Source organism: Stegodyphus dumicola, chromosome 11 (assembly GCF_044657685.1).
Source record: "Stegodyphus dumicola isolate Sdum_Otavi_A_Nest chromosome 11, ASM4465768v1".
Taxonomy (NCBI): domain Eukaryota; kingdom Metazoa; phylum Arthropoda; class Arachnida; order Araneae; family Eresidae; genus Stegodyphus; species Stegodyphus dumicola.
Genome location: NC_140778.1, coordinates 58,849,684 through 58,921,772, shown reverse-complemented (window position 1 = coordinate 58,921,772; position 72,089 = coordinate 58,849,684). Strand labels below are relative to the sequence as shown.

The 72,089-nt window shown below is 35.3% G+C and overlaps 1 protein-coding gene and 1 long non-coding RNA gene across 3 annotated transcripts; one reads left to right on the top strand and one right to left on the bottom strand.

Moving 5' to 3' along the window:
- Positions 1-25,086: 25,086 nt before the first annotated feature.
- On the bottom strand, positions 25,087-44,763 carry LOC146994044 (uncharacterized). Of its 2 annotated transcripts, none has more exons than XM_085826748.1 (2): positions 43,815-44,763; positions 25,087-30,593 (listed from the first exon to the last, which is right to left on the bottom strand). In XM_085826748.1, the coding sequence occupies exon 2, from the start codon at positions 30,584-30,586 to the stop codon at positions 29,585-29,587; it is 1,002 nt and encodes a 333-aa protein (XP_085682874.1). In that variant the 5' UTR covers positions 30,587-30,593; positions 43,815-44,763; the 3' UTR covers positions 25,087-29,584. Both variants share the same exon structure in this region, with proteins under 2 accessions (XP_085682874.1, XP_085682875.1).
- On the top strand, positions 33,391-50,343 carry LOC146994043 (uncharacterized). Its single transcript, XR_015043971.1, has 3 exons — positions 33,391-33,494; positions 46,660-46,702; positions 50,190-50,343. It is a non-coding gene; the product is annotated as an uncharacterized LOC146994043 (long non-coding RNA).
- The last annotated feature ends 21,746 nt before the right edge of the window (positions 50,344-72,089 follow it).

Genomic DNA, 72,089 nt, shown 5'->3' with positions numbered 1-72,089 from the left:
AGATGTCCTTAAACCTTATCAGAATTCCAAAGCTTACTGGGAAATGAGACTAGACATACATTTACACTTCACCCCCCCTCACCAACTCCAATTCCCAAAAGGGTGGTCTTCATCTGTTTTGAAATCTGAACAATAGCTATTTATTCAGGGATAAGTTGAATATCCACAATGAGTCTTAATAGATGGAAAAAATAACAAAAGAAAACGAAAAAAAAAAAAAAAAGCATTTGAAAATCAAAATATTATTATAAAGGGAGAAAATAATACTGAAATTTAGATTGAAAAAATCGTTTTACAGAGGTTTATTGTTCTAGAGAATATAGCAATATTGAGGGGAGATTAACATTAGTTTATATGCAAAATCACCGGGACCACAAAACATTATTGTAGTAGAGGGAGTTATTGTTGTATCGGGTATCGTTGTAGCTAGAGTTTACTGTATTCACATTGAATTTTCCCCATTTTTAGCTATTGTCTATCTCTTTTCTGCTCACTTTTTGAATATCGGATGTGGAATGAAACGAAACGATAGTAAGTGCTTCGAAATTTACAGTCGTTGGCCCTTTGTTATTTAATTAGGAAAATTCCCAAAGACCCAGTATGGAAGTGTTTCAGGTCACAAGGAAGTACTGCTATATGCGGTAGAATTGACTGCATAGTCTTTTCGTGATATGTCCTCTGTTTAAGAAATAGACTAACTAGTTTCCCTTGAAAACATAGCCATAGTATATAATCCATGCCAATGGGTATATATTTGTCTTAAAGATATGAGTTCAAAAAATAGATAAACTCATTCAAACACCAAGCATCAAGGTATGAAACTGGCTGTTTAATCGCCCTGTCAAAGTTTTCATGTGAACGTGGACTGCAGTTGAAATTCAACTAGTTGCAAAAGAATGAAACTTCCAAAATTATTTTGAGATGGTACAAAAACAGTGTTGACGTGTTATCAAGCTACATGGACCTATGAGTGGCCAAGCAATAATGTTGCTGAATATTGGTACTTCGACCTGAGCTAGATTCTAGACAGACAGGCTGACTGCATAGTCTTTTCCTGATATGTCCTCTGTTTAAGAAATAGACTAACTAGTTTCCCTTGAAAACATAGCCATAGTATATAATCCATGCCAATGGGTATATATTTGTCTTAAAGATATGAGTTCAAAAAATAGATAAACTCATTATAAAATATTATAATAACCGTCAAGAATTCAAGTTATCCTGGTTCAAGAAACACTAATTCAAATCCCACATATCATCACAAATGTAAATTAACATTACGAATCAGGTTTCTAAACGGCCAAGATTATTCAAGTCTAAAAACATATACTATCATACAATATTAATACTCTTAGCATTCTAACTTAACTAATAATTGTAAAGGTCTCTTTATAACCCCTTTTTCAGTCTTTATTTCACAACTTCGAATTATTCCATCTCTACCAGTAAATATTTTGAGAACCTTTCCTAATCTCCACATCTCCACATGTTAAATATTCATCCTGTATGATCACGATATCGTTCACTCTTAAGTCGGGCTTTGCACGGTGATTGTTCACACAATTTGCAGATTTCAGATTCAACAAATAATCTTTATAAAAGATTTTCCAAAAGTTACTTAATAATTTTTCACGATATAGATACTCTTTTAAAAGAATTTTTTTAATACTGCACACTTCCTGAGTGTATTTGACAGGAGGCAAATTAGCAAGTTTCTGCCCTAGCAGAAAATGAGCAGGTGACAGAACTTGGGGCTCATTATCTTGGACGTAAGTCAAGGGTCGCCGATTTATCACCGCCTCAATTTCAGTCAGTACAGTTTCCAATTCTTCAGGTATCAGTGATGTTCTACCAAGAATTTTTCTTAATATTGTTTTGACGAATCGCACAAGTCTCTCGTAAAATCCGCTCCACCAGGCTTCTCTTTCAATGATATAACTCCATTGAATGCCCTTTGCTGCATAATAATTCTTTACATCGGGATGGCTTAATACCTGCCACATCTTTCTGAGCTCTGCATCAGCTGCCTTGAATGTACGCGCGTTATCTGAGTAAATTAAAGAGCACAGCCCTCTTCTTGATATGAATTGACGAAAAGCAAGTAGGAAAGATTTAGTTGTGAGATCTTTTGTTAGTTCAAGATGAATGCCTCTAGTTACTTCGCAGGTAAATAATAGGATATAATACTTCGTATCTTCATTTTTCACGAAAAGTGGACCTGCATAATCCAGTTCCATAACATCAAAAGGATTTGCTTTTTCAATTCTAGATGGAGGTAATGGTGCTATGACTTGTCGCATTGGTCGGGAGTTATAACGCTGACATAGTACACAGTTTCTTATAACACGTTTCACATTTTGTCTGTATCTAATTATCCACGGAGGAACATGAGAGTACTAGCTGCACCTGCATGAAGAACTCGTTTATGTGCATCACGTACCAGAAGATCTGTAAATTGAGTTTTTGAAGGAATAAATATAGGATGCTTTTCATGAAAACTTAAAATTGATTTTTGTAGTCTTCCCCTTACTAACAAAACTCTTTCCTCACTTAGAACCCTTTCTAAGTTTCTGAGTTATCTTTTCTTTAGTTCATAAATATTTGAGTGTTTATTAAATCAACTGTCCACACTTTAAACTATTCATTTCATCAGAAAAGTGTTCATATTTAATTTCTTTTATCAAATATAATTCTGCGGCAAAGAGTTCTTCTGCTATCAAGGGTCCTGTTTTCTTGTCAGTTTTATTTTTCAGATTGTGAATAAATCTAAATATCCATGCAGTCACTCTAATAGCTCTAATTAATTTACTATAATTTTCAAGGTTCAACAGAGAATTAAAGTTTTCTGCAATTAGACGGTAATATTGTCGTTATTGTCGTATCCTTTATACACTTTTTCCGCTCTAATTCAGCATCAGAAAACTCCGTTGTCGCAATAAATTTACTAGGCCAAGCACTCACTGATTCAACTAACCAGTCTGGTCCAGACTGCCATAATATTGAAGACAACAAATATTCGGCTGAACATCCTCGAGATAAAATATCCGCTGGATTGGACTTCCCATTACAATGTCTCCAGTTATTTGGGCAAGTTAATGACTGTAATTCAGATACTCGATTTTTTTACAAACATTTTTCATCGTTCAGAAGCACTATGAATCCAGTGAACCACTATCATACTGTCAGTCCACAGATAAATATTTTCTTCATAAATTGAAAACAGCTCTTTTAAGTTAGCAAGTCTTGCCGATGTTAATGCTCCTAGCAACTTTAAAACCCTCTGAGCATTACGGGTTTAGCCTTGAAATTTCAAAGTTCCTCAAAATGTCATGAATAAGTGATATCTTCTTGATTTTAATTTAAAAATGACCCTTTCATTTTGTACCTTGATTCCTTTTCTTCCAATATACATCCAAACTGAAATCAGATACATTAAAAGCTAGCAGAAATTTTTCATGCATAATGAATGTGGAAGGCAACCTTCTGTACGGAATTTTCCGCCCTTAACGCTGAGAGGGCTAACCTTGGAAGTGTGAGTTTTTGTTTTATTGGTACAATTCTAGATTTTCCCATAATGTATGCTACCTGCCCTTCTTCAACCGATCTAAAATTTGCAACTGAATCGTACGCTTTAATAGATGAATCACAAAATAAATGCAGTTCGATGTTTTTATTTTGATTCAATTTCCCGGGGAAATATTCTTGAGAAATTTCAAATTTCTTTAACTTTTCAATTTCACCGCTCCACTCGGACCACAACTGCTTACATTCAGTTGGAACTTAATCGTCAAATTCTAAACCCAACTGCCAAAGGTTTTGCATTATCAATTTTGCGCGTAATACAAATGGCGCCAAGAAACCTGCTGGATCGAAAATAGTAGCAGTCACCTTTAATATATTTCTTTTTGTGGTTTTTCTACAAATACTTAATTTTTCGCACAAGTTATCTATGTTCAAGGAAATTACATCTTTACTCGTACACCAGTTAAGCCCTAATACTTTTAAAGAACTATTTAGTTCATTCTCTGATTTAATTATTCCACGATCAAAGTTTTTTGAGTTTCTCTGAATTTGTATTAAACTGACACAAATTCATTTCGGCATCTTTAAGCACGCAATAGGCTCCAGTACATAACTTAAAAGCCTGTTCCACAGAATCTGCACCATAGAAAACATCATCTACATAGATCGAACAGTTCAACATCTCAAAAATATCTGGATTTTTTAACTCTCTTTTCTTTATATGCTATTTTATAGTGCACGCCAGAATGAAAGGGCTACACGACACACGGAAAGGAACGTGAGTCATTCTATAATGTTTCAAATTGTAATTATTATCAAAGTATAAAAACCGTAATACATTTCAATCTATTTCAGAGATTCCAATTTGGAGAAAGGTCTTTTCAATGTCAGCTGAGAACGCATGTTTGTATTGTCTGAAACACAATATCAAGTCCAAAACAGAAGGATTCAAATTTGGGCCAGGCATCAAACAATTGTTCAGAGATACCCCGTTACACTTCGAAGATGCGTCAAACACGATACGGACTTTAGTTTTTGATACTCTTACAACTGGAGAATGTGGCATGTAACACATTTTACTTCTATCACAAATTTCAATTTCGCACTCTTCAATTATTTCATTTTTTAACTGTTCGTTTATTATGCTATCATAATTTGCCCTAATCCATTTATCACTTTTTAGTTTATTAACCAAAGATACTTGACGTCGCTTGGCATTTTCTAAATTATTACCCAAGTTTTCATGATGTGATTTCCATAACAAACGAGCTACATATCTACCATTAGTAATATGCAGTTCTTTTTCAAATTTCTCAATGACTGATTTATCGTCAGGATTCTCGTTCTCCTCTAAACCCAAATAGTCCAGAGTCCAAAACCTTCGCAAACAGTCATTAACTGAATTATTAGTTTCCTTCAAGCAATGAGAAGCACCAGTTGTAAAAATAAAGGCACTAGACTGATCACCTTCTAAAGATCCAACTATGGACCAACCAAATATAGAAGACACCGCAAGTAATTTATTAGTTACTCTTTTCTTTTCGCCTGTTTGCACTTCCCAACATGAATCAGATCCTAACAATATTTTTATTTCAGCTGCTTCACCATTATCGGCTAATTTTAAATTTTCTGATTTTAATATTTCTAAAATGTTTTTGGAGGGAATTTTTATGATCGCTCCAGAAATTGTATCTGTAACAAGAGCTGCAACAGTGATTGAGTCATTAGGGCAATGCATACTTCTCAGGTTAATTTGAACAACATTATTTTCCATATAGACTATATTATATAGTCTACCCTGGATATACCCAAATGAATAAATATATAACTTTTCTTTCCTTAAAGTCCTTAATTTTAGTTCTTTAGCTAAATCAGATCTAATAAATGACCTATGTGATCCACCATCAATTAAGATAATTACTATTTGGCTTCTAGTATTATCTGTATCTTAAGCGTAAACAGTGCAAGTTTGTAAGTATAGACCTTTATCAGCAGTTTCAGAAACAGTCCTAGGGTTAAACGACAGGGATGCAACTACATTCTGCTTAGAATTTGATAGTGTAACTACTTTCTGTTTAACATCTGAAACTGCTTCTACTTCAGGAACAATATTTTTACAAAATAACTTATTATGATTTAAACCATTACACAACTCACAAGGCTGAAGTTTCATTTTACATCTGGAAGATACATGGCCTCTACTAAAACATCCGTAACAACGTCCATGGTAATTTAATATCGCTCTTTTTTGCTCATTAGTTTTCTCACATTTTCCTACATCATGTATATTTTGATTACAATAGAAACAATACGGCTTAGTCACTGTGGCTAACGCCGAAGCAGTAGGAACGCTTGTCCCTTTTAAGTAATTATTTTTATTATGCTTAGCGCCAAAATTGTGAACCGTTTCTTTGAGTTTATTATTAGATTAGAAGCTTTCCGACTCTCAACCTCCAATCTAATGAATTCGAGAAGTTCTGTTAGGCTATATTGCTGTTTAGAGTTTCTTTTTCTGTTAAACTCCAGATTGATATCGTCTGGCAAAAGCTTTAAAATAACAGGTCCTAAAAGGGTTCCGTAAGCTTCCGACACAATACCTAATGAATTTAAACTTCTTATATTGATTTCACAGGAATCGTATAGTGTTCTTAGAGCTTTCACATTGGACGAACTTCTAACCGGTTCAAGATTCAAGAGTTTATTCATGTGCGAAGATATAACTAAATCTATTCGTCCAAATCTTTCTTTAATTAAACTTATAGAAGTGTCATAATTTTCATTAGATAATGCAAACCCAGATACTGCACTTAAAGCAGGTCCTGCGAGTAAGGATTTAAGATAGGTAAACTTCTCGACCTTTGTTAACTCATTATTATTACCAATTGCATTTTCAAAAGAATTATAAAATTTCAAAAATAAACTAGGATCACCATAATATTTAGGAATTGAAATTTTAGGTAACCGAATGTTAGTTTTGTTTTCGACCTTTACGGCAGCAGTATGGTTACCTTTACGGCAGCAGTATGGTTACCAGGCGATTCACTTTCAATGCTCACTATCTGAGAATTTAAATTAAATTTCTTTTTAGCCCGAAAAATACATAAACTTATTTCTTCATCGTACTCTAGCACAGTATTACGTTCTTTCTCAATTTCAGACTCATCCCCTTTAAAACAATCCGGTATTCTTTCATTAATTTCTCTCAACGCAGACTGTTTAGAAGTAAGTAAAAGCACATTTCCTTCTACCATATTCTTATCCCAAATGTCTTTTTTAATTTCAGGTTCTAGTACATTTATTATTTTAGAAATAGCTTGTCTCATGATTTTTCTAGTAGCTTTCAAATGTAAGTTAATTGTTTTGACATTTAAAGTGAAAATAATTATTTAAAGATCCCTCGCAAGAAGATTGTTGCCTCAGATAGTGCTGCAAAGAAAAACAAGGAGGCCATTGCCGCCGATATTAAATTGCATAGCCTCTAAAGACTGAAAAGGCTCAGACTAAGTACTGAAATATTGAATTTGATTATTATGTTAAGGCGTAGCAGGACTATCTGCCTAAAAAGAGGGGTGCCGTCGTGAAGAACTTTCTAAGGAAAACCAGCTGGTATACACATTACAGGGAGAAAAACCCCGAAAACGCAAATACAACCAGCTCGTTCGCTGGGATTCAAACCCTGGAAAGAACTACCAGTGTTCAGCGACTTTTACCGCTTGCCGTTTGTGGGCCTTTATGGAATGGAAGGCGGTAACTTTATTTTAAATGAATGTCAGAAACACCAAGATGTTTCGAAAAGTTGGATGCTTTTTAATATACTTTCAGAATGTCTGAAGAAAACGACCAAGCCATTAAGAAGAAAAAAAAATAATTTTCTTAAAATTTAGTATTTTTTTTAATTTAAACCTTTTTAATCTTATGTTATTTGATTCTTGCGATTTGAAAAATAAAATATTTAGCTAAAATATGAATAACATGCTAAGAAATTAAATGTAGAATGATAAAATTGTGTAAAGCAATGAGTACAATATTAAAGCTAAATAAGGTATTTATCCCTCCTTCTTAGCGACCCTTCGTGATGTAGTGATCAGCATACTCAGCGCGTAATTGAGATGTCCGCGGTTCGATACCTCGCGAAATCGTTTGTTAATTTTTCATCTCCTCTGCTTCCAAAAAATACCTAATGTCTCTACAGCTTTTAAAGTAATATATGCAAGTCATCCTAAGTTAAAATGTCGGTTATACATCTTTCTCATTTATATAATTTATATATCTTTTCTGAACGGAACATTGAAAGGCGTGTTAACTGTGATTTACTGTATTTTCTCTTTTAATATATTCAGTTTTCAGATGCATCGTAGTCTGGGACACAAAGTGTAGTTCAGAAAGAAACGCAATTCAAATAAATAAAATGAAATCCTGAAAATTTATATTAATAAATATATTTAAAACTTACAGTAATTTCCCATTATGTTACTGAGAAGGAGCTGCATACTAAATATTAGTTTATCATAGCAAGAAATACTGGTGCAGTATATATATATATATATATATCTGATTATACAATTGAGAATGATAAGATTTAACATGCAGGTAAAGCAAACCTGCAAAAGCTTAAAGGCAAGCAATTAATGCATACTTAAAAATAAACATAGCTAAACACTCAGCATAATTCTGCCATTTTAAAAAAGCTAAATTATTTTATATAATAATATTTTCCTTCTCCTTTACGTTAGCTACATATCAGTTTCTTATATCTGTTTGTTCTTTAATTCTTAAATGCGTTATTTTAATATTCAGTAACAGAATTTGGTATTCAGTACAATATGTTTTGACTGGATACTTGTTGACGTGCGGATACCGGGGCAGTAGACCTAATCTTATACAGTTAGTTGTACGATTTTCGATCAGATGATGACATGAAAAGATTGAATAAGTAGAAGGGGAAGTTCTTACTATTTTGAACAGAGTTCATATCATAAGCACCATTAAGGTAGCATTTCGTGAAGACGTCAGTAATTAGGAGATGGTAGTAACAATGCAAGCAAGTCAGTGGAATAACATAAGCGACATCAACCGAACTCTACCTGAGTCGCATCCGCCTAGAAGCTTGCCGATAGAAATATCGTTTGAGAAGTAGGCGATGAATTGTAACTGAAGTAAAGAGCTGAGGTGGTGGAATTCTACATGGCAGGCGGCTGGAAAGAGAAACGGTGTAATGAGGTATGTAATGCAATGCTGAGGTAGCCTCCGCCTGTTGAAGTTAGAGATTGGTTTATGCGAATTTAAAACAAAGGTATTTTTGTTTGCGGAACTCGTCTTTTGTTGACGATTTATGAATTGAAGAGTTAGTGCCTTTAAAAATCTGTTTCACTAGAATTATAATTGGATCGTACAGAAATGATTTACACAACGGCCCTCACAACGACACTATTACAATCTGCGAAGAAAAAAAAGAGAAATAGACACAAGGGGGGTGTGAGCTACTCAGAATGCATAGATGGAGCTGGCTGGAAGCGAACGGTATAAGTCCGCTCCCGTCGCACTCACCGTCGTCTTTGAGAGCTCGGACAGTAATGATGGAAAATGATTATGACGGTCAGCATTGAACAGCGTGGTTCCTATGGAAGGAAGGAAGGGATATAGGGTAGGAAGATCCTTCGTCTCATGGTGTCTGTGTGCAGGAAAAAATCACCCTCAAGGCTTACCGTATCCCGTTGGTCGGCCAAGTTCAACAGTGGCGTGGAGACTATAGGCATAGGTGTCAGCGCGGGACGACGAACAACATCGCATACAGTAGCAAATGTGTCAGATGGGTCGGATTTGATCATGGCGAAAAGGCACAAAACGTTCAATATACAGGAAGAGTCAAGGGTTGCGCAAGGAACATTGCAGGCAATTGTGCATGGTGATTTGGGGATGACAAATGTGCATGCAAAGTGGGTAGATATCGGACTACGCCTTGCTTGACAACATGAAGAACGCGGTAAATGGCCAACATGGTTTAGTCTTCTGCCGAATTGTATACAAACTGCCCATATGTGGTGCACCAACATCTCACAAATTAGTTTACCAAAGCCCCTTCGGTACCTCCCGGCCACATGGCAGAAGTGTGTTGACATGGGCGGGGATTATTTCTATGTACTAACAGTTTGTTGTTAATTAATTGTATTCCGCGCCGCGACAGCATTTACGTCATTCAGTTCTGCATGGTTCTGCACGACCTAAATATATTCGCTACAACTCTCACCAATCACCTCCACATTACAGCACTGAGCTGAAATGTAAGAAAGAAAAAAGGGAAATAACAATCTATTACACATCCACCGCTTTGCTTGTTACAAGCAAAGCAGCTTGTTTCAAACAGCATGCCTTTTTATGATATGTACAACTCTCCGTGATTTTAAGTTATATATAGCGCTGGAGTATATGAAAAACTAGTATATACGAAATTACAAATTTTAATGATGAGTATAAACAAATATGATTTCGAAAATCCATGGTGTTATTGAATCGAAATCTGTTTCCATGACAGATGCCTTTTCTAGTATATCGTAAACTATCGATGTGGTATATCAGAATCGGACTTAAAGCTGGCACAACGCCAAGCATCGAAGCGCGCGCAGTAATACGAAAAGGATTATAATGCGAGTAGAAGTAGTTATGGAGAGTTGTAGATATAAGTGTGCATGCGAGTGATGATATATCTTGTATATATGTTATCGTGAAAGACCGAAATTTGGAGAATGTCGACTTTCACCGGAGAATGTTAACATTCACCAAATACGTTGGTGAAAGATCGAATATTGCACTACATTCTTGTATATTCGGACCCTCACCGGTGTATGTCGACAATCACAGATATGCCCTGGTGTAAGTCGAAAAGAGAGGTCATAAAGTGCCATAATAGTTTAAGTTGTTGCAATAAATAAGATTTGAATCACATAATTTAGTAAGTTTTTTATTGCTGTTATTTTCCTTTCTCCTTTTGAATGTGTTGTGTGTTTTAGGTTCTCATGTTCTTAAGTTCTTATTTCAAGTCTCAAGTGCGTTTATTCGAGACTGAATTATGGAGAAGAAAATATAATAGAGTTATATGTTCAACATTCACCATTAGTACATGGTGAATGTTGACATTGACCGGTGTAAGTCAGAAATAAGAGTATTTGGAAAATATTTCGGACATACACCAAGAGACTAAGTGAATGTTGACATTCACCGGTGAAAGTCGACATTCTCCAGATTTCGGTGTTTCACCGTAACATATATAATAAAAGTAGCATGTAGTTTAAAAGAGTGTGTCTTGTGAAATAATTACCCACTAAAGGACACACGGTAACTGGCGACGAGGATGTGTGATTTAAAAAATGTGCCTAATGCAATCTCAATAAGGATAGGTGGATTCATCAAAGACGGCTGAAGTTAAAGATTTTATAACTATTTTTTCTTTCGGAAGATCATAGAGCAACTTGTAACTCAGTTAATAGGGCAGAATAGAGCTCTAATGGAGAGACTTACTTCAGTTATTGCTCCGTATGTGGCCAATTCGAAACGTTCGGTTCAGTTTGAAAAATATAATGAAAACGAAGAACAGATTGATTTCTTTTTGGAAAGATTCGAAAGTTATTTAGATATACAAAATGTTTCACAGGATAAACGTGGGAAAGTATTGATTTCTAGTTTTTCCGGAAAAATGTATGGTCTCTTAAAAAACTTGCTGGCTCCTGATAATCCTTCATATAAAGATTACCATGTGTTAGAAACATTAAGAAATCATTTAAATCCTAAGCCACTTATAATTCCTAGCAGACATGTATTTTTAAATCGAAAGCAGCACAACGGGGAAACAATCAGTGTGTATATGGCAGAGTTAAGGTCACTTGTCATACCGTGTGCTTACGATCAGAATATGTTACATATGATATTGCGTGATGTATTTGTTAGTGGGCTTAAAGATAGAGCTATTCTGGATGGAAATTTTCAGCAGGATAATATCAGTTTAGATGACACGTTAGAAATAGCTTTGGCAATGGAAAGGCGTTAAAAGGTTCAATCAATCAATCAGACAAATTATTGCTGGGATAGCGCGCGCTGTTTCCAGCTCATGAAGAGTTGCGTATAAGCACATGACTTTAAAAAATTCTGAAGTTGTAGCTGAACTATTGAAGTGATGAAAAGGAAGGCCTAAAGCATGGCAGGCGTAGAGGGAGGTGTCAGTCATGAGAAGTAGGCGTGTCTACTAACCAGAGCAGGAACGCAGAGTCCGGAGAGCGGTGCTATCCCCTGAAGCCCGAGCAAACTCGAAATTAAGCAAAGTTAATATCAAATTCATCATGCAAAAGAATAATAGAAAATTTACAAGTCCATTTTTATCATCTGTTCAACCATTCCCAGGGCAAGTAATACTTTGTCCTGCGGCGAATCAATTTTCTTACATTTTTCAACAAATTCTAGGAATTTGATTGCAATCTTCTGAAGGTTTTTATCCATCGCGAAATCCACTTTAGCTAGAGTACTAGCATCTGAGTGGGAGTCTGATGGCATACTATTATCTTTCTGTAATGGAATTTAGTCAACGGAGACATATTCATGGACTGCGACTTCCGCGCTGAAATCCTTTTCATCCTGTCAGAGACAACACGAATTTTTGGTTTAAATTCGCATAACTTCGAAGTAGCAATATGATCCTTTTTACAGTTCGCGCAAGTAGGTTTCAGTTCTTTGGCTAATTTGCATGTGTAGGTCAGGTGTCCCTGACCACACTTGAGACATCTTGGCGAATTGTTACAAAACATCTGACCGTGTCCATATCGTTGACATCTGAAGCAAATCATGTTGCTTAGATTGCATCTGTATCTTCTAAAATTGACTCTAAGGTCCAGCAGTGTTTTCTTTCTGTAGATGTTTCTACTCACTTCGTTCCTTTTGAATGATGCAAAGAAAACTGGTAACTTTATTTCTTTACCATCAATTTCGTTAAAAGGTGTCATCATCATCATCATCGATATTGCCGGCATATTGCTGCTTTTACGCAATGTTTCCGTTTCATGATACTTAGGCCCAAAGGGCGCATGCCGGTAGAAAGCAATGACAATTGAAAGGAGGCGTCAGTAGTGCAAAGAGGGGGTGACAGCATGACATGTTAAAAGGTGTCATCATCATCATCATTATCGATATTGCCGGCATATTGCTGCTTTTACGCAATGTTTCCGGCTCATGATACTTAGGCCCAAAGGGCGCATGACGGTAGAAAGCAATGACAATTGAAAGGAGGCGTCAGTAGTGCAAAGAGGGGGTGACAGCATGACATCACAAGTCCATTTAAACACACAGACGAAGCTCAGAACCAGGAGAGGCAAAGACAGGGTGAAAATCAGACTTGTTCTGTTGTTCATGATAGGTACATTTAAAAGGTGTAAATGAAATAATTGGGAAACCAGTGGAAATTTTAAAAAAATAGTGGTAAGAACAAAGGTAAATCTAAGTAAGACGTGCCGCCCTTATGGCAGAGCACTTAGAACAACAATTCGTACCGAATCAAGACCCTTGTGACCCTCTTTTCTCATCTAATACTAGGCAATTTATCAAAGACTGGCTTGAAGGACCAGGGGCCAAAAATCGCACTGAATATACATCCCCGACCGAGGTTAGAAACATTATCAGAAATCTGAAAAACCGGAAAGCACCTGGTTATGATGAAATTACAAATGTTGCTATTAAAAATATGCCACTTAATACTGTCACAAGATATGTTAGCATTTTCAATGCTTGCCTGGAAAATAACTACTTTCCCGAAAAATGGAAAAAGTCCAAATTCATTCTTCTAACAAAGCCGGGAAAAGATGCCACCAAACCGGAGGGATACCGTCCGATTAGTCTACTCCCAGGACTAGGTAAGATTTTCGAACGGGTCATCTATAAAAGAATTGAGCCGCATATGGATAAGCTCCCAATGGAACAATTTGGTTTCCGTAAAAATCTCTCAACGACAAAACAACTTGTTCGTCTGTGTGAATTCATTGGATCTGCTTTATTCAGGCATCAAAGTGTCGCCTTACTCATGCTAGACGTGGCGAAAGCTTTCGACCGCGTCTGGCATGAGGGGCTCATTTTCAAGCTCATCACACTAGATTTCAGTAGAGGCCTCATCTTACTTATCAACTCTTTCATACGGAACCGCAAATTCTTTGTAAATTTTGGATATGAACACTCTGAGACGAAATATCTGAAAGCCGGGGTAGCTCAAGGTTCTATTCCTAACCCTATTTTGTATCTTTTTTATGTTTATGATTTACCCAAAAGTGCCGACCTCAATACTTACCTCGGATGTTATGCTGATGACACCGCCCTTGCCGTGAAGTCACATAGTCAAGAGCATACACTGATAAAACTTCAAGAAAAAATTCCAGCCATAGAGGAATGGTGCGCTAAATGGAGAATTGCGATTAACGGACAAAAATCCCAGTTGATAATCATCGGCAAAAAACATTCTAGAATCCCTTTAGACAGAAAAATTAATATCTTTAATGAAGAAGTACCACTTGTTAAAAAGGCTATTTATCTTGGGGTAGTTTTAAATCACAGATTTACCTGGAAAGACCATGTTCACAATATTAAATGGAAGACCTCCTATACTATCAAAAATCTCCTCCCACTAATAGGTAAAAACTCCAGACTTGATTTTAAAAGGAAAAGACACATCTATACAGCAATTTTCAGACCAATTTTTTGTTACTCATCCCCTGCCTGGGCGACCTACACTCAAAGTGACATGAAAAAACTTCAAGTAACGCAAAACAAACTTCTCAGAATTATTACTAATGCGCACTTTTATGTTTCGAATGAGACCTTACATAGAGACCTACGTATAGACAGAGTTGAAGAGTTCCTTCATAAAGCCAATAGAAAATTCTTTGAAAAAGCAAAAAAATGTTCACATATGAAACACTTCAAAGTATTCGATTACCAGATCTTTGCAGAGGACGCACGTATTCGACCACTCGCAGCCTTCACCACTCGAGACTCGAACTTCCCTACGTAACTTTATCAAGAGTGCAACGTCGCTGTAAATATGTATATAGACTTATTTTGCCGTATTTTATTTATATACTCGTTTTCATTTTATTTGCATGTATTTTATTATTCTAATAAATTATATTGTGTCATCTTATTTGTGTAACTTTATTATGACATGTACCTATCATGAACAACAGAACAAGTCTGATTTTCACCCTGTCTTCGCCTCTCCTGGTCCTGGGCTTCGTCTGCGTGTTTCTCTAGACTTGTGACGTCATGCTGTCACCCCCTCTTCGCAGTACTGATGCCTCCTTTCAATCGTCATTGCTTACTACCGTCATGCGCCCTTCGGGCCTATGTGTCATGAGCCGGAAACATTGCGTAAAAGCAGCAATATGCCGGCAATATTGATGATGATGATGATGATGATGAAGTAAGACGTGATGAAATAACGGAACATTTTACATCGGTTTTCCGTATAGCTAAAAATCGTAAAATGGCCAAATTTTGATTTCAGAATAACTTGTACATTTTTATTTCACTTCAAATCCCAAATAGGTATATATTAAATTCAATGGTTCTCCGTAAATATGTCAATCCTGTCTTCTCGAAAGATAATAATTTTTAGATTAATAAACAAATGGTTCGTGTTAAAAAGATTCTTCCAGTAATTATACTCAAATCGACGCTTTTCTGAATTAAAATGCTAACCTAAGTTTATCATCATGTAACTGCACTTACATTTCTTTATGTAGAATAACAATAATAACAAGCGATCATTCCCTCCGCCCCAAATCACGAAAAAGATAAATGTTGCACAAATTACTCCACGATTGAACAGTAAACACAAAATAAAAAGTAAGCAATTGTCGAAAGCGTATACGGCGCCCCCTATAACCTTACATACACATCGGCATCACGTATTTTTATTCACATATATTTTTACAAGTTCAGCTAAACTTATGTCGAAAACTACAAAAAGCATTAACTGATAAAAATCAAAGCGATATAAATAGTATAGATCTTATGCATGAACTCCAGTTTTTGCAAACGTTTGGAGGCAATGAAGCATCGCTGGTTGAAAGTCTAAGTTATATCGTTGTCAATAACATACCCTACTAAAAATGCCCCATAGAAACCAGTAAAACATTTTATGGGTACCCATAAGATTTTATGGGTTTTTATTGACTTTTACTGGTTTCTGTTGGTCTCTGTGGGTTTTTTTTACTGGTTTCAAAATGATCCATAGAAACCAGTAAAACTTTCTACTGGTACCTATAGAATTTGTGATGGTCTCTATTGGCTTTTACTGGTTTCTATTGATCTCTGTGGGTTTTTCTTACTGGTATCAATTGACACCCATACAACCAACATTCAGTGGCAGAACTTTGTACTGGTTTGTATAGGTTTATATTGACTTTTACTGGTTTTCTTACTGGTATCAATATAATAATAAATCTTCTGTTGGTTTATATGGGTTTGTGCTATTTTTTTATCTGACGTTAATATACTTCTTGTAAACAATAAAATTAACAGAATGAAAATATGATCTCTTTAAGACCACCAGAGTAACCTGGAAACGCAGGTGATCGTTTTAGAGAGGGTTTTTACTAAATATGCTTATTTATTTGATTTAAATTTTTTTTCGGAAACAATAACAGTAATCATATACACCACACACAACGAGGTCTCTCCAAGGCGACCAGCCGCAAATAAAAATTCATCTTTGTAAGCGGTCGCCTTAGAGAGGTGATGCTCAAAACCAATAGATACTCACGTTCTCAGGACTTAAAAATCATTCATAGTTTTGTCAGGCTACAGGAAACTGGCATTATCTCGAATTGTGGAGTTGATTGTTTTAGGAACGTTTTGCTGTATAATCAATTGACTTTGGTGTAGTAATTTTTACGTGGGTATGAATTTTGCAGAAGTAATTGAAAGTTTTTACGAGACATTTAGAACCAAAGCTCTTTGGATCATGAGTCTTATAAGGGCACTGTTATAGCATTGCTTTCAAATATAGTTAGAGTAATATTTAAACATTATTTTCGGAAGCACTTCCACAGGGAATCCGGTTGTTCTCTGCGGATGAAAACCCATATAAATAAATCTTCTGTACAGCCTTATACAAATGCAGTTAAAATTACTGTCATTACAATTAAGCGAATATAGCCACATTTGTTTACAAAAAGTTATTATTGCTAAATACTGCATTATATCAATTTCATTTAGCATTGTAATTTCAGAAAATGCTCGGCATGAGGTATTTTTATATTATATAATCTACTGTCAAAAACAATAGCTACCTTTTCAGTACTTTAAATTTTACTATTGAGAATTTTTATGGTTCAAAATAATATTTCTATACATTATTTCAAGTATTCTTTCTACAATAGAAATCTAAATAACTTGCACGTAAAACACTGACTCAAATTTATTCCAATAATGCATCTCTTTAATTAAATTTGTTCCTTTGAGATGATATATGAAAAACGTGATACATTCACGTTCGTTCTTGTTCACAGAATATGGAATGTAAAGGTAGGAAATGAGTTTGACACACAGAACGGAATGACAATTCATTCCAAACACACCAGGAAACAAGTACGCAAGGTTGACAGAGCATGCGGAAATCAGTAGAACTCACAATGTCTTGAAAATTAATTCATAAGTGGTTCAAAATTTTTAAAAAAACGTGAATTAGGTACGAAACGCCAGTAACGAAGTGCATTTCAATTTACCTTTTATGTTCGTCACACAGACGTAAAGGATAATAGCAGTGTCCCTTTTCTGTTTTTGAGAAAACAGAATGAAAATAGTATAGTTCTGGTTTTTGACACTAGGTGGCGCCACCTCCTACCAAGGAAAGTCCAGACAAAGTCTTTAAATAGCGGTAATTCGCAAGTGCAATTTTCATTCCTTTACGGAGCTTCTTGTGTGTAGGCAGCTTTTTGGCAACGCTCCCGCGTTTTTCTGTTTTTAAGTATTCTTGTAAGTTTTTTCAATACTTTCTTGTTGATTATTTTCTTGTATTAGTGACTTATCTGCTAATATTATGTATGGCTTTATTTACAGGTGAGGCATCCGACCACGTGGTAGACGTTCCGCTACGTGCTACGAAGAGAACGTTGGATCCAAAAGTGCCCCCTAACGGACAACGGGCACGTTTTGTTCATAGTCTACCTTTTGACCGTAGTGGTTTCGGGCCTAACTTCATCTACATGCCAATCCTTCATAACTGCAGCCAGTAAAGGCTGCGATTGAGAAGGACTTTCCAGACGCATCTAGGAGTTCTCTTCGTAACGACGTCTACCACGTTCTCGGGTGACTCACTTGTAACTAAAGCCATAGTATTAGCAGATAAATAACTAATGCAAGGAAATAATAAAGCAAGAAAGCATTGAAAAATACATAGAAGAACACTTACAATACTTACAAACAGCAAAAACGCACCAGCGTTGTCAAAAAGCCGCCTACACGCAGGAAGCAAAGTAAAAATCAACATGTTACAGAGACAGACATATTAATTGTAAGGCTACGTTTCACAGCAGATTCTCGGGATTTCACTATGCAGTAATTCAATAAACATTTAAATAGAAATTTAATTGAATACACACACACATCTACATAAAGTCATGCTATATACATAAATAATAAATTTGAAATTAAAAGAAATAAATAAAGTAAACTAGTAAGATAAAGAATATGTTACAGGGAGGGAAACACATATATAAAGTTTATGGCTACTTTCACAGCAGAATCTCGAGATTTTATAAGTTCACATGTCCTAATTCAATATATATTTAAATAGAAATTTAAGTGAACAGAGACACATCTATATAAACACATGAACAACATCTTAGAACTAGGGAAACACATATCTCAAATGTAAGACTACTATCAAAGGAGATTTTAGGGATTTCACAAGTTAACATGCACTAATTCAATAAATCTTAAATAGAAACTTAATATGAATAACATGTTAGAAGGACCGAAACACTTATCTCAAATGTAAGGCTACTATCGAGCGAGATTCTCGGGATTTCACAAGTGAACATGCACTAAGTCAATAAATATTTGAATAGAAATTTGATCGAACACATACACATCTATATAAATACACGCTATATACATTCATACGTGCTAAGCATAGATACATATTTTTACGAATTTGCCACTTGCGGCGCAGCACTCAGATGGCTAAATACTAGTTTCAAATTGTGTAGCATGCATAACAGACGTCCATACCTCATGCAGGTAGTCGTAGTTTACTTGGACGTTATTACCTGAACTAAAGAAAATGAATTACTTATTTAAGAAAATTTTAATAAATAAAGAAACGGGATTAAAAAATAAAAGAACTAAAAAAAGATAAGATAAATGGAAATACAGAAATTAGGCATAGAAAATGCATTCTCTGAAAGAATTAGGAAATAAACGATCGCAACTGTTGAAGTACCTTTTAATCAAAAGTTCGTAATCATTAATGAAAAACTCTCTTACATTCACGTTCGTTCTTGTTCACAGAATATGGAATGTAAATGTAGGAAATGAGTTTGACACACAGAACGGAATGACAATTCATTCCAAACACACCAGGAAACAAGTACGCAAGGTTGACAGAGCATGCGGAAATCAGTAGAACTCACAATGTCTTGAAAATTAATTCATAAGTGGTTCAAAATTTTTAAAAAAGACGTGAATTAGGTACGAAACGCCAGTAACGAAGTGCATTTCAATTTACCTTTTATGTTCGTCACACAGACGTAAAGGATAATAGCAGTGTCCCTTTTCTGTTTTTGAGAAAACAGAATGAAAATAGTATAGTTCTGGTTTTTGACACTAGGTGGCGCCACCTCCTGCCAAGTAAAGTCCAGACAAAGTCTATAAATAGCGGTAATTCCCAAGTGCAATTTTCGCTTTCAGTTCGCGTACATCAGTCGCACATGAAGGTTGTCTTAGCACGGCTCTCGGTTTTACCAAGTCGATTTGATTTTTCTTCTGCGATCAGTTGTTAGCACATAAAAGGTTGCTCACCGGTCTTAAGTGACCAAAGAGTAGTAAAAAGGCCTTAGTGCGATTTTACTGATTCTTTGCATCTATTTTTCCCTGATGACTGAACTGGTTTAAGGACTTGATCAACATGTCACTGGTCAAACTAATTTTCGCTCGATATGCGGAATTAACTTCCAAAGAGAAGGATTTACCTTTGACTGAGGATGAAAGAATTGATCTGGATTTTCTATTAAAGCTTCTCCCTAACCTATCGGATAAAGTACGTGCAAGTCTGAACTCTGCACGTGGCTCTGAACTAGGCTTAGCGCAAGTCGGTTCTAACCGGTTAGCGTCTAATGAAATTGATTCCCATCATGCTGATGTCTCCCAACACGATATGCATTGGACTGCTGTTACCAAAAGTACGAAACGTACTCTGAGCGATACTGAATCGGACCCTCCTGAGGTGCAAAACAAATTTGATGTTCTTGCGAATATAGCTGATGATGACTCCGCACTTGCTGTCGAACAGTACACGCACAGTACCACACATGAAGGTGATGTTAGCTTGAAACGAAATCCCAAACCGGAGGCTCCCAAAAGTTTAAAAATCTCGCCTAGTCAGGACATAGGTAGTAAAATTACACAAACACTGAGTTCTGAGTTTGCGGTCAGCAGCCACAATAATGTGGCGCTATCTCGTGAAGGAACTGAGAAACAGGCTGCAGCGAGTAGGTCTGGAACCGAAAACGCAGCGCGACCACTCAGTTATCCAGATGAGGTCACGTGCCCGTCTGGGCGAACTGACGCTCATATTCCCCAGGCTGGCGCAACTCAAATGAACACCATGGAGGAGAGACTTAGTGAAAATGCCACCAATGGTGAGGATAACAATAGTATGGACACGGACGCTAGTACGTCTAAACAAAATACAAGCTCAGATGAAAACATAGAAACGGAATTTGTGAAAAAGTCACGGATACCACCCATAACTATTAAAGTAGATTACCCTACTTGGAAAAACATAGCTAGGGCACTTAAACAGAGAAACATTGAGTTTAACTCTAAGAAGAATAATAAAGGGATTAAAATTTTCATCAGAAACCCTGAACATTACAGGCAGACTGTTACTTATTTAAAAGACACGAAAGTGGAACATCACTCTTTCACGCTTCCTGAGGATAAAGACATAAAAGTTGTGATAAGAGGTCTTTTAAGAGATACAGATACGGTAGAAATAGAAGAGGAGTTAGAGGATTTAGGATACAAAGTTGAATCAGTTAAACAACTTACGCGCAGAAGAAAAGGGGAGGTTATTAAACTTCCGCTATTTTTAATTACTCTGCCTAAGAAACCCAAATCCAAAGATATACACAACGAAACTCACTTATGTGACCTAGGAATTAAAGTCGAAAATTATAAAGGTAGATCGGGCACGCTACAATGCTATAGGTGCCAAGGATTTCATCATACGCAAACTGGCTGTTGTAACTATGCACCCAAGTGCGTGAGATGCGGAGAGGGACATTTGTCCTTTGAATGCCCTAATAAAAACTCTGACTTGCCACCATGTTGTGCGAACTGTAAACAATCTCACACCTCGAACTTTATGGGTTGTGAGATGTTTCCTAAAAAGAAACAAGATAAGCCAAAAGTCTATAGTCTATACTAGTAGGGTTATAGAAAATAAATCATTTGCACAAGCCCTGTCTACTGGTTTGTATGCAGACATGATCAAGGAAGCAAAAACTGTTTTTGCACATCTGGCCGAGCTTCTATCGGTCATTAAGCGCTCCGGCTTTCTTTTAACACAGCAAATAGGACAAAATGCACCTACTCATAAGGACAAAACTACCATAAATAAAGATCTTAATGGATAGGTACACCACACAAGGAGATCCCATAAAATTAGCATTCTGGAATGCTCATGCCATTCAGAACAAGTTGACAGAATTTTTAAACTTCCTTAACAATCACAATATTGATATTGCCCTTGTAACAGAGACTTTTGCCACGCCACGCGTGCGTATAAATTTGCCTAATTACCGCGCATATAGGTGCGATCGTTTGAGTCACCGTGGTGGGGGGGGCCGCAATTTATGTGCGAAACTCGCTACAGTCCTGTTTGATTAGCCAAGATAGAAACGACGGACATGAGATGGTCGCAGTCTCAGTGTACTTACCGCAATATGGTAATTTGAATTTCATTTCATTTTATAATCCGCCCAGGAAACTACTGACGGAAAGTGTTCTTTCCAAACTTCTCTCTGACACTAATAAGTATATCCTAACGGGTGATCTCAACGCAAAGCACTCCGAGTGGGGGTGCCGTAAAACTAACCAAAATGGTAAGGTCCTCTATGAATTTATAAATAATCACCCAGTTGCCTTGCATGTTACTGAGGAGTATACGTATAGACCTCAGAACCCAAGAAATGCAGACCTTCTTGATATTCTTCTGACAAATACTTCAATCCTTATTTATACTGAAGTAAAGCACGAATTGAGCTCTGACCATATACCGGTAATTGCTTACCTAGGCACTACTAAAGAGGCAGAAAATGAAATGATCCGCACGACTGACTGGAATAAGTTCCAGAAGTTTCTCAGTCAGAATCCGCCCATCTTTGATACTCTGAACTCGCGGAAAGATATAGATGATGCAGTTGATACCCTCACTGATTCAATCAATAATGCTATTGAAAATGCCTCTAGACACGTGAGAAGAAATAATAACGCTGGCATTCTGCCACAGGAAATTAGAGAGATGATTAAGGACCGGAATAGGATGAGGAAAGCGTGGAACCTTACACGGAGCCCTCACGTTAAAAGAGATATGAAAAAATTAAATAAATTATTTAAAAAGAAAATAGATGAGCATAAGAGAGATGTATGGGAAGAAAAAATTCAGAATCTTAGTCCGAATGATGGCAGTCTCTGGACGTTCATGCGTAACTTGAAAAGGCAGCGTACATGCAATAAGCCGATTTATACTGAAAACTCTGTTGCTCTCAACAATAAAGACAAATCGGCGGTCCTTGCGGACCATTTAGAAGAGCAGTTCAGACCTAACATGACGCCCATGGACATTAATTTTGTCAATGAGGCATGCTACTTTGTTAGGGATTGGCTTAATGCCCACACTGCTAAGAGGTGCATGGCCACTGCTACCCCCAGTGAGATCAAAGAAATCACAAAGAAGCTTAAAGTCAAAAAGGCCCCTGGCATAGACGGTATTAATAATCACGCACTTAGAAATCTGCCCTGCAATGCTGTGACAAAATTCACGAGTATTATCAATGCGTGTCTTAGTCCATGCTATTTTCCCACAAAATGGAAAATCGCGAAAGTTATTTTATTGCCTAAGCCCGGCAAGGATAACACTAAGCCAGATGGGTACAGGCCCATTAGCTTGCTTTCGGGACTAGGAAAGGTCTTTGACAGATTAATCTACAGCAGATTGAAAAACTATATTGAATTACTGCCTCCGGAACAATTTGGTTTCCGGAGAAAGCTTTCAACAACGAAGCAGCTGGTTCGGCTCGTCGAGTTTTGTGGGGATGCGCTTCACAAGAAACAAAATGTCGCCTTACTCATGCTAGACGTGGCGAAGGCATTCGACCGCGTCTGGCATGAGGGGCTTATTTATAAACTTATAAATCTCCCTATGTATAGAGAGCGGATTCAGCTAATTATGTCTTTCATCACTAATAGGAAATTCACTGTGGCTATTGGAAAGGACATCTCCAGTTTACGCACCATGAATGCAGGCGTCCCACAGGGGTCCATTTTAGGGCCCGTCCTGTATTTATTTTATGTTCATGACTTCCCTAGGGCTCACATTGGCAGAAATTACTTTCTTGGGTGCTATGCGGACGATACGGCATTAGCCGTAAAGTCCGCAAACGCACACCATGCAATCGAGAAATTACAGGAGCTTCTACCAGTGGTAGAAAAGTGGTGTAAGACTTGGAGAATTGCTATTAATGCCAGCAAGTCGCAATTATTATTTATTGATAAGGAGGAAAAATACACAGTTGACTATTAACAGTAAGCTCTTCTTATTCTCTGAAGAGATTCCTAGAGTTAGTAAGGATATTTAGGAGTAATGCTAAATGAAAGATTAAAATGGGGAGATCATATAACAGAGGTCAGAAGAAAAATTTTCACTGTTGTAAATAGTCTCATCCCTATATTGGGTAATTATTCTAGCTTAGACCTCAGGAAAAAGAGGCTAGTTTATATCACGGCAATTAGGCCATTGATGACTTATGCGTCGCCGGCCTGGTGCACGGCTACCAAGGAGGATATAAAAAGACTTCAAATCATGCAAAACAAAGTCTTAAGGCTTATCACCCATGCTCACTTTTTTGTGAGCAATGCTACACTGCACTGTGACTTAAAACTGGACACTCTAGAAGAGCACCTGAATAAGATCAACAGAAAATTCTTCACGAAAGCTCTGAACTGTGACCATATGAGAAATTTTGATATCTTTACCTACGAAATACTGAATGAGGACGCCAAACTGCGCCCACTTGCGGCCCACCTTATCAGGGACCCGAACTTTCCCACCTAGTGCCCACCTGTAAATGATGTACCCAATGTGTTTATTAGCATTCTTAATTTTGTATTTTACTCATTTATTGTACTGTGTATTTCTTAAATTCTCTAGTTTTATTCACATTCTACACTCATTTTATGACTCCCACTTAGTCACGCCTTTACCGGGCCGGTTACTTGCTTGTGAGCTCTTGCGTTGCTGGTCTTTCTAATCTTTATCCGTCTTTCTTCTCCTTACTGCGGCCCACCAGCGGCCGAGCGGTAAAGACGCTGAACACTGGTAGTTCGGTCCGAGGTTCGAATCCCGCGAACGGGCTGGCTGCATGGGCGTTTTCGTGGTTTTCCCCATATGTAACGTGTATACGAGCCAGTTTCCCTTAGAAAGTCCTCCACGAAGGCATCCCTCCCTTTAGGCAGATAGCCCTCGTGTGCTTTGCCATAATTGAATAACCCACTCCTCCTTACTGCGGACATTATGTGAAGATAGTTCTATGTTATTGTGCCCATCCGGCATAAATTCGATTGAGCCAGATAAACTACTGATCTCAGTGGTATTCTGGCTATAAGTTATCAGTCAGTCAGTCAGTGCAATTTTCATTTCTTTCCGGAGCTTCTTGCGTGTAGGCTGCTTTTTGGCAACGCTCCCGCGTTTTTGCTGTTTGTAAGTATTATTGTAAGTTTTTTCAATACTTTCTTGTTGATTATTTTCTTGTATTAGTGACTTATCTGCTAATATTATGTATGGCTTTATTTACAGGTGAGGCATCCGACGACTCAGGCGAACGCAGTTCGCAATAAACGGGCCCCGGCGCGGATGCGCTATCCCTGAATAACATGTGATGGCGATTTTCGAGCTTCTGATTTACCATAGCATTGGTAGTTCCTAAAAGAGAGAACAGTGTATGGTAAAAGAAACAAAAATAGCATGGGTAGGGATAAATAACATGCTGTAATACTTCTTTGGCGTAATGAAGCAACTCCAATGATGGAACTCAGCAATAACTTTTATTTAACACTCAAAAATGGCGACATACAAACAAGAAGAGAAAACATATTCTAACATTTAAAAATAAATTACATTCTTCGTGCGAGAGTCGCACGTGGCACTCGAGTCTGGTTTCAAATATTGCCATTCACAAATACCTTAATGTTCATCTATTTAAATTATTTAAACTATAAGATTTTAATATTATTTAAAGCTGTTACAACCTCTCCCCCAACGGAGAGACTTTTACCGAAGGGAAAAGTTCTGTAAAATTCGAAAGTTTATAAGCTCGGCTTGCTCAATTGCTTAAAGAGAAAAGATATTTTCTCTCAAAGGTTTCCAAATTTTCAGGTCAAAATTTTAAGTTTTAAACAGATATTTTTACACCACATTTAAATAGGAAGAAAATGGAAAGTGTTCAAATTAGACTTCCCTTTTTTTTTTTTTTTTTTTTTTTGGATGGTGCCTAGATCTCTTCCATGTTAGATCAGTTCTTCAGCTATAATTCACAACAATGCCTTTTCTTCAGTTCATCTGTGCCTTTCGGATAATATTCATTTGTCATTTGCTTTCGACAATTGTTTTCTTCGTCTATTAGTAGCGGCTTTGATATTAAATCAAAAGCCGAAAGATGATGATAACGCTGCATTGCAAAATGATTCTCAATATTAATTTCTTTATCGTTTTTCAAATTTTCGTGAACATCTTCCACGTTTAATTCTGGTGATTTAACTTCTTCAAAGTTATCTCTGGATGCTTTATTTTCTTCTTTCATCGGTTCCAAGATCTTCTCTTCAGCTATTTTTCTTTTCCTTTGAACTCTAGTAGAGACGGCATTAACCTGGGGAGGATGATTATCAGGTTCCTTTCTTTGTTTATTCAACAGTGCAAAAGTTCGATTGCCTAATAAATACTTTCCTTTGTCGAGTTCATTTCTAATAATGGCAGCCTTAGTTATTACTCGCCCAAGATCGCAATTTAGTTCGATCTCAGCCAATGGTAAACAGGTTGGATTCAAATCTAATGGCTGTTGCACCCACACATTTTCACCTGTCAGCATTTCCGGCGTGATGTATTTGCGACAAACTATATCAATACCAGCACCTGAATCCCTTAATATAGGAATTTTATGACCATTTACGTAACCCATATTAGTATAAGGTAATAGAAATTTATCCTCTGGTTTTGCACTAATTCTGTTAAGATTAGCAGGAGATTCAGTACTATTCTTAAGTTTTGGACATTGGGGTCTTAAATGTTGATAGGACCCACACTGATAGCATTGTGGCGTTTTTCGTTTTTCATATTTATCATCTGGACGTGGACTTCTAGGTCTATGAAACCAGCTTTGTGAATTAAATCCTGATGACAATTTTTTTTTCAGTTTTATTTTTATTATCTGAACTCAATTTACCATGAGTTAGTGCATTGTATCTTTCTTTCTGCCGATCTACTACAGGCCTTTTTTGAAAGTTTTCGCAAACGTTTTCATAGGCATCAAGTTTTTCAGCTAATTTTTTAGATGAAATCATCTCTACCCATTCATCAAGAAAATGATCTCGAATTTCAGGAGGAACTCGACGTTTAAGTTGGTCAAGCACCATCAAATCTAGCAACTGATCAAAAGTCTTAACTCATAGACCAGTCACCCATTCTTTGCAATAATTTTCTATTTCATAATTGAAATCCACCCATGTGGATTTGGTACTGTTTTGATGTTTCATAAATTTCTGCCTAAACTTTTCCGGGCTTAGTTTAAATTGTCTTAACAATAAATTCTTCACGTGCTCATAGTCTTTAGCTTTATCGGAGGGTTCTCTAGCTATTAACTGGGTTACTTCGTAAGGAAGTAGTCCTAGTAAATGAGATACAAATTCTTCTTTATCAATTTTAGCCCATTCTGCTTGCCTTTCAAACAATAGCAAATATAGACTGATATCTCCTTTCTTATCACCAAATTTCTGCATAAGGTGACGCAGCTCCGTTTTCTACCGGATCTGTCCGGTATTTTGAGACTTTGTCTCTGCTTCAAGTCTTAATCTCTCTAATTCATACTGTTCGTTTCTTCTCCGCTCTTCTGCTTCTTCCTGTCTCCTACGTTCTTCTCTTTCCTCCCCCTCTTTCCGTTCTTCTCTTTCCTCCCTCTCTTTCCTTTCTTCTCTTTCCCTTTCCTCCCTCTCTTTCCGTTCTTCTATTATTGTGTCTAAAACTCCTTTGACGAAGACTTCATCATAATCTCTACTTTCAAAAATTTTCTTTTTTAAATCAACTATTTTCAAATCTGCAGTCACATGAACTCCCAGTTCAGCTGCGAGATTTTGCAAATCTTCCTTACGAGCTCTTCCTAAGTAAGACATTGTTTCTATGTTTAAAATTAACGAACACTGTGTTCCTTATTTTTCCTCAAAATAGCTCAAAAATGAAATATTTAAATTATATGAAGTTCATTCTCTCTACCACATTAGTTGTGATTAAAATAAGAATAATAACATAGAGCAATATATATATCTACCGTATGGACAACTAAAATGAATATTAAATATAATATCAAATACGGTAATAAAATAAGACAATTTCTTATTAACAGGAAGTAATAATCTGGTATCACTAATATTGCGTTCAGTGATGAACTAATAAAATAAAACAATTCTATATGAACAGGAAGTAATAATCTGGTATCACTAATATTATGTTCAGTGATGAACTAATAAAATAAAGCAATTCTTTATGAACAGGAAGTAATAATCTGGTATCACTAATATTATGTTCAGTGATGAACTAATAAAATAAAAATACACACAATTATTCGATCTTGGTCGGTGCCTCCAAAATAATCAAGACTGTAATACTTCTTTGGCGTAATGAAGCAACTCCAATGATGGAACACAGCAATAACTTTTATTTAACACTCAAAAATGGCGACATACAAATAAGAAGAGAAAACATATTCTAACATATTAAAATAAATTACGAGAGTTGCACGTGGCACTCGAGTCTGGTTTCAAATATTGCCATTCACAAATACCTTAATGTTCATCTATTTAAATTATTTAAACTATAAGATTTTAATATTATGTAAAGCTGTTACAATGCCCAGACAGTAATGCATAGCTGTTAAAGTTTTCTGGAAATAAGTCGCCGAAGAAAAGTTATCCGCCAGCCAGTAGCCGTGGTACTCCGGTAAGGACGAATAGAGAACGAGGTGGGCGGAGCACGGGTAAGTTCTCAGGTGGTTACCCACCCAAGTCCTGTCCCTGCTGCCTGCTGCTTAACTTATCGGCGCTAACGCTGCAATAAGGCTTCATGATCTTGGAGAAAAAAGAGTTGTACGGTGAAAAATTTAGTCACTTGCTAATTGAAAGATGTTCATCAGAATTAGTAGTTTTTCGGGGTTGCTAGGGTCTGCTTGAAGGTGTTGATGATTTTCTTGTATTAGTGACTTATCTGCTAATATTATGTATGGCTTTATTTACGGTTGAGGCATCCGACGACTCAGGCGAACGCAGTTCGCAATAAACGGGCCCCGGCGCGGATGCGCTATCCCTGAATAACATGTAATGGCGATTTTCGAGCTTCTGATTTACCATAGCATTGGTAGTTCCTAAAAGAGAGAACAGTGTATGGTAAAAGAAACAAAAGTAGCATGGGTAGGGATAAATAACATGCCCAGACAGTAATGCATAGCTGAAAAAGTTTTCTGGAAATAAGTCGCCGAAGATATTTATCCGCCAGCCAGTAGCCGTGGTACTCCAGTAAGGACGAATAGAGAACGAGGTGGGCGGAGCACGGGAGAGTTCTCAGGTGGTCACCCATCCAAGTCCTGTCCCTGCTGCTTAACTTATCGGCGCTAACGCTGCAATAAGGCTTCATGATCCTGGAGAAAAAAGAGTTGTACGGTGAAAAATTTAGTCACTCGCTAATTGAAAGATGTTCATCAGAATTAGTAGTTTTTCGGGGTTGCTAGGGGCTGCTTGAAGGTGTTGATGATTTTCTTTGAAAGCTGCAACAAACTTTCTAATGCAGTCGTTACTGAAAATTTCTTGTATCTGTTTGAAAATGTTCATAAGGTCCAGTATAGATTTAAAATCACTTTCTTTCGCGGGGTAACCGATGTCTTGAATCTGTTGAGGCTGGGTATCATCAGTTTCTTTAGGAGTTCGAGGCACAGGGGGAATTTGTGATTTAGCTGCGTCAGCATAACTCACGCCTGGTCTTGTATGTGAAGGATGAGGACTTTTCGTAAATTTCCGAAAATACTCACAACCACGATAAGAACTAACGTGGTTTTTTGAGCAGTTGCTGCAGGTAGGTTCGTCAGTCTTTTTACGATCATACTCCGCAGAGATGTGGTTTTTAGCACATTTCACACACTTGGGGGGGAGTTTGCAGCTATCAGATGAATGTCCAATTTTTTGGCAGTTGTAACATTGATACACAGAGAATCTTGGTTTATACTTCTCGACCTGCACGGCAAATCGAAGGAGTCGCTGGATATCATAAACTTCATCAATATTCAGAGTATGACGCAGTTGGACTTGGAAAATAGGCAGGGGGAGCTTTCGTACGAAAATTTCTGAGCCGTGCAATTTTATGCACTTGAAAGTTTAAGTCCGTCAGAGCTTGCTTAATTTTATCAGCATCAGTATTAACGGGCAGTCCTTTTATCACGATTTTTCTGGGTCTGTCATTTTTGTGTTTCACCAGGAAGAATCCAATGGAACGTTGATTTAAAAATTTTGCAATGTAATCTTGCAAAGTTTCAGGAATAACACGGAGACAGTCGTGATGGAATTTGCCTATGAACTTGGCTTCAGTATTTTCACTGATGTCCGTGAGAATTTGATGGTGCTCATCCGTAGTATTTATCATAACGTGAGGGACGTTGCACAGGCTATTAGTGAGAATAGGGTTTTCAGTATTATCAGCAGCGTTCGTATCCATGTTTTCTTCACTCGCTAGAGCATTAAATTGGTTGCTTAACTCCGGCTGCGGGACTGGTTCAGGGCTGTTAAGACGTGCGATCTTCTTCGGCGTAGTGAACTTGTTTTCCTTAACAGCGTCCGTAGACTCGCAGGGTTCTTCAATGCTAGGGAGGGGGAGAACAGGAAACGGTGTTTTACGTTTTCGAAAAAGACACGCTTCTGGGTGGTCTATACTTACTGAGGTAATATCGTCCTTGAATTTGTTGCGAATGTTAATAGTTTCCGCAAGGCCGAGTTCCACGAATTTCAAGTGGTGTGGACTGAGTGACTTGATCAGGGGAATTGCAGCGTTCAGGTGGTCACTTGCTTCTTCAATAAGCGGAATAGCTTGAATGGCAGCTTCGTAGTCCATTGTATCTCGGATATTGAAAGTACGACAGAGTGGCAGCAATAACTCGCTTCCATATTGAGTACCATTTGAGAGTGTAAGCTTAGGAGGGAAAGTGATTATTCCATTTTCAGAAATTTGCAGTCTGGATTCTGGTCGTTCCACCTCTTCTAAGAAGAAGCGAATAACTTGCTTCATACGAAGTCTAAAAAGATTGAAAATGAAGTTTATTAATTCAAAATATTTAGTGTATTTCTGGCATTTCACTTTGTTTTCCTTGTCCACGAACATGAAAAAAGGGGTATTCATATATGAGGCTAAAATTTTTCTATAAATTTTAACATGTGAGCTAAATCTTTACGTGCATTTTTGCAAAAAATTATATTTTCATAATTCAAACATCTTCAAAATAACTTATTTATTTTCTTATATCAAATTTGTTATTTTTATTCATATCAACACTTACATTAATTTACACAATTTAATTTCTTTTATCAAAATCCTATTACCCATTTAACTGGAATAAGCTGTATATTAAATTTGTGTACTTACTGAGTTTGGTACAATACTCTCCTTATTTTATTTAGCAAATGTGGGCAATTAAATTGGAATAAGACTAGCAAATCTTTCATGTCGAGGAATAGAATAATAAATACAGCAAAAGATGCTCGAAAACGTTTAACTTCTTGAACAATAGTTTAATGTAGACCAAAGGATCATTAATTATAATCAAAGATATACTAATATTTTTATTTAATAATAATAATAATAACTCTACGAAATTTGAAGTTGAATCCTGATATTTTACATATATTTCAGTTCCTTTAATCTTTGTTATAAAAATCACATGAGGCTAACATTTTTTAATTTTGTTTAATGTACGGGGAAAATGATATAGCGATTTTAATAATTTTTATATGAGGAAAATATAAATAAATAATGTAAATAAATAATTATATTATATTTTATATTTTTCCTGAAACATTTAAAGACATTCTTAATATGGAGATCTACAGAATAAGTACAAGGGTCCAGTTAAATGAACTCAAAATTTACATAGTTAATTGTACGCTAACTTATTATAAAAATTAACCGGATTTGCGATTATACACTGAGCATGCGCATACACAGACATTTCTATTTTTCGTAGAAAAATTGAATTATTACCTTAATACAGAGATGCTGTGAATATAAATTTATATAATGCAAAAGTAAGTTTATTTCATATGCTAATTTAGAGGCTTTCTTAATATGTTTAATTATAAAGAAAAAAAAGCGTTGCAATTCTTGTTCACTGACCAATAGCAAAGCATACACTTTCTACTTCCGGTTGTGGTGGGATATTTGTGAAGTCAGCAATGGCGGTCGAAAAGAATGGTAAATTCGCAAAGAATACAGTTTGTTCTTGGATTGGCGTTTGTGACTGAATCCATCGATGTTACTAATTATTTGAAGAAAGTAAGTGAATATTTTATATTTTCAGTGTTTAATACTCGTACTTTCTTCACCTATATAAAATTTTATAAATAGCGTCTGTGTAGGAAGTGGGATTTTCCATGGGTTGTTCTTTTGTGTACGAGCCTAATGATTCATTTTCAGGATTTGGTACTGTTAATGACATAGAATACCAAATCAATAAATTGAAAAAATTTTGCACTAGTCTGTTTCTTACTGTTTGTGTTACTCCTGTTTGTATGTGTCACACCTTTTTATAGTTATATTATTTTTACTCAAACGTTTTAATATTTATCTTAAAGCATACTGTAATTAAGCAGGAAATAGCTTTTAATGGAAAAAGAAAGGCAATATTAACATGACTAATTGTTCAGAAATCTGTTCTGGAAATATTATCTATTTTATGCCAAAAAATAAAGCATGTAACTTTCATTTATTTATGAAATTCAAATTTTTTTTTTTGCTTGGTGTTTTCCCTAAATTTAATTTCTTATTTTTGAATTTAGTTTTATAAATTTGCTTTAATATATAATCTTTAACTCAAAGATATTGTGCTATTAAAACAGGAAATTTTATGCGATAGAAACACAGGTACTTTGTTCATTTTATTTTATATATACTGAATTTTCATGTACTTGTAATTACTGAAATATATCCTTTCATGAATAATAAGTAAGTCCTAAGTCTTTTCATGAATGCATTTCTTCTTTGTTTGTTTGATTTTGTTGTTTTAAAAGATCTGCCATAGTTAAAGAAAGAAAATAAAGTAAGAATGCATTACTTTCAGTTTTGAATAAATTTATTACTATTTACTGCAGCTTCGGGTTTCTCTTAACATAATTTTCGAAGTCAAAACTTGATAGTTATGTTGATTATTAGACTTGCATGAAAAAATTTATTGAAAAGTTAGTATTTGATCTAAAATACCTTAAATTATTTGAATTATATTTTACTAAATCATGCATTTTGATATAACTAGATAGTTAAAAAAATTAAAATTGTAAATGTGCAGAAATGCTTATATAAAATCAAGAAATTATTTATATTTTTGTTGCTTTTTCCCTTGTAAATTAAATATATATATATATATATATATATGAAATGTAATTTCTCATACATTATTTGTTTTGTGCAGCCGGGGCAACAGGAATGAGACAAATTTTCGAATATAAAGTGGTAGGTTTATTTTAGCATCCATCTCACAAGCGTTCTCCTCGTACCTTGAGCAGAAGCCCTACTTATACATATGTGTACGTCACGAGGCTCCTCCAATCAGCGATATTAATTGAAATCACGAGGTGACGCTATCTTCTCATCAGGAGTGTTCTTAAGTACTTTATGTAATATGACAGATTTATGAGTTTGGCGATTTGGCGGGCGCCAACAGGTTAATATATTTTATACTAAAGAAAGGATTTCGCCAAAATTTAGGAACAGGGATGCAATTTAGGTAGAGAATCGCCAACACATTATTAAGCAATAATAATAGAATTTAATTTAATCAATTGATTTAAAAATATCATTACATATATATATTACAGTCTGGGAAGTCGGCACCCTGCTGAATTGTAGTAAACGAGACGTCCAATCTACTAGACCATCAAAGACGCAGATTTGGATTTTCTATTTCATAGTTATTGAAATCATAATGGTATGTTTGTTTAAATTAGTACTGTTTATGAATGTGATAAAAATAAATTCTGATAAGCTAAGAAATGATTTATTTTCTATTAATTATGAACTGTAAATAATGTAGCCAGTTTTCTTCATAGTATTTACTAAACATTTTTTTTTAAAAAGGGAGGTAGTCTTATTTATACAATTCTTGCATAGTAAGATACCAAGAAATAAAACATTTCAGGAATTTTCACTCAGTATATCTTGATGTGTAAAATCATGTTGTTCAACGCCATATTACTTTTTCACAGGAAAGTAATTTTATTGATCTAACATCTGCATAAATCAAACTTTTTTAAGAATGATTACAGTTTCTAAGCTAACTTAAAATTTTCAGATTTAGAAAATATATGTTTAATGTAGCATTCGTTTTCCATGGAATAGAAAAGGTTTTTAAAATGTTCAGTTGTTAGAGGGAAATAATATAAATGAGATTGTCCTGATATAGTTTCAGCTGGAAATGAAACTGAATTTTCGGATAGTGAAAATGAAATTCTCTGCATTTAAGAATTCTAATAAAACTGATTAATGTAAATCCTCTGCATTTAAGAATTCTAATAACTGATTAATGTAAATCCTATGATTCATGTAGGTATTCTTCTGTTATCAGGACCAGATTCAGAAATGTGTGTCTATATGCATGCATTTTTAAATGTAGGTGCTCGTGTGTGCATGTGTATATTCTTTATGTATGTATGTGTATACTCATATGCATACATGCATATATACATGCTTACATATCTACAGTGGAACCTCGAGATAACGAGTTTAATTCGTTCCAGCATTCCTTTGGCTAAATCAAGTTTCTTAATTTCTTCCTGCTTCTTCAGAATAGTGTAGATTTTCGATGTTGAAAGGCCGCAAGTCTTCGCCAATTCCCTCACCATGCTTATGTTTATCTATGATTTCTTTCTTGATATCGACGGCCATGGCTCCTTATTTTTCTTTGCAGCACTATCTGAGGCAACAATCTTCTTGCGAGGCATCTTGAAATAATTATTTTCATGTTAAATGTCAAAACAATTAACTTGTAAGTACACAAACACGTATATATAAGAACACTGAGTGATCTGACGAAGGGATTCCCGACATGATTCTCGTCATGGACGAAGAAAGTGATGGACGCAAGAGCTCAGAGCTCCTGCACGACAATGATAACACTAATACGGCGCCGCCAGCTACTGCTGCCTCTCCTCAACTACGGATAAATACGGACATGGATACTACCGCTCCTCCACCTGCTTCACCTTCAGCGATGGAATTATCAAAAAGTGCCATCCAAATATATGCTCTGAAAAATCGGCACACGGACTTGCTTTTCGATATTCAAAGACTCCAACGCTCTGATAATCCAGCAAAAGAACTGATGATCAAACAGATGACGGATGAGGGTGAGAGAATTTTATTTTCACTCCACACTCTTTGTACTAACCTAGGAGTTAACTTATTTACCCTCCCTGCCACCGAAGACGAATTCTTTAAAGAATGTCAATCTAAATCCTCAAAACCTAATATTTCGGAACCCATCAATCCAAATTCTACTAAAAACACCCCTACTGAAAACCCTAAAATCACACCTGAAACTCCAAAGTCTGACAATAAAAAACGTACTCGCCCTACTGATGCTGAAGGGTTTGTTATTCCACCCAAACATCTAATTGCTAAAAAATCCCATAATAAAAATATCTCTACTGAAAATAATGCTAATATAAATACTACAAACTCTTTCAATGCTATCCAGACAAATACTGATAATACAGAACATACTACTCAGCAGCCGGCAGACACCCAAAAACCAAAAGTACAGGCACCTCTACCAATTTTTATCAAGCCTCGTGCTGATTGGTACTTTCTTTTAAACCAACTTAAACGTCACGCACCGACAGTCCAATCAAAACAGGGCATAGACTTTCTCAAACTCAACACTTTAAATGAAACAGATTACCGGACTGTCGTTAGATTTTTAACAGACAATAATATAGAATTTAAATCCCACACTCTTAAATCTGACAGACCACTTAAAATAGTTATTAGGGGATTACCCTCAAACACACCACTCAGTGTTGTGCAGACTGCGGTGGAAGTTCTCGGTTTCAAAATCCATAAAATCTCACAGCTAAAAAGATGGAAAACTAAGATGCCGATGCCCCTGTTCTATCTACAGATATACAATAGTCTAAAAGCAGCTGAAATCTACAATATCACCGAACTTCTGGGAACCGAAGTTGCTATGGAGCACTTCAAAGGCCAGAAAGGCCCTTCACAGTGCTGGCGCTGTCAAGGGTTCTTTCACTCGTCCGAGGTGTGCACGCTCCCAAGACGCTGTGTAAAATGTGCTGGTCCACATCAAGCCAAAGACTGCCCGAAACCGTTTGAAGAGCCAAACAAGTGCGCCAACTGCTCCGGGAACCATGCCGCTAACTGGCGCTCCTGCCCAAGATTTCCTGGTTCAAGAAATAGACAAAACCCGAAACCGAGCACCAAACCCAGCCTGACCGCTGAAAAAACCAACGCAAACAATATTAATCTCAAAAACAACATACAATTTCCAACACTTTCGGCTGCACCCACACCCAGTGCAAATAATATTCGCCCTGGAGTTTCATTCTTCGCAGCCCTTACGGGTATGCAACAGGCTGCACCCCAAATTATTCCAAATTTATCGGTCCCCTTAGGAGCTAATTCGACGCTAAATTGCACCGAAATCCTTTTGGCAATTATTCAAATTTCAAACCAGCCTGGTATTGACCAGAGCAGACTTCTTATGGCATTCAAAAACGCCTTACCGCAGCTCAGAGTGGCTCCATCTGGTGCTGACGCGGCATACTACATCTTTGAGAGTTATATTACTCTCCAATTCTCTGATATCCCCAGACAGTAAAATTCAATACTTTGAAAGGATTGAAAAACTTAAAACTATGCACCTGGAATGCCAATGGCATCCTATCCAAATTCCATGAGTTTAGAGACTATGTGGAAGAGAAAGATTTTGATATTATTTTTGTCCAAGAGACCAAACTCCAACCAGGGAGAGCTCCCAAGCTTGCAAATTGTGCATTATATAAAAATGACAGACAAGCTTCTAATACTCGTGATGTTTATCATGGTGGCACTTGTGTCTATATTAAAAATTCAATACCACACAAAAGAATTGACACTCCGAGTATGAGTAAACTCGAGGCAACAATCATTGAAATTTTCATTCAAAATTCGCCCTCCCTTGTAATGATCTCTGCCTATCTTCCACCAGGTGGAAATTTACCTGTGGTTGATTTTAACAAATTGCTCACCTTATCCAACAATCTAATCATAGCTGGTGATTTAAATTGTCACCATCAGCATTGGCGTTGTCACAGATCAAACCCTGCTGGTCGTGGCCTTCTAAAATGGGCTCAGTGCGCCCAAATTAAAATTATTGCGCCGGATTCCCCCACTAGATATGGTTCACGGGGTGCCCCTTCATTCATTGATTTAGCACTCTTTCGAAACATCCCTTTTGGATATCACGTGAACTGTTTATCTTCAGATCACAACCCCGTGATCATAGACCTTAACTGTACTATTTTTAATCAAAATTCTCCGGCACTCGTCTCTACAAACTGGGACAATTTTTGTTTCAAACTTAAAAGTAAAAATTTGAACTCCCTTGAAATTAAATTCAGCCATGATATAGACTCGGCAGTTGATCAATTAACGACCATTTTAACAGATACTTATAAGGAAGTATCAAAACCCACCCTTAGACACAATTTTCGTAAATTACCACAAGAAATTAAACTCAAAATTAAAGAAAAGAATAAAGTACGGAGACTTTGGCAAAGAAATAGAAATCCTGGATTAAAAATTCAACTCCGTGCTCTCCAAAATGAGATCAAGGCATCATGCGACCAGTTCTTCCAATCACAATACACGAATTACATTCAGTTCCTAACGACCAATGATAACAGTCTTTGGCGCGCATCAGCCCGCCTACGCAAACACAAATCTAACATTCCGTCCTTAGCTACGGACGCAGCGGTGGCTCACACAGACGCTGAGAAATCCGAATTAATTGCGGATTCTCTTCAAACTCAATTTACACCACATAATGAAGGAATTTTTGCGAACAACGCAAGTTCTTTCCCACAAGATGTTGAACGTTTCCTCTCCTCGCCTTTCGCGAGAGAAATACAATATACATCCATGAGCGAGGTAAGCGAATACATTACCAAGCTCAAACCCAAAAACGCTTACCCACCAGTTATCTATTTTTCTTAGTAATGCTTATAAATTTTATGATAAAGAATTGCTATTTTGCTCAAAGCTGGAAACAAGCACTTATTGTGCCTATTCCGAAACCAGGCCAAAGCCTTTCTAACCCTCAAAATTATAGACCTATCAGCCTCCTATCATCGTTATCAAAGATATACGAATTTGTGTTACTTAAACGCCTGAATGATTTTCTCCGAAATCACAACGTTCTGATTGATGAACAATTTGGATTTCGAGCAAAACACTGCACTACGCACCAGCTGCTGAGGACAGTGGAGTTCATTCACGAAGGGTTTCGTAACAAAATGCTTACTGGCGCTTTATTTCTTGACATAGCCAAAGCATTTGATAGGACTTGGCATATAGGAATCATTACCAAGCTCATACGACTTGACGTTTCGGTCCATTTAATTCATATAATTAATTCGTACCTCACTAATAGATCTTTTTCTGTACGAGTTAATTCTTTCATTTCGGCACCCCGTCCTATACTAAGCGGCGTCCCCCAAGGGTCACTTTTAGGCCCAATTTTGTTCAACATTTTCATAAATGACATACCAAAATCACCTAGTATCACTCTTGCACTTTATGCAGATGATACGGCCATCCTAGCCCAACACAAACGCCTTGAAAACTTGGTCCAAATCATTCAGAGATATCTCTCTAGCCTTGAGCACTGGCTCATCACTTGGAAAATAAAAATTAATGTTGCTAAATGTGCTGCTATGATCTTCAAACGTAGCCCCCTCCCGTACCCTTCCATTAATATTAAATTCTTTGATGACTATGTTCCCTGGTCAAACTCTTACAAGTACCTAGGAGTTGTACTTGATTCAAAATTACTCTGGCGCCTTCACATTGAAAATATTCTCAACAAAGCGAAAGGTGCTAGAGCCCAACTTTACCCCTTTTTAGCTCGAAAGAGCCATCTGTCAATTAAAAACAAAATTCTTCTCTATACATCAATTATAAGACCTGTCTTTATGTATGCATGTACAATCTGGGGTACTGCTGCAAAAACTCATGTGGAAAAACTTCAATCTTTTCAAAGTAAAGCTTTACGTATGGCTCTAAACGCAGCCTGGTACGTCCGTACAGATGTGATTCATTCGGACCTTAACATTAAACCTGTTGATTATCTTATCAAAAAACATAGTCAAAATTTATTCCTTAAAATTGAACAGATTGATAATCAATCACTTCAACAGATGCCAGCATACGATCCTGCTATTCGCAGCTCACAGAAGAGACCGAGAGCCGTGATTGACCGAGAGTTCGACATCTACCCACCATCCAAAAGGGCTAGACACGCCCTCTCAACCTCAGAGTGCCTTCTTGACGGATTATCCTGTGATTTTTCCCATATGATTTGTGTGTGTTCACTACGGTTTTGTGCTGTGTGAATTTTTCTGCTAATTTTTTCTCGCTCTATTGGAATTCATCTCTGTGTTTTAACCAACGCACTCATGGAGGGAAATGAGTTTCCCCCGCTAAACTCTGATATGGATACCACCCCGAATGATACTCAACCGATACTGAATCTGGCTATGGATGTTATTGAATATGGAAATAATATACTCGATGATCGCTGGCAAGAGCTTCTAGTGAAAAATACTTGGGATGTCTCTGATTTCATACGTGCTTCGCATTTCATCGAAATCATAAATGCTGATATCAAAACGCGAGGAATTGTGCTTCAAGGACAGTTTCGAACTTTCCAGGACGTTACAATCCGCGCTGCTATGGAAAAGGACTTTCAAATACATCGTGCATTTGGTGAAGGTCTAATCAAAGAATTCCAAGGTAAGTGTGAATTTTTTGGTGAAAATAATCCTGAACATTTAAATGTACATGATTTTTATGTTAATCGACTGCAAGATGAAATTGTCACACGAAATAGTACATGTAATAATGTAAATAATGCTGAAATAATTAATGTTAAAAATTCTGAAATTCAAACTCAGCCTAAGAGGCCATCAAAAAAGAAAAGCAAACGATCTATTAATGATGACAGAGATGAAGACGGTTTCATTCTGCCTAAGAATACCGTCAGACCAAAAAAATTAATCAAATGCAATGTTGACCTGCCGTTAACTAACAAGTTTGAAAAATTAAGTACTAAAGAAAATGATGATTGTAATGATAATGATGTGCAGATAATTAATGATAATACAAATAATGTTATTGATGTGAAAATTCACAAACCAAGACCAATTATGGTCAAACCTGATATTAAGTTTAACGATTTCATGAAGAAATTAAAAGATGATGTACGGTATGAATTTGCTGGTAAGGTCAATGGGGACTTCTTAAAAATATTTCCAGAAAATGAGGATGTCCACCGGGCCATCACAAATTACTTAGGCTCAAAAAAAAAATTAACCACTATGTAATTCTGGCCGAAATGGATAAACCTTTAAAGGTTGTTATTCGCGGATTACCAATAGACTGCCCTGTCGAAGATATACATGAAGAACTTACTCACCAGGGCTACAAAGTGCGTCGTGTGGCGCAAATACACAAAATAAAAACTAGGGTCCCCATGCCCTTATACCAGGTTCAAATTGAAAAAGCCCCAGGGGCTGAAAAAATATATGACTTGACTAAATTTCTTGGTTTTTATGTTTCTGTTAAAGTGTATCAAGTGAACGGAAGTGTTGCACAGTGTCATAACTGTCAACACTTCCATCACTCCTCTGACACATGTAAACTTAAACCTAGGTGTGTGAAGTGTGCAGGGGCGCACAAAACTGAGGATTGTACAGAAAAATTTTTAGCCAAACCACGCTGTTGCAATTGTCTTCAAGAAGGGCACCCGGCTAACTACCGTGGTTGTCCCAAATTTCCTGCCACCCAGCCCATTAAAGGAGCTGGCAATGTAAATAAGCACGGCCCTACTTCAAAACCAGCCCCAGCTGGGGATAAAAAAATTAAGGACTCTAGTATCAAAGCAGGCATTTCATATGCCAGTGTTGTCAACAAAGGTCTTAACACACAGCCTGTCATTTCAGATATGAATGTCAGCAACCAAAATGTTAATACACGTAACGTTGTTCAGCCCAATGGCTCTAACGACAGCAATAATGATCACGGCCTTGCAGGCCTGCTCGATGTTGCAAAATTAATTAAAGAAGTTGTCAATATTTTTAAAGGTTGTTCTATTGTAAATATCTTAAAGAAAATATCTGCTAAATTACCTGAAATCCATAAAACTGAAAATGCTATTGATAAATTGTTTATTCTATTTGAACTTTTTGAAGATGTATTTGGTTCTAATTGTAATAATAATGTATAATGTTTTTACTCATCTGCACATCATTACATGGAACTGTAATGGACTGTCCCAAAAAATCTTAGAATTAAGGGACTTTATAAATGAGCATGACCCAGATATTATGTTCCTCCAAGAACACAAGCTTGGCCCTGCCACCCCAATCTTCGTTCAAAACTATGCTGTGCATAGATCTAACAGGCCACCAACCATTCTCCACCCCAGGGGGGGTGGAACTGCACTGCTGATTAAACGCTGTATTCCCCACTCACCAATTCCAATACCACAGCTTTCGGTCGTTGAGGCCTCAGCTATCTCTCTCACTACAAATACCTCAACAACATACACTTTTGTCTCCACCTACATACCACCAGGACGTAATGCTCAAGCAGTCCTGGCTGACTTACAAATTCTACTCACTCTGGGCAAACATATCATCATAGGTGGAGATCTAAATTCACGACACAGAGCATGGAACTGCTATAACTCAAATGACAATGGACGTGTAATCTTTAATTTGGCTACCTCTGCCCAGTTACACATAGCAGCTCCTAAAACCCCAACACGGTACACTACTAAGTCTACTGGAATCTTAGACTTCTTCCTGCTCGGAAATACCAGTATCCCACTGGATATTTCCGTGCTGGATGAATTATCATCTGACCACAATCCGGTTCGTATGATTCTGGACATTAGTAGTTATACCACAACAGACACCAGAGCCTTCAGAACTCTCTGGCGTGACTACGCCAAAGCTCTAAACAACATCCCATACACACTACCAACAATACACACTGGGGACCACATTGATAGTTTAATTCAGGAATTTACCACCAAAATAAATGAGGCCTATAAAAATGCACAGCAGGAAATCATCAAGAAAAAGATTCACAGATCTAGAGAGCTTGCCAAGCTTACCAAGAAACGCAACGCTGCTAGACGACAGTTTCAAAGAACTAGATGTCGAGAGGATAAGCAGATCTTCAATAGACTTTGCAACAAAGTCATGTCTCTCACACAACAACAATCACAAAACAACTGGACCAGCTACCTCAATTCGTTCTCTGCAGATGACAATTCTCGGTGGAAAGCTATTAGAAGGTACACCAAATGCCACAATAACATTCCGCCCCTTAAAGGCCCACAAAGGATCTTCTACACAGAAACTGAGAAAGCAGAATTACTTGCACAGCTCCTGGAATCTCAGTTTTGCACTAACAACATTCAAGACCCCCAAACAGATATACTTGTCAACTACTTTCACTCCTCCCAACAAACCCATACGCTAACAACATCCCTCCTGTCATGCCTTCGGAGGTGACTAGCTATGTCAATAAAATCAAGAAGAAGAAAAGTCCTGGCCTAGATGGAATCACGAATGAAATGATTAAGAAACTACCTACCAAGATCATCTTTCTCCTCTGCAAAATTTTCAATAAAATGCTTCTGCTACAACACTATCCTGCCTTCTGGAAAACTGCCAAGATTATTCCCATTCTTAAACCTGGTAAACCTTCATCCAGTCCTGAATCCTATAGACCTATCAGTTTACTCTCTTCACTAAGCAAGGTCTTTGAAGCTGTACTCCTCAATAGAATTAACAACTACTTGGAAAGCAACAACATCCTCATTCCCTACCAGTTTGGATTCCGAAAAGACCTTGGCACCACCAACCAGCTATATTGAGTCGTGGAACTCATCTCTGAGGGATTTCAGAACCGAAGAGTCACTGGAGGAGTCTTTATTGACATAGCAAAAGCCTTCGACAGAGTTTGGCTTGAGGCACTCACCTACGAATTACACAGCCTGGGTTTCCCTGGCTACATCATAAACATCACTAAGTCCTACCTAGCAGGTAGAAACTTTGTCGTTCACGTATCTGGTACAAACTCTGCACCTCACCCCATCAGGGCTGGGGTCCCACAAGGATCCCTTTTAGGACCCACATACTTCAATATCTATGTGAACGACATCCCAACATCACACGACATAACATTAGCTATGTATGCTGATGATACTGCTATCCTATCACAAAGTGCATTTGCTGGTTCAGTTATACAACGATTACAAAGATACATACATTCACTAGAGGCTTGGCTGATCAAATGGAAAATTCAAATCAATATCAACAAAACTCAAGCAATAATGTTCACCAGAAAGCAAAAATTCAAGTCTAACCTGAAATTCTATGGAAACTCCATCCCCTGGGCCAAGCAAGTCCCTTATCTAGGGGTGATCCTCAGTAAGACACTCTCATGGAACCCACACATTACAGCTAGTATGCAAAAGTTTCGAGCTCGTAAAGCTAGACTCTACCCCTTAATTGCTCGAAACAGTGTTTTATCTGTCGATAACAAACTGCTCATTTATAAAACCATTATGCGTCCATTACTCTGTTATGCATGCCCTGTCTGGGCTTATGCTTGCAATCGATATCGTGGAAAACTACAAATTGCTCAAAATATCATGCTTCGGCAGATTGTTAATGCTCCCTGGTACATCAGGAACAACCGTATTCATGAGGAACTTGGTGTATGTATGCTAAGGTCCTTTTATTATAAAATAGCAAAAACATTCCACATGAAACAAAGTACCCTTACCAACCCTGCCATTAAGATTGCAACATATGACTTTAATGATCTGAATAACAAAGACAGGCCGCTGGCCTTACTAAATATTTGGATTATGTAACGGTGTACTAATTTTTTATCTCTCTTATTTATATTATACTGTTTTCTTTATATGGTGTACTTGTACTGTTTTTATATTTACCAGTAGCTTCAATGTTGTTTTACTGCTTATCTTTTCTTCGGCACCAAAATCTTCACACTTCTCTGTCCATGTATTAACACATTCCTTTCCAGGATTATTCACCAGCTCGACTGCTTTCTGGCCTTGTTTATTCTAAAAAAAAAAAAAAAGAGTTCAGGCTCACTTAAAGAAAAAGGGGGGGGGAAATGTTAAAAAGAAAAAAAATAATAAAATATTATATAATAATAATAATAAAAAAATAACGAAACAATCTAAAATCATAAAGTATTTATAAAAAAAAGTTCGATACTCTTTATTTTTGGCTAACTGTATTGTGAATCGAAACGTCTAATATGATCTACAAGGGGTAGTGCCTCTGGCACAGGCACCCTGGTGTCTCAAACACCACTCCACTGGAAGGTCTCAACCTCAGTTCCAGCCCCCGCGCCATGAAGGAAGGACGTCTCTTCAGCGAGCTGCCATATAATTGCTTTATCATCATCAATACCTGCAATCAAGATCTTCTAGCAAAGTTATCAATCTGTTCGCATAGAATCACATCTCCCGCAGATTTTAAAATCTGCCTATGAATATTTTCATCGCGTTCCCTTTTATTATTTGCACTATCCTACACAAGCCACATGCCAATGAGCCTATTAATCGTAAACTCTTTCCTATCCGCTTTTTGCTTTAGTGTTTGTATTGTGTATAAAAAATTATAAAAACCAAAAAAATTTTAAAATATAAAATACAAAAAAATTATAAAAACCTAAAAACTTATAAAAAGATTATGATACTTAAGTTTTTACTATCTTATCTCTATCCCTAAGCTTTCTCGAGCCTGTGGCTCCCTCTATTGAGCATCAAGTAAATCACTTATGCCAAATTTTTCCTATTTCTGCTCACTTTTAGTAATTCTGATGTGGAGGTAAATGGTTTTGAACCATAGGCACTCCGAAATTTTCAAATCATTGGCATTGGATCATAGCGGGTGCGACAGCTGTCAAAACCGCCCTACGCCCCCTCTTAGCTAGTCATAGCGACCTGTCAACTGATAACAAAATCTTGCTCTACAAGTCAATGATTAGGCCGGTTCTTACATATGCGTGTCCCGTATGGGGCCCATGTGCACTGACTAACAGAAAACATGTCCAAATTTTTCAATCTAAAATGCTTCGGCAAATTCTAAAAGCTCCGTGGTTTGTACGGAACGAAGAGATTCATAACGACCTCAAAATTATGCCCATTAATCGCTATATACAGCGACTTTCGGAAAAATTTTTCAAAAATATTCAACGTGTTGCAAATCCTGTGCTTCATATGCTACCCGTATACGATCCTGCTGTTGCTTCCTCCCGAAAAAGACCCAGAGCGGTTTTTAACAGGGAATATTCAGCTCTGCCATTTAAACGGGCTAGATATGAGCACACTGATAGCCACGTGAATAACTACCTCTCGTTCCTTAACCCCCCCGCCTCTAAAGTTCTTTAATGCACACGGCATTAACTCGAGGAACCTCCTTAACGTTTCTTTAATAAGAAACATCACAGTCAAATAGGATTGATTTAACATACTTTAATCTATCAACTGCAATAAAACTGAAAAAGATATTTTAAACTGAAAAAGATTCTTTAAACTTTAACTTCTCTCTTCCTTTAAAAAGGAACTTTCTTAGGCGCTTAACAGCGTCCTTTTGGCTTTTAAAAACCGCATTGAATAGCGGTCAAAAATGAAACTTCTCCCTCCCAGCTGATCACTGACAGAACTACTTTTTCGACCTGTTAACAGGTTCCCCCCTCCTTCCCACCTCGCGCATCGGAATTCCCCTGCGTATTCTTCATCTGACGTATGCAAAGAAAATGATTATCAAACTTCACCTTTTATTTTTCTAGTCAAAATTTATCTGGCTGCCCCTATCTAAATTATTCTGGCCCTTTTTCGGCGCAAAATTAAGACCTTCTGAGTTTTTTGCCTTTTTTTTGACTCAGTGTGAAGGCACTTACTCCAAGTCATTCGGCTTATCAAAATTTTTACCCTATTTGACAATACCCTCTTTCGGATGATTTAAATTCCTTTGAATATGTGGAGGTAAAGGCGTAATTGCCTATGAACTCCGTAAATTGCACTTCCTTGATCCTTGATCCATTGGCATTGGACGAAGGGATTCCCCGAGTTGAGCCGGATAGGAAAATGGCTCCACCCATACCGACAGCCTGGCTCATTGCTCGTTACTCGAGTGAATGCTTCTATTTTGCTCGTACTTTCCTCGTATCTCGAGGTTTCATTGTACATTTCTGAATCCCGTCCTAATAACAGAGGAGTACCTTTGCCAGTATTGCAACAGAGCTAGAATGAATTATTGTGTTAAATATGTGGAAAATGCATGCTTAAAGTACTGTTATTTTATAAAAATATTCTGTATGTCGATTTTTTACAAGAAGAAAAAATAGCTAAAAGCTGTTAATTTATTTATTAGTTCAAAGGGGCTTCGTCCCTAAAGGACTATTGTTTTTGTTTTGCGTTGGTTCACTATAAATATCCGTTTCACTTTTCAAACTGTTCCCACCAAATGTTAAGAGTCCCTAGTGTGGGATTAATACTCTCTATCTCAGTGCCCTCTATAACTATGTTAGGTTTAACCTGTATAACCTACAAGGATTGCCAGTTTAGGCGAGATATCTAGGTAGTCATAATACGTACCTTATTTTTTATTATTTTAAAATTAAATTGAAAGTAATAAACTAGTTTTCAAGAATCTAGTTAAACTATATTGGCATTCAACTCTGGTTTATTGTGTTAATGATGTTTTGCTGTAACAAATATGAATTTTTTGTTTAAGTATAATAATTTAAAATGTTTTTTCTAGAGAATGAAGTACTGCCACTAAGTCGTATTGGATATGTTGCAAGGTAATTTTCTATTCTACATTAACTCAATCTTTATGTCCTGTTACAGATATATTGGCAGAAATAATGAAAACCTGACATTCAAAAAGAAAAATAATAACGTTGAATGTAGTATATTAGATGGTTAACTGTGGTTTGGCAGCTCATTAATAATCTTACACATATTGAATACGAATAATTTTGACAATTACCCGTATTTTCAATAGTATAAAATTAGGCAAGAAAGCAGCTTTAGTTTAGCACCGATTTTAAATACAACTCTCTTAATTTCGAAGGTGATCCTGCACACACAGGTCCTGTGTAATAAAAGGCCCGCCAACGGCCCAGTGGTAAAGTCGCTGAAAACTGGTAGCTTGGTTCGATGTTCGAATCCCGCGAACGGTCTGGCTGCATGGTCGTTTCCGTGGTTTTCCCCATGTGTAACATGTATACGAGCCAGTTTCCCTTAGAAAGTCCTTCACGAAGGCATTCCTTACCTTAGGCAGATAACCCTATTGTGCTTTGCAGTAATCAAATAAACCTAAACCAAACCTGTTACAGATGTGTTTTTATGTTACTAAAATAGTAAAACTTAAAACTAAACTGGATGGCACAAACAGCCCTTAGAGAGCCATGGCCTTGATATCTACTTTCTAGATGGTGAGCTCTGGGGTGTTTGTGCATAAGTCAGCTTGTTGCAGGCCCCCGGTATTAAGTCCCCAATGGAACTTGGTACTAATTTTATCGACCCACTTAAGGGATGAAAGGCTGTTCCAACCTTGCCTAGCCTGGGAATCAAACGCCAGACCTCTGGTGCTTCTGCGTGAAGCACTAGCCACTGTGCTACCGAGCCTCCCTAAAATAGTAAATTTATGAAAATTATAAAACAATTTCAAAATATCAGGGTACTTTTCCGTTTCGCCGGCGCAAATCTTGCCAACCAGACTTTATTGGCGACAACACACAGTATACACATAAAAAATGTTAACAAATGTTAGTTCTAAGAAATTTTAATTTTAAAGGCATAAACATTTTAATATCGTTTAAAATATTGTAAATTGATAATAAATAAAGACAATAAATTTGTAGAAAGACAATTTGTATTTGTAAAAAGAGATTAATTTAAGAATTTACTATGCTTTCATGGTACAACATTCTGATTCGCCTTTTCATATCACGTGACCCCAAGTGTTAAACTACCCTAATTCTCTCAGTAATTATCTACATTAATTTCAAGTTAAATCTTAATTTGGAATACAAGTTTAAATGCAGGAATTATTTCAATTCATACGAATAGCTTACTCAGAAATTATGTAAAACCGCAGTGTTTACTTTGCTAGTGCATTCTCATTAGAATTGATGAATTTAACCCTTGAATTTGCCTTTTCTATATTTTTGGGTGAGCGTGTGATTGCATCCTAATTGATTTAATTACCGCGAATGGCCTTAGGACATAAAATTGAACTATCTGGTAAAAATTCTATGTCATTGTATCCCAGTATTGAAAGAAACATTCAATCTGATAGAAATAGCTGCGATGTGTTTTGAAAATGAAACGTAAAAGGTTACCAGCGAGGATATTCTGTTTGGCATCGGTTGTACCATTTTGGGCGACTTTATCGCTTGCGCCGGCAAAATGGAAAAGTACCAATATTGGTTTGACAAAGGTAAGATGTAATTGAATTTAATAAGTTGAAATACTGTCTAGCTTTCCAAGAGTTAAAAAATAATTTCAAATAAAATTTCCTTTTTCAGTTTTTCATGTTATTTGTTTAATGTTATTGTAATCTGATTTATCATATTTAGTCGCATATTCCATCCCTCTTTGCACTATAGTATATAATTCAAAGGACTTATCAGTTTCAGCAATATTTTTTTATCAGTACACATTTTTACCATAACTCTGTTTCTAAATCATATCCTGAAAAATTAAGGAGTAAAGTACACAAAGAAGGAAAATATGCAAGTAAATAATGGCATTTAGTGTTGTTTATGTGTCTAATATTTGTACTAGATCGTAAAAGTTATAAAATTCTATTAGCTTTTATTCTTTTTTAAATTGAGATGCTTCTTTGCACCAAATGGTAAAGCCTTCCAGAACTGGTACTTTGATCTAACTTCTATTCCTAATAAATAATCCAGCTGCATACAGTTTACTCAATGTCTGCCATGTGTAAGGTAAACAGTATTAGCTTTTTTTTTAATATATCTTTTACAACTATTCTATCAGGTAGATTTCTTTCATATTTTGCCTTAATTCAGTCATCCTGCTAATTAAGAATTTAATATGTTATAAGTTAATATGTTATGTTAAGTTTTAGTGTGTATAATTCATTTTAAGTATGTGCAAGCGAATGCATACTTTAACAGTTACGTAGAATTAGGTTTTGGGTATCAAATTCAGAAATTTTGGGGCTGTTTTTAGAAGATTTATTAATGATTTATACCATATTAATATTGGTAAAAACATTCTGTGGCTTTTATATGAGAGTATATATTTTAAAATAGCTGCATGATATGGTAGAGGTAAAAAGCTTCATGTGGATCATAAACTAATATTACGTGGGAATTTTTCATTTATTTAATAAAGAAAATATTCAAGCCACAATTAAATTTTTTCACTGGATTATTTGCATACAAAGTTTGCAGCAAATATTTCCTGCAACAGAAGTGACAATTTTTATTTTGCCAAGACAGGAAATTTAGTTAGTGAAAGCAGTAACCCTATTTTGAGATGTTAAATAGGAAGGCAAAATTTTGAATTTAAATTGATTTTTGAAGGAAGACTTCATTTAGTCTTGCTATCATTCTACGTGGCTTTTAACTTTTTTATGGTATTTATAATTTTATTGTTATTCAGCTTTCTGTTTGCTTAGAATGCACATGAATGTAGACTTAAAATATTTTATATTGCAAACTGAGATGCCATTGTTATCATAATTAAAGATTTGTGTTCTGATTTTGGAGGAATTTACTGATAATACTTTTAATTGTGTATTGGTTTATTGAAATGTGTAAAATAGCCTGTCAATGCATATACATATGTTAATAACATGTATATGTTTATGAAGTATTCTGTTATATGTATATAGTGTTGTGATTAGTTTTCTGCTTACTCTTTATTTAAGAAAAAGATATCTGTAAGAAAGCGAATATTCTTTACTATATGTAGGAGTAAAATTGGAAAGGCTAATGCAATATAATTAATAAAAAATTAAGTTTTTTCTCGTGTACTTAAATACAAACATAGCCATTAAAGACTTTCTTAACCTTGCAGTTCTAAACAAATCTTTAGGTATTTTTTACTTGAAATTATAGACATTGTGTAAGGTATATAATTGAAGTTTACTGTGTGATAGTATGAACTTAAATTTTTAATTACTGAAATGTAAGTTTTTAAATATGAAATACTCAGTGCATTTTATATGCATCTTTTAATACTTCAATGATATTTAAAAACTGAAAACATCTTAAGTGTGAAATTATTATAAATTTTTCTTTTCTTGTTTAGGAGCTGTTCTCAAAACATTGCGTGACAAAGAATTCACTTTTACAAAAATCGAACAGGATATTAAAGACAGCGAACTATAGAACAAATATGGCAAAGATGAATGAAATCTATGTTGAATTTTATTATTGAAAAAAATTATGCTCTTCAGATTTAATGTTAGTTTTTATTGTTTAACTGTAGTTGGTTTTCGAATACCTGTAAAATAAACCTAATTCTTAAATTAATTTCATGTGTATTTCTTTTGCAAGTATTACAGTTCATAATACTTCAAACAATTTGAAATTTGATACTTGTTAATTTATGTGGGATATGTTCATAATAATTTTATAATTTAAATAACTCATTGTCATCATATGAGCATAATCTAAAATGCACAGCATTTGACACCAAATTAATCAAAAATTAGCCAACTTTTAATTGCTTTCTTTTGTCCAGTTGCCTCTTTTTAAATCATTTAATACCATAAAGCTATTTGATGAAAAAAAATAATTGGTATGTGCACATCAACATGTACATTTATAATGATGTTATAGAAAAAGTCACATGAGATAAATATTTAAAAACTTAAATATTCCTAAACAAATTAACTTTTTAAAATTTTATCTGGTATATAAGATAAAATGAAGAACATATTTAGGTAATTTTGAATTTGCATAATTTTATGAACTTATTTATGAAACTAACAGTTACATTGTAAAAGGGAACTTTTTAAAAATACCTCAATAAAGCATTTCTTTTGTAGAGGTGAACTTTTAGTACTGATCTAATATAAGATTTTAAACTGAAAAAGACAACAATAATAGATTACAATACATTGCAAGATTGACTGATAAATGTAAAATTTTTACATATCATAATTATGTGTGTAATTAAAACAGAAGTTACTCGATTAACTTGCATGCAAATTAATATTTTCTTTAACATGTTTGGGATAAACTGAATTTTAATAAATAAATATGTATAGATTTGTGTATTATCTGAAGATATGAATGAAATATTTGTGACATTAAACATTCATCTTTAAGGAAAATAACAAAGTCAACTTGGTAAACTATTGGAAAAGGTAAGTTTTCTACAATTTCCTGGTCTATATTTAACAATTTTAAAATTTAGCACACTCATTCAAATAATCTAAACGTATGATGTTTTCTTTTGTGCTACATTTGTTTACTGAATTTGTTAATTAACTATATTGTACTTTAGATAGAAATTAACGTAGATATTCCCTGTATTTTACTTTACAAAAACTTATATATTTGATAATAATTGACCTAAATCTTCCCTATGTTTTCTTTGCATATACGAATGACTTTGTAAAAAATTTAGTCCGATGTCTTCACATCTTTACTGTGTATAAGTGCACATTTTTGGTAAAAAATTTGCATAAATCTCCAATTACCTATTTACTGCATTGTTTGTAAAATGTGCTTATTTTAATCTCTTATTTTTTATATAAATCTATGCAAAAATGTTCTGCATATTATGATTAAAAGATAAAATTAATATCTAATTTTTACATATCCACCTTTTAGGTATGTACAGCAATATGGAATATATATAACTGGAAAATTTAAATGCAAAAAAACTAATTTCTATTCAAAAATTACATAACACTAAAAGGCTGAAAATCACTTTTAATATTTCATTTCAAAGTGACTACAAAATATGCAATAAATTTTGTAAACCTGAGTTCTATGTTTTAAATCAATTAATGCTATCGTTCATTTACATGGCATAAGAAAATGTCCTTCAGAAAAGCAAATAATTTATTTAAAGTGTTATTTAGTAAACAACTGTTTGCTACAGTTGTTTACTAAATTTAAATTTATGAAATGAATTTAGTAAACAAAAATGCAAATGAACGATGGCATTAATTGATTTAAAACACAGAATTGATGTTTACTAAATTTATTGCATATTTTGTAGTCACTTTGAAATGAAATATTAAAAGTCATTTTCAGCCTTTAAGTGTTACGTAATTTTTTAATAGAAATTTATTTATTTATTTATTTATTATTTATTTTTTTGCATTTACTAGTATATTTAAATTTTCCAGTTATATATATTCCATATTGCTGTACATAACTAAAAGGCAGATATGTAAGAATTTGATATAAAAATTATTTTACCTTTTAATCATAGCATACAGAAAGTTTTTGCATAGATTTATATAAAAAATATGAGATTAAAATAAGTACATTTTATGAAAAATGCAGTGAAAAGGTAATTGGAGATTTATGCAAATTTTTTACCAAAAAATGTGCATTTATACACAGTAAAGTGGGGAATACATCGGATTAAATTTTTACCAGTCATTCGCATATGCAAAGAAAACATAGGGAAGATTTAGGTCAATTACTATCAAATATATACGTTTTTGTACCGTAAATTACGGGAAATATGTACGTTAATTTCTATCAAATATATACGTATTTGTACCGTAAAATACGGGGAATACCTACCGTAATTTTTACCTAATATATACGTTTATATACAGTAAAAAAGCGGGGAAATTTACGTAAATTTTTACTAAATATATACGCATACGTGAAGCAAAAAATTGAGATTTACGTATATGCGATAAATATACGTAAATTTTTACTAAAAATATACGTAAATCCCTGAAATTTACGTATATTATACGTAAAAGTTGGGAATGAACAGTAGTCTCTAGCGTAAATATACCTAAATTTTATGTAAAAGTTACGTATAGTATAACGTAAAAATATACGTAAATATTTAGTAATTGCCACTGGACACTTTTTATGATATTTTTACGTTCAACTTGAACGTTTTTTATACGAAAGGCCATTCGTAAATTGCACGTATTTTTCTCGTGCAATTTACGAATGCATGCTGCCTGGGTAAACTTCTACTCAGAAAGGAACTATACAATAAAAGAAATTAAATTTTTATAAATAAAATTAGAATAGCATAAAATGCATAGAAACAATCCATTATGAAGAAAATGTATTCATTCTTTCCAAGCAACCAGCTATTCGTAAATAAATTTTTCTTGCCAAGTCAGGAAACAAAGATCTTTGACACTTGGGGTAATACATTTGAAGTTATGATTTAAATTAATTTTAATATAACAAATTTGCAAATCTCAATAAAAGAATTAACGTAGCGATAGCATATCGTGTCACGTATCTAAAGGTGAAACATAAAAGTTGCCAAAAGCAGCTATTCATTTAAAATACTGAAATTAACGAAATATTTTTCGACATACAGTGACATTATATGGAATCACGTGCTTTCTTCAACTCAGAATATAACCGTAAATAATAACAATAAGTTTCGAGTTTGGCAATACTATTTATTTCATATTTTTTTAACTTAAAAATTTCTCTTAAACAATACGATTTGAGAGTGAGAAGAGCCATCATTTTTCTAAATAAAGCAATTTGATCTCCAGCGCTTTCCGAAATTTTATATAACATCTCGAGTGATAGTCGTAGGAAGATAACAATAGTCGAAAAGTTTTACCAAGAATTTTTGAAATCCGAGGGTACCTCCTTCTAAACTCAAATCTCCCCCCCCGTTCCGGAGGATATGATGTTACGAAGAAAAAAAAAAAAAAAAAAACAAAGAGGCAAAATCCCACATATATTTAAACTGCTGATTCCTGTTTACAATATTCAATTTCCTTTAAAAACATTAAGCTTCATTTAAATAAAAGGAAAATAAATTCACACATTTTCCCTAGCTTTCAAGCTTTTATTGTATTTTTAAATATTCTTTTTGTCACTGTTGCGCAAGTTGTCCGCGGCGTCATTAGGAGCCGTAGGTCGAAAACATATAAGAATCATTGCTGTAAATAATGATGATATGATAAATTGCATACATATGCAATTCTTTTGATTAGAATCTGAGTACAATTCTTTATACATCAGCTACTATGCCCCTTTATGTAACGACAAGGATTACTTTCAATGATTATCCGATGAGAATGATTCTTTACAATGATTATTTGACGACAATGATCATTTGCAAAGAATATTAAAAGCCGATGACTACGATTATTTAAATAGAATATGCATGTCATTCGATGACAACGATTATTTCCAAAGAATCTTCGATCACGTCACTATTGTATATCGCTATACTTCTGGGGCTGGGGGGTTGTGTATTGTACTACGGCCCTGTAATTAAGCGTTTTAAATGACATCAAAAACGTTAGTAAAACTTAGGATCCTTACATACTACCCGCCAGAGTTAATTAGTTTGAAACTGAGGTCTAAAACGAGCTTGTTGAAAACTTTTAGCTCTAGAATCTAACGCGAGGCCAATCTTTTACAAACATTTTTCTCTGAAACTAGATATTAAAAAGTCGTTTTTATATTATCATCTCTATGGACAAGTATTTTCATCTGTACTGCATCTATAAACAGGAGTTTCTTAGTTGAAATCTGGTTCCTTATGGAAGGAAAACTAGTTTAATGAAATGTTACACAATCAAATGGCAAGAAACATGAATATTTATATTTCTCCTTTAAAATTCTTATTTCATTCATGACGTTATTTAATTATCTCCCCGTGCTCTCTGACTTGTGTTGTAAAGAAAAACACCAAACACGAGCGTGTCTATGTACAAGTGTTCAACACTACCGCCTGCAATCAAAACACTAACGTGTTAAAATTCAACATAACAAGACCTCAGAACACACCTTATATTCATCTCTAAACCCTGAGGTACTATTATGAAAAGTGGCTAACTCTGAAGTGTAGCGTCAGAGAGCCTAACTACATTCATTTAACTTTTATCACATATTCACAATAATTTGCTCTTTTTACAGTCACACGAATAAGTTAAAATTTTTGGCATTACTCTAATATTTTTACTTTTAACATATCACAATATTTCTTAACTTTTAAGATAACAGTTCATATTGTATATAAGGACATATTAACATGCCGTTAATTTTACGCATTTTAAAACATACATTAGTAGTACATTGTTAACTTCTATTCTTTTCCAAGCAAGTGCCAATTCTTCTGCATTGAAATTCTACATTTCAAAAGTCTTTCAGATTAAAACTTCTTTCTTGCCAGAATATTTTAAATAAAATTTTATACAATAATTTTTACAATTTTCTTAAGGTACCTTTCTCAAAGATTATCAATGCTTTTTCAATATTCAAGTATTTACACATTCCTATTATACATTAATTTTAGTTTTACTCGCGAGTAATTGAAAAACAATACCAAAATAGGTAACAACTCCTTTCTCGCCTTTTTGGCGATAAAGGTAGGCCTCACATGAGGTAAAAATTCTTGAATTCTGCCACTTGCAGTAAGATTGAAAAATTAACTTATGATATCAAAGTAACATAAAGTTTTACTTATCTTTGTGATATTCAGACATCCTTTTTTCTGCCCAGTCCTGGAAGGTAGCGAAGACTACGGTCTGGTTGATCTTCCTTCTTGTGCGGGTTCTCCCTTCGGTTCCTTCCCCCATGAGCTTTCTTTTTCTTCCAGTTCGGTCACCCTTGAAGACCTTTTTTTAGCATCTGCCTGTGGTCTCGGCCGTTTGATGGCAGCTGGTCTTGGCGGAACCGGGACAACTGTCTCTCGTTGTTGCCTGGATCTCGTTGCTGGCTGTTCAAATTTTTCTTGCGTCTTTGCATCTGCAGTTGGTCTTCCTTCATCAATTCGTTGACATTTGCTGCGTAGACTCCTATCCGATGGGTAGATCTTCTGTTTTGGAGCCGTGTTATAGTTGCTGTCATTTCTCCTGGCTTTCTTTGCATTAGTCGTACTTCTCCCTTCTTCATTCTGGGGGTGGTCGTGCCCTCTCTTTTCTGGTCGGTGGAACGACTTCTTTTTCTTGTTACCTTCAGTTTTCCAACGGGGGAACTTCCTTTTCAATTGCTCCTGTCTACTAATGACTTGCCCTTGGGATTGTCGTTGTTCCACCTCTGGAGCTTGTGCCTGCCGTGCCGAATCCTGCAAAAGATCTTGAAATATTGGCATTTTATTACGATTATAAAATGGTTTTATCTGGTCTACGTTTGCGGTGCAGGTTTCACCATTCCTGGCTTTTAACACCACTAAGCCTGAGTTACTTTTTCTATGACATATGGTCCTTCAAATCGTGGATAAAATTTGGCAGTTTTATCTTCTGGTGCTGAAGAAAGTTAATGCTTAATTTTTAACACTTCATCTCCTACTTTATAAGTTACTCCCCGTCGTTTCCTATCATAATAAAGCTTCTGTTTTCTCTGTGCTACTTCAGTGTTCTTTTTTTGCTTCTTTAATTTATTTTTCTATATTGCCCATTTTAAATTCTGGGGCTCTTTGTTGCACATAAAATAATTTATCTAACGGCGTTATAATCTTTCTGCCTAAAAATAACTCAGCAGGAGTTTTGCCCGTCGTATCATGTTTTGCGGTCCTAAGGGCGAAACCTAATTCATTGACATAGTTAACCCAGCTTTTATGAAAATTTTTAACATAACTACGGACAATTTTCATTATATTTCTATTGACCCGTTCCGCTATATTTGATTGCGGCCGATACGGGACCATTTTTAAATGACGTATGCCCAGTTTTTGGCATATGTCTTCAAATATATTACTTACAAATTGAGGACCATTATCCGATATTACTTTTAGGGGCGCCCCGTATTTTAAAATATATTTATTTAAAATAGAATCAGTAACCAATTTCGTGGAGACTCGTTTTAAGGGAACAATTTCGATCCACTTACTAAAATGATCAACCATAACAAGGAGATAGCGACTTTTATTTAACTGACTTTTTGGGAAAGGGCCCAATAAATCGATGCCAATTATTTCATTTGGAAATTCCGATTTAATACTATTTAGAAACCCGGCCTTGCGGAAATTAATATAATTAACTGCTTGACATGTTGGGCAGGACTGGACATACGCCCTTGTTAACTTTTGCAGCTCAGGAAAATAAACTGCTTCGCGTACGCGTTGGATGGTTTTTCGAATACCAGCGTGAAAAGCTAAAGGGGAGTCGTGTAACTCCTGCAATATATTTAATCTAAGACTAGCTGGGATAACAGGTCGAAATTCGTTGTTGGAATTCGTAGTTTTTGTATAAAATAATAGACCATCTATTAGTTCGTAATGGGCCGCCCTATTTCTTATCGCCACAATATCTTGGTGGCTAAAATTTTCAGGATCCTTTAAATAATCATAAATATTTTTAAATTCAGGATCCTTACTCAGTTCGGTTATCACAGTTTCTCGGGAATGTAACTTACATGCTGTGATCATTGCCACCTTTACAGTACTACCTTCTTCATCTATTTTTATTCTGGATAGGGCATCTGCTACGATATTTTCCTTTCCGGGGCGTGTGCTTAATTACCAGATTATACTCTTGTAACTTTAGTGCCCATCTTATTAACCTTGGGGATAAGTTTTTCCCTGAGTACAAGCTAGTTCCCGCCGCATGATCAGAATACACTGTTATTGGATCCTTTCCAAAATAGACTCGGAACTTTTGCACTGCTAACAGAACTGCAAGTGCCTCTCTCTCAGTCGCGGAATAATTTCTTTGTGTTTGATTTAAAGTTCTACTAAAAAATGCCACGGGCTGCTGATTTTGCGAAAGTACCGCTCCTAGCGCATAATCCGAAGCATCCACTGAAATTTCTAAATTCTCATCGTTTTCAGGAAATTTCAAAACAGGGGCTTGCGTTAATGCTTGCTTTAATTTTTCGAAAGCACTATTGTCTTCGGCCGTCCACGAGAATCTTGCCTTTTTCCTTTTTAATTTTAACAATGGTTCAACAATAACTGCAAAATCTTTTATAAAACTCTAACTTCAATCTTTGGAAGAGTCAAATTTTTCACAGTAACTGTATTTAACTTGAAGAAAGAGGGCTTTTCTTTGCCTTCGGATTTCCGCACCCTCCCGTCAGCAGAAATCCGATTTAGTCGATTTCTTCCTTTCCATGCCTTCCTTGTTTATCCGCTGGCCTTCAGACTTTTTTCTGGCTTACTATTGCACTGTCGACGTTCGCTGGTTGTTTTTGGATACTCAGGTTTCCTTGCCCTCTGATTCGATTTGCTTCCGTAGCCGTGTTCTTGCCTTTGCTGTCGTCTTGGCGCACCAAATTGGCTTCGTTGCTCATACTGGCGTCTTCATTCGATGTCCGCCGTTCTTCTACTTTCAAACTGGATTGTTAGCTCAAATAACTTTTCCAGTGTAGTCGGATTCCTTAATTAAATAAAGTCTTGTACTTGGGGAACTAAACTCGGCAAAATCACTTGGATTATCTCAGGATCCGGACTGTTTCCATACAAGAGTTTAAAGACGTGAATTTTTCTTAAAATATAGGTGGAAAGATTTTCGATTCGTTGCTGGTATATGCTGAAGAGTTCCGTTTCTAAACTTGCACGATCTCTTACGACAGGGAAGGCTTTTACTAAGGCAGTCTTAAAATTTTCGTAAGTATAGGTGGGACTTCCCGCTTGAACCAAGAGGCCTTAACATTTGAACCAATTAAGCGCTTGGCCCCTCAAAGCGCTGGTAGCTAAGGTGACTTTATGGAACTCATGGAGTGGATACAGCATGAAGTGGTCATCCAATTTTTCCAAAAAACTGGTTACCGGTGAGTTTCCATTAAATGTTGCTTCTGGTTTCATCGATGCGCGCATAATCTGTACGATGTACCCAAATCCTTCCAGGGCGGCAGCTGCCATTTCTGGACTCTGAGCTGCTTCTGCAGGCACCACAGGTTCTTCTTGAAACTCGGCCATGGTTATTCTTCTTCGTCGGGCGCCACTATCAGGACTTGTATTTCTCTTTACTTGCTTTGGAAACATGAACTATCCTGACTCGGAACAGGGAGCTTACTCAAGCTATGTTTACTAAATTACGTGATTCAAATCTTATTTATTGCAACAACTTAAACTGTTATGACACTTTCAATTGCACAAGAGGCCCTTGCTTTTACAACTGCATTTATTTGTGAAACACTTCCTTTTGCAATAACAGTGTGTACATATACTCCTCTCTTTCCAATCTACACCAGAGCATATCTGTGATTGTCGACATACACCGGTGAGGGTCCGAATGTAGAAGAATTTAATGCAATATTCGATCTTTCACCGACGTATTTGGTGAATGTTAACATTCTCCGGTGAAAGTCGACATTCTTTAATTTCGGTCTTTCAAGGTAACATATTTTTATACGATTATATACATATACAAATATATATATATATATATAATATATATATAACACTTTCAATTGCGCAATAGGCCCTTGCATTTACAATTGCATTTATTTGTGGAACACTTCCTTTTGCAATAACAGTGTGTACATATACTCTTCTGTTTTCAATCTACCGAAAGTCGACATTCTCCAATTTCGGTCTTTCACAGTAACATATGTTTATACTATTATATATATATATATATATATGTATATAATATATAACACTTTCAATTGCACAAGAGGCCCTTGCTTTTACAACTGCATTTATTTGTGGAACACTTCCTTTTGCAAAAACAGTGTGTACATATACTCCGCTCTTTTCAATCTACACCAGAGCATATCTGTGATTATCGACATACACCGGTGAGGGTCCGAATGTAGAAGAATGTAATGCAATATTTGATCTTTCACCGACGTATTTGGTGGATGTTGACCATCTCCGGTGAAAGTCGATATTCTCCAATTTCGGTCTTTCACGGTAACATATGTTTATAAGATTATATATATATATATATATATATATATTGTTTATATATATATATTGTTTATATATATATATATATATCGTTTATATATATTGTTTATATATATATATATATAATCGTTTATTGCAATGCATTGTCGGAAACGCTTTCCTGGCCATAGTGACGAGAGACAACACAAGAAAAATAGGGTACGAACATTGTAAAGATATTTGTTTATTTTCCTTAGCGCAGCGGAAACCAAGAAATAAGAACAAAAGCAGGGGATCGCCATCAAAGAAAGTATTCGAAAGTTCCTTCGGAACGTATCCTAAACATGGGTTTGGTAGGGATAGTCCAGTGCATTGTTCAGCAAGATCACGAGACCTAACTTGCATTATCAGTTCGTCTCGGGGTACTTCAACACATAAGTGCACGAAACCCCAGTTAGAAGTCCAACAGGAACTTGTGGCACATATTGTGGCAGGTGCTGGGAAAGTCCTGGGGATGCACGGTATTTTCCAGAACATATCATGTAGGATGTGCGAGAGATGGGATACCTGTAACAGGGTGCAGATCGTAATTTCGAACACCTTTTTTGAGGTCCTTAAGTGTCTAATTTTCTTCCTACTTTTTAATTTCTCTTGTGCTAAGCATAACTGGTGTCCGATCTTTGTTGTGTTTTGTGTTGTTTGCACCGGGCAGGAAAGTGTTTTCGGCCATGTTTTGCCATTTAATTTTTCGTCACCGTCGTCTCTCTCATATATGTGTATAATTACTTATGACCCAAGTGTTGCTACTATATGATGACATTTACAAACACGGTGTTTAAAATGCTACATATTCCCATCCGAAAATATCTTTTTCTTTTCCTCTTGCCCTTCAAATGAGATATATGTGTCCTTCATTGCAAAATTTCCTGGAACTTTAATTTTTCTTTTTTCGAGGACAATGGAGAACATATTTCAGTATAGGCAGCTGTCAATATTCAAACATCAAATTGTAAAAGCCATTAAAGTGTGGCCGAAATGATCAGAAGGGCTAAATTCTCATAAGGATTTAGGAAATACATTTTGAAAGATTTTGTAAATTTTCCTTCAATAAATTTAATGCAACAGGCAAAAGAAATTACAGGGAACAATAAATATAGGAGAAAACAGGTATATCTTTTCCTAATTTACTTTGATTTGATTGATTTCTTTCTTTCTTCCTGTATAAATAAATAAACTTTAAGAATGCACCTGTATTTTAAGACTCGTTAAAATACAGGTTTTGCTGATTCAGAAAGAACGTTACGTGTATATCTTCTAAAAGGCTTTTTCCATCCTTTGTTTGTAGTTGTTTCCCTTTTCATTTCAGTTCCCTTTTTTCCTCCTATTTTGCAGTTTTCGTCATTGTTTCCCTCTGTTTTTAAGCCACCTGTTTATTATTTCTGTTATTATTATTGCAACGTATGTAAAAATTAAGTAAGGAAAAGTAAGGCACTGAAACTTTGCAAATTATTACGCTCTACGTGAGATTCATGGAGGCCGCTTATTGCATACAAATAACGCAAAATACTTTAACTTATCTGCTTGGCTTTAGGTCAGAACAACGAAAACAACAAATTCACCTTTTATAGAAAACAATTCTGCCAGGCAATGATCTACGGGGAGTTTTTTCCCTATGAAACTGAGCCAAAAGTGTTATATAGTATCTAAATATGGAAGTGTTGTACATGTTAAACGTGATCGTCATTGCATTACCTTCACTATTTTACTACTGAAATAAAGATATACCGATTGCTTTGTAGATTGGAAAATCCTCCTTGTGATCATGAAAAGGAGCAAAAACTGGAAAACGAGAAAGAACTGGAAAACGAGAAGGAACTGGAAAAGAAGCGAGAACCGGAAAAGATTCAAAAACTGAATAAAAAGGAAGAACAGGAAAAGAAGGAGAAACTGGAAAAGAAGCAAGAACTCAAAAACAAGAGAAAACTGGAATTGACACAAAAACTAGAAAAGAAGCAAGAACTGAAAAAGAAACAAAAGCTGGAAAAGATACAAAAACTAGAAAAGAAGCAAGAACAGGAAAAGATACAAGAATTAGAACAGAAGCAAGAACTGAAAAAGAAGCAAAAATTGGAAAAGAAGCAAGAACTGAAAATGAAACAAGAGCAGAAAAAGAAGCAAAAACTGGAAAAGAAGGAAGAACTGAAAAACAAACAAAAACTGAAAAAGCAACAGAAACTAGAAAAGAAGAAAGAACTGAAAAAGAAGCAATTACTGGAATGGATTCAAAAACTAGAAAAGAAAGAAGAACTGAAAAAGAACTGGAAAGGCAAACGTGGAGGGAAAAATTGCAAAAACCAAAAAAGAGAGACCTGAAAATGAAGAAGGAACTGGAAAAAATGCAAAAACTGGAAAAGAAGCAAGAGCCGGAAAAGATGCCAGAAATGGAAAATATAGAGGAGTCTGAAAAGACGCAATACCTGGAAAAGAAGCAAAAAACGGAAAAGATTCCAAATCTGAAAGACAAGCTGGAACCGGAAAAGAACTGTCAAACCCGAAAAGGAAATCGGTTGAACTGCGAAAAGAGCTAGAACTGGATACCGACTGTAGAACGAGTGATTTAATGACCAAACGAAGCAAGACCCGGAAAAGAAAAATAGAACAAATAAATCATATACCTGCTTCATTTTACCAAAATTTATTATCAACAACATTTTTATTATCAAGAACTTTATGGTATTCTTAGTATATGGACGGCATTTGATAATATTTTGCTCGGTAAGTGTAACTACTGATATATTATTAGCTAGTAATTAGTCATGCTAACTTTAAGATACCAGTATTATTTTAGCAGCAACTAAGTACACTCTTTCGTAGTTCAGATCTATGTTTTCAGTGCCTTTCATGGCTGCGATGTCTTCCGGTTTTACCTGGAAAGTCACAGTTTATTGACTTTTTTAACACATAGCTTTACACATGACAATATTTTTCAACAATAAATTTATGTTGTGCTACTGGCTTTAAATTGTGCAAATAAATATTGCACGGCATATCTTTCATAATTGAACTCATTAAATTAATTTATAGAAATTTCATTTTAAAATTTGTTTGACCCTGAGCTGTCTTATCCAACTGCAGATATTCATAGAACTTTATATCAAGGTTCAAAGAAACGTTCAAAAAGGAATGTTTATCCACTTTTAATTATGTGTTAATCAGCATGATTTGCATTACTAAGATTGTAATTCTAAACAAATTAAAAGCTATTGTAGTATGTATATTAGCTTATCATTTGCTTTCACCTTGTTTAAATTCAGTTTGACATACCACAGTTTCCGTCTCTACTCAGGATTTTTTCAGTGTAAAAATTCAAGATTACAAATTGAAATGAGCGAAAGAAATAACTTTTAAAATGTGTGTATACATTACATCAGAATCATAATATAATTAGATAAATAAACTGAATAATATGTTATAAAGCGAATTTATATCAATTTCGATTTCTTTCAAAATAGAGATTCCTTCGCACCTCACAAATCTCACAGAAACTCTCGGTTTGTGATTCGTGAGCTTTAGTTTTTTATATTTGGAATTTGGCAGCAATATGATTCACTGTTACGATGCAATATCTTGCTCACAAATTGGTTATCTAACTAGAAAATGGTATAATTAAAATAAAATGAATATTATTAGATGGAAATGTTGGTTTCCTTTGCGTTTATCTGAATGGTATCGTATATATAAACCTGTTGGAGACGTTTTTTTCCCACACATCGAATAGAGACACATAGTCACATAATACAAATAATATGAATACAAGAATATAGTGTAAGATGAAGCTCTACCACATTTCTCTATTACTTAAGACTGCGAAAGATTTGTTAAAGCATTACAGGATCATACTCTGATGGATCTCGCCGTTCTGTTTCATTTTCTGCCCTCGAAAACACATTATCTTAGTACAATAGATTACTTTTGAAGGAATGGATTATTTGAAAACATTGTAACTGTAAGAATTATTCTCTGACGTTATTACTGAAAAAGCGGTTGAGAGCATAATCTTTGGCTATGCGCTTTAAGCTGTATTAAAACCATTTTGAAATGTAAGGCCTACAAACTGAAACGTAACTTTATCTTATTTCTGTACTATTCATTAGAGTTATATACATTCCCATCAATAGATACTGAATGGCTAAATATTCTGCTTACCCAAATCAGTTATTTTTTTCCTCTCTTCTTTTTCTTAATTTTAATTAGTCCGGAAAGTAAAGCTATAGAGAATTTCACTTCTTCATTAGAAATCTGATTTAGAATTTTGTTTTCGGAGATAAAAGTTTGAATTCTTTATCCCTTTTCTAAACACAAAGATTGAAAAACGTAACATCGAAATTTTGAAAACATTTATACACTAATAGAAGGGAAAAAAAACAGAATATAATGCTTCAGCAAGCATGTATATATCTCTATCACTTAAGTTTCAGCTATGTTTGTTATAGTATATTCAGGCGTATAAGGCGCACTTTTAAAAGAAAATGCAAGAGGGAAATTTATGGGTACGCGCTGTACGCCAGCTATAAAAATGTTATGTTTAGAAATATTGAAAAAGTGAGCATACGAAAATTAGATTTCTGCGAGTAATTAAATGCTTTTTATTTAAGAGAAATAACATAGTTTATGTACTTAAAAATTTTCGTAATCGGATTCTGTTTCATTTTCACCTTCACCTCTGATCCATACTTGCATAGACAGATCCAAGTTCCTCATATACGTCTCAAGCTATAACTTCAAGCACATCATCGAATTCTGTTTCAGTTTTGCCGTTACTTTTACTCTGATCCACACATAAATAATCATCTTTCGTTGCATCTAGACCGTCATATATACCACATAAATTAAACGGGTTTAATTTTATTACGTGATTTTATTATCTACTGACACACTATTTATGGACTGGCATGACGTATTTGGTCTCCATTTGTAATTGTTTTTTTCACCTTCACTTTTGTTCGAGTATTCCACTAACGTTTAAAATATTCTATCTATGATTTATTGACATATATGTCTAATATCTGAACTAATGGCAATAATCCGCCTGGATAAACTGTCATATCTGTATAACACTCTTTCAACAACATATTTGTGTTATCCGTTAGATGGAGGCTGAACATGTCCCAAAGTATTAGACTTTCTTGATTATCTGAGGCAAAAGGAAGCTTTTGCCAAATATTTCTTATCCACAGTTTCACTACATTTTTCTCCGCCGATCATTTCTCGTGAATACGGATGAAAACACTTTCGGGAAACTGCACTTCAGCAAAGTCTTTCTTTTCAAGATATCGATGAGCTTTTAATTTCGTACGGTCGGCTAAGCAGGAGATCAGTACGGTGAGGTGAGATTTCTCGTTGGCCTATTGATTTTATGTTAACCGTTATTTTTCTTTCATATCATTGTTTCTTTATCTCCTACTATATCAAAACTACAGGAATGACATCCATATTTGCAACACGTGATAGTAAATAAATTTTTACATATTTTTAAAAACTCATCAAAGTTTTATCTCTATATTTTCGAAGCCTTTGAAAAAATTTTATCTCTTTTTCTCGGAGAACTGAATTATTCCGTGAATTAAATCGAATACACAACCTCAGTTTGCTTTAGAGTTTTCACTTCCATTTGCACTCCTTTTTTCTATTTTTAAGGCAAATTTACGTACGCTGTTTCTTGTTACAATTAATTCATTCTAGTGATGATGGGGATTTTCTACAATGCAGTTTCCAACACTTTCGCCGACGGTAAGCTATTTAATTACTTCTTTATGCAATACACATTTATTCTTTGGCGCAATAATCATTGTAAAATTTCATGCCTCTTCCACTCGTGTACGAAGCATTCACGAAAACCAAACTGCATGATTTCCATTTTCTTTCGCAAACTGAATGACTTAACATTTGAAACTTGCAGTGTGTTTGTTTCGTTCGGCGAAAGCCATAACTACTGCTGAAGAAAGCACTGGATGAACTACACTTCACTAAAATCAAATGTGATATCGTTAAGTCTTTGATGTTGACATCAGAAACACGGCTTCAAATGACTACAGAAAGAAGAAACATGACTCCTAATTCCGCAAATTCACTTTGGTCGAAAGTGCACTCTTATCCAAATTATGTTCCTTATTTCTCGAAGTCCTAGAATAACATTCTCTTCCACATCCAGAATGAATACAAATCACCTCCTACCTTGCAGAAATATTTTCCCCGATAATCAATTCTCCTGCGCACCACCTTATCGCTTGCCAAACTGCAATGTTTCCGCAATTGACATATTTGCTCGTGTTTCCTAAGGTATGAAATAATCAAGAAGAGCTGTTGCGGGATATGATGTTTTTGGTATTGCCAAACCACCATGAGTATTTTATTGCTTTCTTTATTTACTAAAGATCTGATGCATTGTAATTAAGCGATATAAGAACTTGATTTATATGCGATTACGTTTTCTTATACAAAACGTTCCAACGATGTGCTTATGCGTTGTAATTTCATTTATTCAAAACTCAGTCTAGTTATATTTATAAAATTTTCAATAGCAAACGAATGTTTTAAGAAAAGAGTCTAAACGTTTTGGGTCAAGATACTTTTCAAAAAGAGTCTAATCCAAGAATTATTTATATGAGAAATTTTATGTAAAAACAAATGGCGCACATTTTTACGTTTGAAATTTACTGGCATATTCCATGACAAATTTAGTAAGAGATTTCAGGTTTTTACCAGCTATAGAAAGTCAAGGATTTCTAGAATAATTTACAAAGTCAAGTACGAGTTCTGTCTATTGTTAATTTGTATTTTCATTTCCAAAATAGAACGTTGAAAATTAAATTTTGAGAGAAGTCTTTTTAATTTTTTTGGGTCGCTGCATAATGAGTTCATTTCAAAAGAGCTGAAAATAAAAGTATCAGTTTTCTACATTTTACTAATTATTCTTTCCTCCAATACCTAGACTTCATTTCGGAAACTTCCGTTTGGTTATAATTGACTGATGTCAATCGAAATCAGACGGAGATACTTATGTTCAAAATTATTTCATAACGAGTGCAAACTTATTCCTCATAAAATTATGAGTGTCGGAGAAACATATGAAGAGCTAGGCTTCGTAATTTTTACAAAACAAATGACTTTAAATTTAAAAGTACCAAAGCGCAAACATTTACGTTTTTCAAAACACATTTGTACTTGCAAGTCAATGCCTACCACAAACGACCAAGATCCGGTCTGAACTTTTGCAGACAGTGCACAGACATGCGTTTCGAGTACCTTTCATTTTGGTTATTTGCGTATGCCATATAACCTTCTCAAATATTCTCATGCTTGTGACTCAGAATTGAATTATCATTTTAACTGATATTTTTATGTGATGTGTAACAATAATTTTGTTTATTTTTCAGGATGAAGATTCAGGCCCCCTTTGCGCATACCGACTGTAATTTGAATTGCCAGTTTACAATAACAAGCTTAATAGTAACCGACCGTCACAGGGAGACGCCCGAGGCTTAAAGGAACGCGAATCTCTATCAAAGTTGCAACTTGTGTAAATGCAATTTTGACTTTTAAATTCTTTTATTTTCCCTTTCTCGTGTCAAAAATGTTTTTCTCTTCAATATTTAGTTTAATAACGTGAAACCTTAATTTAAATTTTTTTTTCGCTATTTTTACTTTAAAAAGATTTTAAGTTCTTTCATTTTACAAAAGTAATACTGATTTTAAAAACTATAAATATTTCCTTTTGGTTTTTTATTTTAGAGAATTGCTTTTAAATGCTCACTTTATTTATTTTACAGAAATATTATATACTCTTATAAGCTAAACATATTTCTTTTTCGTATTTCCATAAGTGCGATTTTTTAAAAATATTTTACTCCTTTTTATTAAGGGGTGTTGGAAACCCTATAGCAACAATGTTGAATTGGCCATTTTTGGATTACCTTTTCTGAAAATCTGCTGTTCTTACAGGCTTGAAGGTTTTTACGTAATTAAAGTACATCTATCACCTAGCGCTCTTTCAACCCCGAGGCAGGTTCGTCTATGCACTCGCCATAGTAGGAAAATAATCTCTATCTTTGAAATTTTATCCTCTAATTTATTACACATAACAGTACACAATATACAATAAAACAAATATCACTAGTATAGTATACATTTAATTATATACATAATATAAGGCGTGCAAAACATGTTTTAAGTAATCTCAACTATATACATAATATAAAGCGCGCAACACATGTTTTAAGTAATCTCTATCCACACGGCATGGCTGCCGGTCCAATCGCTAAAGTACCAAGTCTCGTATTCACGCCACCAGCCTGCCTCGATCGGTTTTTCCGAGAAATCTCGAATCCTTTTAATACGGTGTCTTTAATCATAATATTGTTATTTCAATCCATTTCATCGAGAGTCGCGATCAAACTTTTAACTTTTGTTTTTAAACTCTGAAAAATAATTTTCCCTTCTTCAGATATTTTATAGAGATTAAGAATCACTTCAGCATGATGTAAAAAGAACAGCCATTTCTCAGCTTTCGATGGTGGGTCAAACATAACTCCTTTCATTATTTTCAAATGTTTCAATAATCGTTTTTCTTGCTCTAAGAATCTCTAAGAATCTCCTATATCTTGATAAAAATAAGAACCTTAATTTCTCATTTCCATATAAAATATACTTTCTCGGTGTCTACTGGCTTTAACGCCTGACATTCGAATTATGTTATTAACAGACATAAAAACAATTATAATTTTCTATGTTAATATGGTTAATATATAAATTAAGAAGGACTTACCTTTGATCCCGATAGTGAAAATATCGAACGAAGAGCACAACTTGACGCTGTAAACTTTAATCATGAGCACACTGCAGTGGCACGTAACTTGACATGATTACAACACGGTAATTCACATTACCCCTGATTTAACTTTTCACGATTTCACTAGGATGATGAACACTGATGATCCCATTTTATCACTCACTGGCTGTTAACTTTTTAGCACATCACGCTTTCACAAATCGGATGAATTTATTCGCACACATGGCCCTAAACGCGCCATTTTCTTTCGTCATAAAAATCTTCTCTCATCGTAGATCCATTCGTGAACTATCACCGAGTTTCATTTTATAACTTTCAGTAACTTTTTACAACCATATTTATTTATTATTTTCACTATTTAGTGATTTCCTTTTTCACAATCTTATCCTATCGACTGCGCCGATTTGCACCTCGCGCCGTTTTAACTCCGAGGCGGGTTCGGTCATTTCTCATGCACTCGCCATAATAGGAAAATAATCTCCATCAGCTTTGAAATTTTATCCGCTAATTTATTAAACAATACACAATAAAACAAATACCACTACTATACATTTAGCTTAAGTTATCTCTTTGCACACGGCATGACTGCCGGTCCAACCGCAAAAGTCACAAGACTCGTATTCTTCCCACCAGCTTTCCTCCACTCTGTTTTCCGGCGTAACTACGTCCCTTCCTTTAACCGTCTTTCGCCCTCGCGGATAAAATGTTGTGGAAACGTCTTTTGCTAAGGGAAGGAACATCACAATACCTAGCTGAATGTCCTGAAAAGAGCTTTTTTATCATTTTAAATTTTAGAGTATTTTACAGTATATTTTGTTACGCATAGTAAAATTTAGCACTGATTATAATCAAAAGCTCATTTCGGCAAATATTTGGAAGCGTAGTAAATAAGGTATAAAAATTTCAGATACCTGTGAGCAGTAGTTCTTGAGAACAGGTACTACATCGAGTATAAAAAATCACGTTCGGGGGAAAAACGCGATTTTATGTAAAAATTCTCAATTATCAAAGTATTCAATGACAAATTAAAGCTAGATTTTGTACAGTCCTAATTTTCATAGAGATTAAAGAACGGTGTTTTAAGAAAGCTAAAATTGTAGAGAATTTGAAAATGCAAATATCAGAAATCCTCATTTTATGAAATGTTTTGGCTTTCAACACCCCTTCAACTATTCTATTCTTTAAAGTCCTTTCTCTTTTTTTCTATTCTGGTAAAACTTGATATATAAATTTAATTCTTTGTCTTTTAATTTTTAATTTTATATCTCTGGTCGCATTTCTCTTTAACGATTAATATTTTGCGTTTGGCTTATTATTATTATATTAAAATTATGCGAAATGAACAAACAGTAAATAATGAGATGCTCAATTAAAAACAAATACAGATTTAATGATAAAAGGGAAATTTTTAATGTCATTACAAACAAGATTTCAAGGGGTTCAAGAGGCCGTTGCCTAAAAAAAAAAGAAAACAATTCGTCGTTTCCGGAAGAAATGAAACTTTAAAAAATATTTTCGTTGTCACAAAAACCAAACTTTTCGAAACATTACGTTATTCAAACTCTTACGTCACTTCCGAGTGTCACGTTATCTAAGATGGCATAGGTTTCGGCTACGTCCCCAAGCCTCTGGCATCTCCTGAGGGCGGTTGGTTACTACACCTGTACCAACGATAGTGAACTTCCGGTGATATCCTTCTGTCTGTACCTGAATGAAACTGGCTCTATTTGACGGCACACTAGCGAAACACTAAAAAGTCATGATTTAAACGACGATGATTTGAATAATTTAACTGGAATTTTGAGGACGACAATTTAGATTAACTGCTGATGATTTTTTATTTAGGTGATCGTGAGTATATGGTTTAGTGATGAAGAGTATGAATAATTGAGTAGGATGAAAATAAAACTTTAGGTGATCGGGCTTTGTATCTAGGTGAAGTTCTTTTATTCTGACGACGACTTCAATGATGATGATGAAGATGATACATAGGATGGTTTAGAATGACTGATGTGATTTGGGTGATGATGGTTTATCTTATTCTGACGATGATCATGGTGACGCGATATACATGATGGATAAATGACGATGTGTATTAAGTGATAATAAATATTTAGATGAATTTGATGGTAACATAGTTTTGACTGATGACGATTTTATACATGATGTGAGAGTGATTTATATAATAATTTAGAGGAGTTAGACAATGAAGACGATGATTAAATGAGGATGAAGAAGATGATGATTTGGTTGATATTGCTTTCTATTTAGATGATCTGGAAGATTATGATTTATCTATCTCGACGATGATAATGGTGATGATGACATATACGACGGTTTAAACTGAAGGTATGATTTCGATGATGATGATTATTTAAATGATGGTTTTGAATTATCTGGTGATAATTTTATAATTTCTTTCTTGGTTATTCAGATAACAATTTTGATGGTGAATTAGAAGGTTGAGGTGATGAAAACGATGATCAAATGAGAATCATATTGTTGATGGTGGTGATTTAGATCATACTGCTTTTTATTTAGTTGATTTGAGCTATGATGATTTATCTTAATTTGGCGATATTTTCAATGACGATGATGATGATAATATATATATGATGGTTTAACATGAAGATGTGTTTTGGGTAGTTATGCTTAGTTAGATGTCTTAGATTAGCAGATGAAGTTGATTGGATTTAGAAGGAAATTTATATAGATGATGATTTCAATGAGTTAGATATTGATTTAGATGAAGGTATATCCATTTGATAATGATTATTTAAACAATAAGAGAGTCGTCCGAAATATTACTTTGCCGTAAACCATAAAAGATAAAGTCTTATTACCTGGAAAAACCTATTGCAAAAGATACAGCTATATTTCTGCTACTTCTCAGCATAAGAAACATCGGAACTATACCAATTGTCATAGCGTCGGTTACCTATTTCCATTAGAGTGTCATAGAAGTCTGTCGCCTGGGAAGAAAGGCAGCCCGTCACATTTGCCTGCAACATTTCACCTGTAGGAAAGTGTGCCCAGACAAGAACGTCTTCAGGTGCAATAACACGTGGAAGTACTTAACAGCAAGATCGGAGCCATAGAATGGATGGTCAGACATCTCCCAGCGAAACGTCTGCAACATATATTTTGTGGAATTCCCCGTATGCGTCCGATGTTGTCGTAGGACACCACAACACCAGCACTGAGCATCCCAAACCATTTGTTCTGAATGGATCTTCAGATGTTCTCTAGTAAAGCGCAATAAAGATCAGCTTTCACCGGAGCACCACTCGCCAATACGTCAATGAGCAGAATGCCTGTACTATCCCAGAATACCGTGGACTTCAATTTCCGTGCATAGACTGAGGATCGTCCGGCGCGTGGATCTCTGTGACGCC

Bases quoted from the DNA above. Each gene is read 5' to 3' on its own strand.
- LOC146994044 (XM_085826748.1), bottom strand. From the start codon at position 30,586: ATGAAGCAAGTTATTCGCTTCTTCTTAGAAGAGGTGGAACGACCAGAA.